Source organism: Equus przewalskii, chromosome 6, assembly GCF_037783145.1.
Source record: "Equus przewalskii isolate Varuska chromosome 6, EquPr2, whole genome shotgun sequence".
NCBI lineage: Eukaryota > Metazoa > Chordata > Mammalia > Perissodactyla > Equidae > Equus > Equus przewalskii.
In genome coordinates, this window is record NC_091836.1 from 84,146,053 (window position 1) to 84,218,141 (window position 72,089).

The 72,089-nt window shown below is 43.4% G+C and overlaps 1 long non-coding RNA gene across 2 annotated transcripts; it reads left to right on the forward strand.

Moving 5' to 3' along the window:
- The first annotated feature begins 10,016 nt into the window (after positions 1 to 10,016).
- On the forward strand, positions 10,017 to 23,619 carry LOC103562506 (uncharacterized). Of its 2 annotated transcripts, none has more exons than XR_547681.2 (3): positions 10,017 to 10,147; positions 10,940 to 11,141; positions 23,282 to 23,619. It is a non-coding gene; the product is annotated as an uncharacterized lncRNA (long non-coding RNA). The 2 variants fall into 2 exon arrangements; XR_547680.2 differs by lacking the exon at positions 23,282 to 23,619 and adding an exon at positions 18,370 to 20,423.
- The last annotated feature ends 48,470 nt before the right edge of the window (positions 23,620 to 72,089 follow it).

Consider the following 72,089-nt stretch of genomic DNA (forward strand, 5'->3'; position numbering starts at 1 on the left):
AGCATTTGCTCAGCTGGGGCCCACAGCTGGTTGCTGGCGACACCGGGATTCCCTTCTTGAACCCCACTCTGGAGGGCAGTTTGGTTTACTGGTCTTTTGAGCGTTGCGTCTGGCTCCTGATGGATGCCAAAGCACCTCTGCCTGGGAATATCAAGGGACACTTCATGGGAGAGTGACATTTGACATTTGCATTTGCTGTTGAAGGATAATTTTTTTTTCCAGGTAGAAAGAAGGGATGGGGAAGAGCATTCCAGAAGAAAGACCAGCATGTGCAAAAGCACCGAGGCATAGAAGTCTCTCTTTTTAGGGACAGAAATCAGCTCTCATAACAGTGGGGGCTGGCTAGTGTCTGGCTGGTTGCTCTCCAGGCCAGTGGTTCGCAGTCCTACTTGAATATTAGAATCATCTGAGGAGCCTTAAAAAATTACCGAGTCCTCCTCTCTAAATCCTAGTTTAATTAGTCTGGGATAGGATTCCCAGCATCAGTATGTGTGAAAAGTTCTCCAGATTATTCTAATAGAACAGCCCAAGTAGAGATTGACTCTTACACCTCAATGGGCCCTCAATGTCCCAACTTTTGGACTGATGTATTGGGGAGAAACTGGTCAACTTTTCGAGTTTCTTACTGAGTGTGACTGAAGCGTGAGATGGGGCTTGCTGCATGCTCAGCCTTGAGGGCAAAGATTTCTGTGCGGGCTCAAGAGGTGTGGGAGGGCACCCTTTTTCCCACCACAGCTTGTTAGGGAGAGTAACTTGCCGGAAGAGCTCACCTTTGACCAGATGGGAACCATGTCAGTCACGCAGATAAGCAAATACCAATAGGGCCCCGTGTCTTTACCTACAACTCTCCTTCTGCTGACTTTTCTGGATGAAGAAAAAAAATCGTAAATTATTCAAGGCTGGGGAGAGCAGATTTTGTAACTGTGAATTGTAAGACGGCTGAATAAGAAACTAAAGTAGCCCATACATATTTTATCCCTATTTTTTTTCGCTCCCTCGCAGAAGAAGATTTCAGTTTTCGTTTCTCCCAAGCAGGACTGCTCACTTTGACATTCCCCGGGTGTCTGTAGTACTAGGCAATAATTAAATATCAGGTGCATAAGTTGCTCTTTAATTTGACATGTGTGCTCCAGGCAATAACGGCACGCAGTGCCATGTGGGAGTGTAATTGCTAAGGAATAAAATCTTGTAGCGAGTGAGATCATTGTATCAGGTACGGTGTGACAGCTCATTTGATCATTATGCCCAGGCTAAAGAGTTTGCCTAATTAGTTTCCATTAAAACTCACCCTTTAATCAAGAGTTATTCTTGCATAAAGAATGTCACTCTGTCCAGATGAATGAACAATGGTTTCCCCTCGAGATTGGACTTCGGCTGCACTGGGATGCCATATGTCTTTTCAAACAATCCACACCCAGCCCTCAGCTGGGAAGCCTGAGCTGGAATGGCTGGTATGAATGGGCAGGAGGGAAACCATTGGGAGGAAAGAATTGGGTGCTGCTAGCCCTGGTGGGTTGAGCTTAGAGTCTAAGGGAAGCCCCCTGCGAGTCTCAGAGCCCCGGGACTCCAGAGTCTTCCATATGCAGAGAGAATAGGGACCATGAGGGGAAGTGACTTGGTCACATGCCATCATACAGCAAGTTATGGCAAAGCTCAGGTTGAGACCCAGTTCTTCTGACTTGTAGCACAAAGCTCTTTCTTCCTCATCAAACGGTGACCTCAATTCTCAGATGTCTTAGAATCAAGGACAAGGACCTTTTCCTCCTGACCCACTCTGAGGACCGGGCTTTGAGAAAACAATAGTGAGAATGAATGCTGGGTACTTTCACCACTCAGTCTTATTTCACTTCCATCTCCTAGGGTCTGGAGCCAACCTACTCTCCATTTGAATCCCAGCTCTGCCCCTTAATAGCTGTACGACCTTGGGCAAGTCCCTTAACCTCTCCAAGATTTAGTTTCTTTATCTACAAGGTAGAAGTAATAATACTTGCCTTCTGAATAAAAGGATTCCTCTCTGGACGCCTGCAATCAGAGACACATCTTCCCAATTTGGTTTTCCCAAGGTACCCTAGTGCTCCTATATTCCTGGATTCTAGGATTGGATATAACTCAACAGAATTCAGATTTTTGGCAATATGTGTCCGAGGATGGTTTATCTTCCCCGAGTAACTGACAGAAGCAATTTGACATCAGATTTGCATTCCATCTAGGGGTATCTGATGTGCCAACACAGTATCTGGCTGGTAGAAGACGCCACAACTGAACTGGGGTCTGACTACCGGAGAGCACACCAAGCCAGTGTGACTGTGGGATTCTGAGTTCTCCTCTCTGGGCCAGTGATGTCCTCTCCTCAGTGAAATGTTTCTATCCTAAGAAAGTGTTTGCCAACATTACAAGGGGCATTATTGCTGCGACTCCATCCACACCCATGAATGCACCCAACTCGATGTGCTGATGATTCCCAAATTTGTGTCATCACAAGAAGCCTTGATCTTCTTACTTTGAACCCTAATTGTCAACTGGACACTCCAGCACTTCAGAATAACCCACCTGATCCTGAACTTAGAGCTCACCTGCTTCCCAGCTACGTTTACCTTTTAAAAATTTTGAGTGATTTTGTCAAACACCGAGACATCCAAGCTAAGTAACCTCAGAACCACCCTGAGTGGGAGGGCGTGTGATGCAATGAAAGAGCGTGAGCTCTGCAGTCAGCAGCCTGACCTGGGATAGCTCACTTCACCTGTCCAAGCTTAACTTAGCTGCCTCGTATTTAAAAAGGGGTGTAATTGGGGCCGGTCCCGTGGCCGAATGGTTAAATTCGCGCGTTCTGCTTCGGCAGCCTGGGGTTTCGCCAGTTCGAATCCTGGGCACGGATGTGGCACCGCTCGTCGGGCCATGCTGGGGCAGCGTCCCACATGCCACAACTGGAGGGACCCACAACTAAAAGTACACAGCTATGTACCAGGGGGCTTTGGGGAGAAAAAGGAAAAATAAAATCTTTAAAAAGGGGTGTAATTATACTACATATCTCTTGCCAATCTGACTCTTGCTTGCCTTTCAACATTAGCCTTCCTTTCTCTCCTTCAGATAACCTTCACTCCAGACACACCAGACCATCTGCTCTTCCCAGCTCACGGCAGTCATTGTTGTTCAAGCCTTTATGCACTTGCACAAGTTGTTTTTCTCTGTCTGAAATGGTTTTCCTTTCCATGCTCGCTTGGCAAGCTCCCACCATTCTTTACGTCTCAGCTCAAGACTTATCTTTCTCAAGCTTTCCACGGGTTTCCCAGACGGAGCTAGGGACTTTGGTCTTTACTCTCATGGTGCTTTTCTCCCTGTCTCTCTGGGACTCCTGGACTCCACATATTACTATTCTATCTTTAATCTCTTTTAGTTTTTCTTTTATATTTTCTGTCTATCATTTCCTCAGTCTGACCTTCTAATTCACACTTCATTTTTCTTGAGTGAAATTCATCTTGCCATTTATCCTGTTGACTGTATTGTTTACTTCAGTTATTTACATCATTTATTTTTATATTTCTACTTGGCATCTTACTGATTTCATATTCTTTCTTCTGTTTGCTAATATTTTCCCCCACATCTCCTTAAGTGTATTTGACATGCTTATTTTACACTTTGGGATCATTTGTTTCAATAAATCTACTTCAGGTGTTTTCTGTGTGTTGCTTTTCTTTATAGTAATTATATCCTCAAATCTAGTTATTTTGGTTTATGAACTCGTGTTTCCCTGAGGCTAATCAAACAACCACTTTGGTAATGCATATTGGGGAAAGAGATCAAGTTAGGAGGTCCATCCCCACGGGTTTAAGGAGAGGGGAACAGATGAGTTCTAGGGCAGAAAGCCCAAGGTCCCACAGGCTCACTGGTTGGAGTTCCACTTTTAAACCTCTAGGGCGAAGCAGCATGGGGAGAAGTTCTCTTTAGGTTGTGTCCACCAGCTTTGGGTTTGGGAGGGGTTTGGGGTGGAGGTATGAAAGCCTAAGGGCAGTAGAGCAGACCCAACCCATTTTCATTAGCTCTTTTTTTTTAAGGCTTTATTTTTTAGAGTCACAACAAAATTGAGAGGAAAGTAGAGAAGTTTTCCATATTCTCCCTGCCCCTACATGTGCACAGCCTCCCCCGTCATCAGCATCACTCACTAGAGTGGTGCATTTGTTACCAAAGATGAACCTACATTGAGACGTCATAATCACCCAAAGTCCGTAGTTTACCTTAGGATTCACTCTTGATATGTACATTCTACGGGTTTGGACAAATGTATAATGACATGTACCCATTGTCATAATGCCATACAGAGTATTTTTCAATGCCTCAAAAATGCTCCGTGATATGCCTATTTATTCCTCTCCCCTCCCCACTAACCCCTGGAAACAACTGATCTTTTCATTGTCTCCATAGTTTTACCTTTTCCAGTATGTCAGGTAGTTGGAATCATACAGTTTGTACCCTTTTCAGACTGGCCTTTTCACTTAGTAATACGTGTTTAAGTTTCCTCCATGCTTTTTCATGGCTTGATAGCTCATTTCTTTTTAGTGCTGCTGGTATTCCATTGTCTGGATGTATCACAGTTTACTTCTCCATTCACCTAATGAAAGGCAAGTTTTGGCAACTATGAATAAAGCTGCTATAAACATCCACATGCAGGTTTTTGTGTGGACACGTTTTCAAATCCTTTGGATAAAGACCAAGGAGCAAGATTGCTGAATCCTATGTTAAGAGTATGTTTAGTTTTGTTAAGAAACCACCAAACTGCCTTCCAAAGCGGCTGTACCATTTTGAGTTCCCACCAGCACTATGTGAGAGTTCCTGTTGCTCCACTTCCTGGCCAGCATTTGGCATTGTCAGTGTCACGGATTTTGGCCATTCTATTAGGTGTTTTAATTCATTGACTTCTTACCCCAGCAGGGCTTTCCTGCTGCTCTGGTGTTGGCTTGGCGGGGCCGTGAAGGCGCAGGTGAAGGTTTGTCCAAGGCGGTGCAGAGGGAGGTGAGAGCGGAACGTCAGAGCTTTCCTCCCACACGTTGGCTGGCGCCATCTCTAGGTGCTCTCAGCTTCAAACTGCAGCCCTCCACCCCCTAGACACACAACAGTTCTGGGCCCTCTTCACAGGTGGCTCACATTTTATTATTGTTGTTGTTGGTTCTCGGAATCTATATTTTCCTTCTGCTTCTACAATTTTTCTCAGGGTTAATTTTGGTGGAAGGAGAGAAAAATAGTCAACCATCTTGGCAGAAAACAAAACTTTATACTTCATAGTACTTGATACAATCTTTACAAATGCATGTGTCACGTCTGTTAGATGAAATAGTGGTTAAAAACAAGGACTCTGAAGTAAGACTGAGTTTTTAATTTTACTTTTTAAAAAATGCTAAGTAAACGCCATGGAGATATAATTTACATCAAATAAAATTTATGAATTTTAAGGGTATTGTATGGTGACTTTGACCAATATATACACCCATGTAACTACTACCAGATCTATATATTGAATATTTTCTATTCCTTGTGCCGCTTCCTAGTCAACATCCACCCTGCTCCCTGGCCCCAGGCAAACACTGACCTGCTTTCTTACACAGTATATATTTGTGTTTTTTTCTAAAGTTTCATATAAATGGAATCATATTGCATATCCTCTTTTATGTCTGGCTTCTTTTGCTCAGCATGAGCTTTTGGAAATTCATCCATGTTGTTCTATCAGTAATATATGGCTTTTAGTTGCTGACTAGTATTATATAGTATATATTCATACATATATTCATATAGTATTCTACTGTATGAATACACCACAATTTTTTCATCCATGTTTCTATTGATGGGCATTTGGGTTATTTCCTGTTTTTGGCTATTCTGAATCCCCAGTCTGCCACTTTTTAGCTCTATCACCTCAGGCAATTTACTTAACCTATTTTTTGTTTCAGTTTCCCCATGTAAGATGGGATAATAATAGTATCCAGCTTATAAAGTTATTGTGATGATGAAATGAGTTAATATATGTAAATTGCTTAGTCGGGCATATAGCAAGCATTCAATAAATGCTATTATTAAAATCTCATGTTGTACTTTTGTCTTCCCACTTGAGTTTGAGATCTTTCAAAGCAAGAAGTAAGTTTTACTTTTCTTTATAACCCCAAATCCTAGGACAGTGCCTAACATTCATTCCTTTATTCACGTCTTCATTCATTCCTCTATTCAGTAAGTTTTATCGGAGACTTACTAGGGATCACACTTCATGCTGGTGGCTGAGGCTATAATCTGTCACAGGTAGAGCTTCAAGCCTTAGGCAAGGGACAAACAAACCAGGGAGCTACAATAGAGCGCGTTAGGGGGAACCCAGGGGCTGTGCGTGCCGCCTAACCTGGACCCAGGCAGGAGCAGGGAGGAAAGTGACGCTTCAACAAATACATACAGGAGGGGTGAGAATTACCTAGTTTGAGGGCTAGGGGGAGAGATGGAAGAGTGTGAAGGGTATAGGAACAGTCTGTACAAAGGCTCAGAGGCAAGAAAGAGTGTGCATATAAAAGATATAGCATAAAGGTTTGACAATAGAATGAATAATAAAGCTATTGCAATAAGCCAGGAAAGAGATATCAAAAACCGTGGTATAGGAATGGATGTAGGGCTTTAGCAGAGGAGAGACACTGATGAGGTGGAAACTCCTGAATAACTCATTGAAGGCGAGAAAGAGAGCAAGGTCCGAGTGCAGCTAAGGTTCTAAGCCCCAGGTGATCGGGAAGATGAAATTGTCATTAAAAATCAGATCTTAGGAGGGAAGCAGTTTTTTGTGTGGTAGTGATGGAACAAACACCTTTCTGGAATTAGTGAACTTGAGGCGTTGGTGAGTTCCCTACATTGAGGCACTCAGGGGAACTTATGGGAGATGTCAGAGATAGAGGAAGAAACTTGAGTGAAGAGAAGCGAGGGCAGCCGCCTCAGTGAACACTTGGTGGGGGACCTTCAGGTGGAGCTCGCCCTGGCCACGCATGTCCCAGGAAAGGATGGAGCAGCCGGCTCCTAGGCATCTGTTTGTACAAGGCGATATTTGCATTTGGGAAAGGAGCTGCTTGTAGGCAGAGGAGAAGAGGGAAAGCAGACCTTGTTCTAGGTCTGCCAAGGCCCCTGGTCCAGCCTCAGTGGTTCATGTCTAAGACCTGTGGGAAGAGGGCCAAAAAAACTAGTTTTTAGAAACTGGTTTATGAGGCTCCGTTACAAATAGCATAGTTTGTAGTTCTGGGAGATGAAGAGTGATAGAATGAAAACAGGGGCCTTTTTAAAAAAAAAATTTTTTTGATGTTAAAATAATTTTAGATTTATAGAAGACTTGCAAAAATAGTACGAAGAGTTCCCATATATTTAGGAGTCCACCTCCTAGGTAAAAAAACGTATGCGTGATTTTTTAGGCCCAATCATGGGCAGTTACCACCAAGGCTTTCTGCGGTTGGCCTCACAGGGGAACACTGCCCCTGCCGGACTGCACGCACAGCCAGCACTTTGCAGTCTCTGAAGGGAGTTTCAGGCAAGGTCTCAGGCTCCCTGGCCCGTCCTGGTCTTGATCTTTCACACGCTCATGTTCCCAGCCCAGGCACCCTCCTTCCTAGATCTCTTTCTCTGAGGCTTTGGCTGAGGTCTTCCTCAGGTTCCTCTGCTAAATGCCCTTTATTGAGGGGAGGAGGGGAAACCTGAAGACACTTTTCCCTGTTCTCAGTGCCCAGTACTTTTTTACTTCTAACTTTCCTCACCCTCCCCCAACCCCAGCGTCCATAAAACTGCCTGGGCCTCTTCTTCAGGGCTCCGGCAGCAGTGAGGTGACCTCCACATCTGTGCTGGTTCACCTGACATTCAACTGGTGGCCCGTCCATGGAGGATCTAGGGGGCGTGGGCATCTTCTCCTCTTATACCATCACAGGAAGTGATTAAAGGCTTAAGTCTTTCTTTTCTGACTTGTTGCTTTAGTTGGCTACTCCGACACCTGACACCTGACAGCTCAGCTTTCTCTCCCAGCTCAGTTGAGCTCCTGACGATACCCTTCACCCAGCTTCCCAAGATGCAGTCTTGGCTTCATGAGGATGCAACCTATGCCGTCTCACTGGGCTCCATGCTCAGAAGGACCCCATCTTTGGTTTTATTCTCTGCTGTTGCCATCCTGAAATCTTAATAATTTTGAATAAGTGGCCCTACGTTTTCATTTTACACTGGGCCCTTGGAATTATGTAGACAGTCCTGCCTTTATGTTAACATCTTACATAACCATGGTACATTTATTGAAACTGAGAAATTTACTGAGAAATTAACAAAACTACTAACTAAACTCGAGATTTTATTTGGATTTTACCAGTTTTCCTACTAACGTCCTTTTTCTGTTCTAGAATCTGGTTCAGGATACCGTATTATATTTAGTTGTCATGTCTCCTCATCTCCTCTAACCTGTGACATTTGTTTGGTCTTTGTCTTTGACCTTGAAACTTTTGAAGAGTCCTGGCCAGTTATTTTGTAGAATGTTCCTCAATTTGGTTTGCCCGTTGTTTTCTCTTGATTAGACGGACTGAGGTTACGGATTCTTGGGTAGAAAACCACAGAGGTGAAGTGCGCTCATCACAGCACTTCAGGAGGAACGTGACCTCCACGTGACTTGCCTCTGGTTTAGTCTCGACCTCTCGGTGAGGGTGGTGTCTGCCAGGTTTCCCCACTATGAAGTTACCGCATTTCCATTTCCACACTCCCTTTGTTAGAAGTGAGTTAGTAAATCCAGCCCACACTCAGAAGGAGGGGAATTAAGCCCCATCTCCTAGAGGGAGGAATAGCAAACAATTTGTAAACAAATGTTAAAATCACCCCAGTAAGAAATAAATATTTGGAGGAGACACTTTGAGGCTATGCAAATATCCTGTTTTTCCTTAATGCTTTGCTCACTAATTTTAGCATTTATCCGTGGATCTTGCCTGCAGCAATTATTACCACAGTGGTGGTGGTGTTCTAATGGTGGTCTTTAGTTTCAAGAGAGACCTCTAAAAATTGTGGTGCTAATCTCACTTGTGTTTTGACTTGTTCTATTTACCAAACTAGTAAAGCTTTGAGGGCTACCCTTTGCACTCTGCCTGCATCCTTTAGGTTCTTAGTGAAACTTTCCTCAGTTGAGCTGAACTGAACTGCTTTTATCAGACGATGCTTAAAGAAAGCATCAGGCATGACGGCTGGGCCATGGTTCACACAGTGTGGTTTTTGGACCAGCAGCATGAGCATCACCTGGGAACTTGTTGGAAATGCAAATTATGAAGCTGCATTCCAGACCTGTTGAATCAGAAGCTCTGGCGGGAGCAGGGCGGCAGCCACCTGTGTTTTAACAAGTTCTCCAGGTAATTCCAATGCCCACTAAAGTCTGGAAGCCGCTGATGTAGGGGATCTTTAATAAGTAACTTCACGTCTGTTCTAATTCTTTATAGGAACACATGTCCTATTGAATCCATTATCTTTCCTGTATTCCCAAACGGCTGTTCTACGGACAAATGAACGAACCGCTGATTGTTTAATCAATTTAATCAACGTGCATTGAGTGTCTCATCTACGCCAGGCACTGTGCTCTGTCCTCAAGGCATTACCATCCTGAGCTTGATAAGTTCATGGTCTAGTACATGAAACAGGTGTGGAAACATATGATTGAACAACATGTTCAGTCTCAAATAGTTATTTGGGCAGAATTCTGTAGAAAATATCATCATAATGCCTATCACTTTTTAAGAATCTACCATATGCCAGCTAGTTTTATGTATGGTATATTAATTAATCTCTACAAAATCTAGCGAGGAAGACACCAATCATATTTTATGGATGGTAAAATTGAGCTTGTGAGAGATGAAGCGATTTTCTTAAATTACCTAGGTTGGAAGTGCCAGAAATGAAACTTAACCCTGGTCCCACTGACCGCAGGAGTTCTCTTCTCATTGCCAGTCTGCTCCTGCCTGCGGAGTGACTAATTCTGTTCAGGGCGGAGGAAGTGGGTGTGAACTTTATGAGAAGGAAGTAAGATAAATGGGAGTTTTTCAGACGGAAAAAGTGAATGGGGAACTCCAGACGGAGGGAACCCCTGGAGAAAAAGGCAGAGTCATGAAAATATAGAGGCTGCTGATCCCAGGTAGGCGATCTCGGTAAAGCTAGAACAAGAGCTCACGGATGGTGAGGGAAGGAGGGGCCAGAAAGGAGCTGAAGAGATGAGCTGGGTCAGGTGAGAAGGGCAGCTCTGATGCTCTGGCATTTGCTGGTTTCAGAGAGCAAGTTCGCTGTCGACTGACTATCTATGGGACCTAGAGCAAAATTTACAGCTGAGTTTCCCAAAGGGAAGTGGTCTAGAAGTAGAAGTGTGGTTAATAACACAGGCTTTGAAGCTCATAGATACGGAGAACAGATTGCTGGTTGCCAGAGGTGGGGGTGGGGAAATGGGTGAGGGGAGTCAAAGGTACAAACTTCCAGTTATAATATAAATAAGTCCTGGGGTTAGAATGTACAGCATGGGGACTATAGTTAATCATACTGTGTTGCATATTTGAGCGTTGCTAAGAGAATATTAGCTAGACTTATTGTGGTCATCATTTTGCAATGTATACAAATATTGAATCATTGCTTTGTAACCTAAAACTAATGCAATGTTTTATGTCAATTATACCGCAATAAAAAAACACAACACAGGCTTTGGCATTATGCGGACTGGGGCTCAGATGCCAGCTCTTCCACCTACCGTGCAATTTTGAACTTGTTGCTCTCTGTTAGCCTCGCTTTCCTCATTTGTAAACACAGATGATAATAATCCCAGCACTGACTGAGTACTTACCATGTGTCAGGTGCTTTCCTAAGTACTGACATGAGCTTGCTCATACACTTGTCATGACAACTTTATGGAATTAGCAATATTATTGTTCCTATTTAACAGAGAAGAAACTGAGACATGGGGAGGATAAGATCGTAGAGTTATTAAGCAGAGTGGATGGGACTCCCATGCAGGCTGCCTGTCTCCAGAGCCCACCTCTTACCTGCCTGACCCTCTGGGATTTCTGTGAAGTCTCAGTCAGACCCTGCATGACAAGCGCCCCGCACAGTATCACGCCCACGGTGAGCCTTCGTGAATGGTAATGGTGAGTAGTGGTAACTTGCAGGAGTTCCATGTGGATCTGTGGGAGGTGGGGAGCCCTGCTTTGGAGTAGCAGACTTTCTGCCATCTCTGGCTCTCTGCTGGGGTTTCCTGCATGCTTTAGGGCTGTGATTATCTCTTGTCACTCCTGTTCAAAGGGCCCTCAGAGGGCCCTACCTCCCTAAGATGGGCCAGCTCTAGATGGACCTGCAGTGTGAAATCAAATCTGAGGACTTATGAAGAAAAGGCAGCACCGTGAAATGATCAAGAGTTAGGAGGTCCTGGATATAGGCCTAACTGCGTCCCTCAGCCTGTGTGACGCTGGGCAAAGGTCTTCTGTTACTGGGATCTCAGCTTCCCCATTTGTGAGAGGAGGAGGTTGGATTCTATTATTTCCGAGCTTCCTCTCACCTCTAGGGGGAAGGAAGGTATCCGAGAACACAGTAGAGTCTCAGGCACGTTGTTCTGAGCACGGCCGTCCCTCTCACTGGGGCATTGGTTCCCCAGGGATTTGGGCAGGTCTTCCTTCCTGGACGATGGGCCAGCATCACTTATACTTAATGAATCCTTAGTGAAGATTCCCGACAAGTCTAAGCCTCTAATTCATCGGGCCTACACGTAACCATACGAAAGTAAAGAAAGCCATGCCTCATTACTTTGGACTCAGAAAGTTCAGAATCCAAGGGAACTTATACCATAACAGTGCTGCTTGTGCATTTAGATTGTTTCTGAAGACTGACCGAGCATACGAAGAAAGTGGAAAGAATTAAGAACCATGTGAACCACCTTAAGGTGATCCAATCCCATGATTTTCGAAACTATTTTTCTCTTTTAAATAAAATACTAGAAACCATTTCAAATCCTTGTTTGAAACAAAATAAGGAAATAATGAAATCAAATCCATGAACTTATTAAACATGCTTTTTATTCATTGAAGCAGATTTTAAAAGGATCCATGCCTAGCAAGGCTTAATTATTATCCTAGTTTGGAGTCCTTCTAAATTCTTAGAAGAAATAATGGTATATTATCCTCGTGGTCTGTATAGTTGCAGTATGCAGGATCCAGTCTTATATAATTGCAGTTTTGCTTGAAGTGGCAGGCCCTGATATTAGGGCAATTAACGAAATCTGGAAGGCGCAAGGCTCTGGCGTCTCTACAACAGCCTTAGACTTCTGGAAGGTCTCATAATGGCCATGCTGTTTCCCAAGTCCTCATCACTCTCACAGACGGGAAGGCCCCGCCACCCCTCAGGAGGTAGGTGGTGGTGGGAGCCATTTTCACCCCGTTTATCTCTTCGATACCAGCACTTTCTGTGTGTTTCTGACAGCAATGGATGTCATGCTGGGTAATCCCCTTCCCGTTGTGAAGGGACCTAAGCAATTACCAGTGATGTATTCATGAAAAATCCAAGGGGAAAAGATAGTTAATGACACCTTTTATCAGATCTACCAATACACGCATGAGAAAACATACTTTGGGAAAAATAGAGATTTATTTTCTTTCTACAGGTAAAGTTGGGTTATGTTTTTGAATGTGTATGTGAATGTATATGTTTTAAAAGTTCTATCAGTATTGATATTAATGAACTAATGTCACTTTAAGGGTAACCTTCATCTTGTCACAGAATCATGGGAAAATTTAAAAAATTGGCTTTCCAACTTCTCTTACGCTTCACCCTTGCGGTACTGCCATCACTTCTCCTCATGGCAACCAGAGAGGTCTTTTGAAACATAACACATCCTGTCCTAACCTTCCTTGAAAACCTCCCCATGACATCCTACTGCACGTAGGATAAAATCTGAACTTGAGCCTCATCATGGTCTTCAAGGCCCTGCCTGATCTGGTCCCCTGCCGACTCTCCAACCTGCTCTCGAGCCTGCGTCATCTGTGCTCCAGCTTACTGCCCTTCACCTGGTCTTTAAGGATGCTGAGCCCTTGCACCTGCCGGTCCTTCTGCCTGTACCCACACCCTCCTTTCTGAAGCAGGAACAGCCCACCCAGTCACCCTGCTTTACTTTTCCTTGTTTGATGGTCTTCAGAGCATTTATCATCTTCTGAAATTGTTTTGTTTGTTTAGTGTCTGCTTTCCCCTCGGTGTAAGCTTCATGAGAGAGAAATCTCATCTCTCTTATCCACCACTGCACACCCAGCACCAGGCAGAGTATCTGGACACTAATAGGTACTCCATATGTGTTTTTGAATGGCTGATTGATGGAATTAATGAACAGAAAACTCCGCTGCCATCACCACCTGCTGTGCTTTTCCTGGTGTAGGTTTTCTCTCTCTCTTTCTTTTTTGGACTCTAATTAAACTTTGGAGGAAGCAACAGTTGGTTGACCAAGTAAGAGTGAGTGCTATGTGGGTCATGGAAATCTGGCTCAGAGGCTGGCTAGACTGGATGAATAGGGTTAGGACAGGTATTTAGGACTCAAGGGGCTGTGACACAAAAGAGGATTCCTCATCCTCAAGTTTGAGACTTGATGGTCAAGGAGTTCGCTGAAAGAAATAGTTGCTGGACAGTCAAGAGTTGTACGTGTGTGCTTTCCAAACTGAACGAGCGATGCCGTGAACACAGGGGCCTCTGAGAGTTTCCTTTAGCAGAAAATCTCAGTAATGAAATTTCTGAAATATCGCCTGCCTCTGTTCTGACACTTCTGTTTCCATTGTGCTGCCCTAGTTAAGGTTCTCTTTGTCCCTCTTCTGAAGGAGATCCTGAAGGATCTTTCTTAAAAGCGAATGCAACCATGAAAATCCCCTGCTCGCCCCTCATTGGAGAACATGGGGATCCTAGCCTAGGGCTGTGGGGATGGCACATCGGTTACCATCAGAGGGAGGTGAAAAGAGTGTTTGCTGCCCTGTTAATCAATTGTTGACCTTCGTGGCCATTGTCCTTGTAGCTATTGACCCTCTTTATGCCTAGTTGCCAAAGATAACTCACTTGTACCTCTACCTCCCCCACCCAAAGTCCTCGATTTACCAATTCTCACCAATCAGAACAGAGTAGCAGAGAGGAAAGTCTCTTCATTATTCAATCTAGAAACTAAAGACCTTTCCAGATAAAGGATAACAGACAGTCTGAGGCCAGTCTAATCCAAAGATTCTTAGGAAACGTTACCGGCCTCATGATGCCTGTAGAAATCATGATACAAGAACTCAATGCCGTATCTTACTCCAGGAAGTAACTTTAGAATAAAACGCTTATATAAGATGCCTTCATAACATCTCATGGAGGCATTATAAGCAGAGACAAGCAAAGCAAGGCTAAAAATGTGATATTTATCTTTAACCTGAAGATTTTTCTTTAATGAGGTCTTATTGATAATTTTTATTTTTAAGTAATAATTTCTATTTTTTATTAATAAAAATAATTCTGATTTTCTTTTTGTGAGCTCTTTGAATTTTGTGAAATATAGTACTTATACATGAGCACATAAATATCTTCCAGATAAATCCAGGACCAAGGGTATCTCTTGTATCTATGGATGACCTTCCCCATCTAAGCATCAGAAGATGAGAGTATAACTCAAATTACACAAACATGTCTGTAGAAAGGCATTACAATACTGGTGACCAAGGGAACACATTTTCCAAGATACTAATATGTCACAAAAAATGTTTAGTGCACAATTAAGTTACATTTACTGTAATAGAAGACCCATGAAAAGAGACGCTTTATCTGTCTTATTTATTGCTGCATTTCCAGCATCAAAACAGAGCCTAGCACACAGTAGGCACCACAAATATTTATTTTTGAATTAAATGTTGTGTTTACCTTAAACAGCTTTCTTTTCTGTGTGACTTCATAGAGTCTTATGCTCATGGACATAGCACAGCTCCTGGAAGAGGCCCTGGCCAGCCTTATTTCTCAAACTTATGTGGCCATGGGTCACCCCAGGATAGATCTGTTAACATCTTCTGGAGCAGTGTTTCATAAAAGACAATTGGGGAAGTGCTGAATTAAATTAAAGGAACAGCAAAAAATTTCTAAGGCAAAAGGGAGTGCAGGTGGTGTATTTGACTTGAAAAAGTGAAATCTACCATTTAAGTTCTGTTACAACCTTTTGCTGACCTATATTTTTTGATCCTTGAAAGCAGGAAGAATGGAGAAGAGGATGGAGGAGAGAAAAAGAGCGAAAGAGAGAGAGCCACGTCATATGGAAAAAGTCTCAGTCTTTTGGGCTTCAGAAAAATTCAGACTGCTCTGGGCCTGGCTAACAGATGCATTGACCACGAGAGGCTTCTGTGGAACCAAGTTGTAGCAGTTGTCCACAGAGTGGCCTTATCTTGTCTTGTCTTATCTTAAAGGCTTGCTTGAAGGAGCCGCTCAATTGGCTCTGACCAGGACAGGGAACATGATGATCGAGTCTTTCCTCTCTTTTTCCGGGTGTGTCCATCCACCCCTCTTTCGTACTCTGGGACACACATTAATGGATCATCTGGGTTCATTACCACAGGCGAAGTTAGGCACAGAGGGCAAGTGGATAAGACTGCAGATTTTGGAGACAAGCTGTTGGGTTGATAGTAGCCTGAGTGGTCTTGGACCTGTTGCTTAACTTCTCTATGTTTCAGTTTCCTCCTCTAAAAGATGGGGATGACAATAATATTTATTTTGTAAGACCATGAGGGTCAAACAAGATGAAATACATGCACTTATTACAGCAAGTAGCTATAATTATTAGTATCATTGGTAATCGTAACAAAGATGATATTTCTGGGAGCTCAGTTAACTCATAACTTATATTTGAATTTTAAAATATGTATATTTCTGAGAACTCTACATGCAGTATTTTGTAAGAAGACTCAAATTCTTTCTTTTAATGTGAAGCATGTATTACAACATCTACTTGCGTCAGGGAAGTTGATACTCGGTTTTGAAGGTGGATGTGCTGTGGGAAGAGAGGATCTCTTGCAAATGGGAACTTTCTCACTCACCTCCTATCATTAGTCCCTCTTGCTAAAGAAAATAAAATGAACAATGCTTAATTGGGAGAAAAGAAGGGAAACTGGATTTAGACTTGCCCTCAAGCTAGTTATCAATATCCCATCTCAATTTCATTTTTCTACCCACTTTTATCTTGCTTGATAGTCTTGCCCAAAGTCTATAACTCCAGTTCTCTAGTCTCTGCTCCACTGTGTGCAGACATGCAGCACAGCAGGAAAGAATAAGCCCTCTCCACACAGCATTCTTCAAGGCAGGATGGGCAAAGGTGTGTCTCACCTGATACGTACGCTCTTGGCCCCTACGTCATACCACACTTGTCAACCAGCCTCACTCTGTCCTAAGGGCTCAGCCCACCCACCTGAGAGAAGTCTTTCAACCTGAGACTCTATAAAGAAAATAAAAACATTGATAGCTGATCATGAACAAGGGTCAAATTACATTTAATTTACAGAGCAGACAGTTCAGGCCCAATTTTGTATTTATCCTGCAAGTACTGTAGCCCCAAGTACCTAGGACAGTGCCTGGCACAGAGTAGGCACTCAATAAATACTTTTTGAGAGAAGAAATATTGAATCTAAAATTTGCTACCATTTTTAAAGTATTAAGAGGAAACCAAACAAATAAAAGAATGGTCCTAAGCCCTCTGCCCAGAAAACTCCTACTGTCCCCATATGTGTAGCTTATGAACAATCTGAAAAATGTCAAACTTAACAGAAATGATTGAAGGAAAATGCTGCCATTTCCCCCTTTGGCCCTCATCTCATCTCCCCAAAGTTAATCACTGAGAACAGTTCATTCAGTGATTCTTTCCCCAAAGCAAGGATTCATTAAGAGCACATGTGAAGACACAGGGCCACACATTTACATAACAGACTGCAAACACATGAGAGCAGAGGTTGGCAAGGTGAGGTCTCCTGACGACCAGCACGGAGCCCAGCTGCCTCAGAGACACCTGCTTGGCTTGTTAACAATACAGATTCCAGCAGACATTCTGATTTGGTTGGTCTGGGCAGGCCCAGGAATTTGCATTTCATCAAGCATCTCCAGTGAGTGTGTTACGTAACTCTGAAGTTGAAGGATTATTACTCCTTAAGGATCTACTGAACTTTAAGGGGGTTCAGATTTTACCACCAATCCTCTCCCTATCATGGTATCGGCGGAACCCTTAGCCAATTGTGAGTAAAGCCACATAGCTCTGCTCTGTCTTCATGGGCACCTTCTGACCCCATCAATCTGCTTCCCTCTTACCCAGTCCTTCTCAGCGCCCCTTCCGGTTCCACGTCTTCTATCCAATTGGTGGGCTTTGTTGCTCCCTTCTAGCCGACATGGCTATGACCTGCAGATAATTCTCAGTCTTTCTGCCCTCAGCTCCTCAGTTTATGTCTAGTTTAAGTTTCCCGCTGTAGCTATGGATATCCCTATTTATGGCTTGTTCTCCTTCATGGATCCATGCAGTGTTAGAATCTCAAGTCTATTTGTTCATCTTTAGGGATCTCCTTCTGAAAAGTGTCTGCTTATTATTATCGTGGGAATCTCTCTGTCGTTCCCTCTCTTCCTCTCACTCTTATCAGCTGGATTCAAACCCAAGTCTGGGCTGGGGTCTCTCTCTTCCATGCTCTGCACTGTGCTAGTGGGGCTTTTATAAGTTTTCCTGGATTTTTATGCAGAAGAAGGCAACCTTTAGGTTTAATGATATCTGAAAAGTTCTCTCCTATTGTGTAGATGCCGTGGGCTCCAAGTGTGGCACCATTAAGTATGGTCACAAGAGCGGGAGCCCCGGCTTTTTCCCCTCTGTTCAACTCATCGAGGGCAGACTCTGCTTGGGCTGCCTAGACATCAGGTAGCGAGCAGGGAGGAAGGTGAAGGAGCCGACTCTGCCAGCTCAGACCTAGAACACATCTGACTTCTATGTACAAACTATCCACATAAAAGGGCATGTGTCTTGGCCAGGGAGCATGTCCACCACTGGGATATACATGACCAAAGAAGAATGTTCTTTCTCCAAGATGATTTTGAGCGGGGGAGTGACATATCTGACTTATGTTGGCAAAGCACCACTCCAATTACAGTGTCAGGACTCAGCCGTAGGAGGGTCAGGGTGGAAGCAGGGGACCAGCGGTCTTATAGCAAGACACCGAGGCTAGAGATGACGGTGGCTGGCACCAGGGTGCTAGAGGCAGTGCAGTGAGAAATAGTTGGAGGCAACCTAGAAGCTGCCTGACTCCTGAGGTCCACGCCGCCTGAAATTCACAGACCATCACATTCACCTAGTTCACATTTCAATTTCAGCTCACAGGCACTTTATCACAAGGTATCCTGAGACCTTCCTCTATCAAGTTGAACGACGTCTGGACAAGATCAAAACATCTGGCACCCACAAGTTCCCAAGTGGTTTCGATATTTTGAATCCACAATATGCAGCTTGCGAGCTATGCCGATGCGGGGCTGTGGAGTGGTGCAGCTGAGAAGCGCCGTGGCAGGGCTGAGAAGCCTGATTTCTCACCCTGGTCCCATCTGTGACCTGATGCACACCCTGCACAGGCCCTTCTCTGCCCCGGCCCCCCTGCTGTAAAATGAGGGGCCTGGGGGAGGTAGTTTCTGAGGTTCCTTCCCCCTGTGACAGGCTGCGGTTCTTAATTCACTGAGCCCCAGTCTCCTTGGTAAGGATTCCAGGAAGGATTTGGACTGGAACAACTGTTTTGTGTTCTCTTTTCCCATTTATTTAACTTCCTATTTTAAAAATAAGACCCACATCCCTGACAACCTGAGTGTCAGGTTCAAGAGCAACGATGGCACTCAGACTGGTGTTGCTTTGGAAGCTTTGACTGCATTCTTTCTGAGAATAATCAACCCAATTCTACTTGGAACTTCACGGCAACAAACTCTTTGGGATGCAAAAGCATTTCCTTGCGGTTTCATAGAGTTCGGGCCCTGCAGGACAAGGGCCTTAGGACATGCCTATTTACATCGCTGGTTTGTCCCTGATGTAATTGGAAACAATCTCTAAACGCTTTGGCAAGCATCCTCTCCAGTTTCTGCACAGCACCCCAGCACCGCATAAATGAATATTGTGCAGCTCAGAGGGGTGCTAACTGCCTCCTCCATGTTTACGTGTGCCTGAGTCTGCCGGAATAGACGCATGTGGACTGGTGAGCTGAGGGAGCCAGGGGTCAGGGTTAAGGAAGCCTTCCTACTAGACATTTCTTACGCGGGTTTCTTCCTGGCCATTCAAGAGAGGCAGTTGGTGGTGTGGCTTGCACAAGAAATGCATTGTAAACTCATTCCGCAAATTGTGGAGGCCAAGTGCGCCAGGGAGCAGAGGCCATGGGGAGTGAGGCCTTCTTTAGTTTGAACCAAGGCCTGTGTCTCTTAAACACTCCTGGGGTGAGTTGGCAGTCGCAGTCTAGCCAATGCTGGCTGAAAAGTCAGAGGACCAAGAAAGTGCGGTGATTCAGGCTTCTCCCCCGCTCCCCTGGGTGGGTCGGTGGTCAGACCTCCCCAGAGTGCCCAGGCCACTCCTGCCACTCAGACTCAGAACCCAGCTGCAACAGAAGACCAACCAACACTTAGGCTTTCATTTTCATCTTTAAAATTAAAGAACAATTTTATTGAATAAATTTGACATAACGTTGTGTCAGTTTAAAATGTGTAGCATGTTACTTTGATGCATTTATGTTGTACTATGATTGCCGATGCAGCGATATTTATCACGTCACATAATCATGGTACAATAGCGTTGTCTGTATTCATTGTACTGTGTATTAGATCTCTACGGCTTGTTTACGACTTGTGACAAGTCTGTACTCTTAAACACCATCACACTTATTTGCCCTCCCCATCCCTGGTAACTCCCATTTTACTCTGTTTTTTACAGGTTTAACGTTTTTAGGTTCCACGTATGTGCTGTCATACAGCACTTGTCTTCCATCTACCATTTAATGAGCACATACGTGCCCCTCACCTCACTGATCCACACCTGTGAGGCAGGTGTTATTAGTCCACTTACAGATGAGGACGCTGAGATTTGGAGATCAAGTCATGCAGTTAATGGCAGAGCATGGATGGGCTGACTCGACAGCCTGATTGAGATGCTCAGCTCCTGCGTCACGTAACCAAAGGCAGCTGCTTCCCTCATTCCCTCATGGGTCCACATTGCAGGGGTGGGTGCAGGGACCACAGAGCAGAATAAAGCCATGTGAGAGCCAGTGATTAGGATGGGGTCCAAAGAATGTCAAATCAAGGGGAGTTTCGTGGGTCAGAGCAATTTTGTGTTTTCAAATATGTTGGCCTTGTATAGAGCAAATCTTTTTATTATAATTAAAAAAAAATTCTACGCTATCCTAATTTCCCTGATTTCATTTCTAATTTTTTGTGTCTCTATTTTATTCCTTTTATTCAAGAGTAAATAAGCTGGTGTATTTCATTATCATTTTTCTCCAAAGAAATAATTTTTGGATTTATTTGTTAGTTCAGTCCTCAGTCCATTTTCTAATTTATTGCTTTTTGTTTTGATTTTATTAATTCCTTCTTTCTGTTTTCCTCAGGATTATTTCATTTTATTTTTAATTTATTCAATTTACTGTTTAATTCATTCAATTTCATTCTTCCTTAATAATATAAGTTTTTACAACTGTGAGTCTTTCTATGTGCACTGTTTTGGCTGTATTACATAGGTTCTGATATGTAGAGATTTTATTCTCCTTCACTCATTGAATAACCTGGGTGTTTGAGAGCCTACTTTGTGCCAGCTATTGTGCTAGTGGCTGGAGATATGGCCCCTAGAAAACCTTGCCTTCATGGAGTTAATTCAAGTGGGGAAAAAAAGAGTAAGTGAATAAAATAATGTCAGACGATGATAGGTGCTATGAAAAACATAAAGCAAGGCCAGCCCCAGTGGCTAGTGGTCAAGTTCAGCGTGCTCCGCTTCAGCAGCCGGGGTCCGGTTCCCGGTCGCAGACCTACGCCACTGTCAGTGACCGTGCTGTGTCGGCAGCCCACATACGAAAGAGAGGAAGTTTGGCAACAGAAGTTAGCTCAGGGTGACTCATCCTCAGCAAAAAAAAAAGAGAAAGTGGAAGAAGGAGAGTGATGGAAGAGGTGGTATGGTAAAAAGAATGTTGAGTAAAGGGCTCTTTGATAAACTGACAGTTAAATAGAGACTTGGAAGAAGTGAGGAATCAGCGTGAGAGGGAGGGATATGCCAGGCAGAGGGAACAGCACATGCAGATGCTATGATGCAGGAATATCCCTGGTGTGTTCTAGGCTCCCCAAGGAGGACAGCGTGACTTGGGCAGAAAACCTTTAGGGGGACGTGGTTGGAGGAGGCTGGAGAGGTGAGCAGGAGCCGGGCCATGTACAGCACTGTAAGCCATGGCAAGGAGTTGGCATTTCAAGACAAGCACGATAGGAAGATAGCGGAGGCCCCTGAGCATGGGAATGATGTGATCTAACTTACGGCTGTTGATTGATTGGTTGATAATCAGCTTTATCGAGGTATAAAACTCACCCATTTAAATGAACACTGTGATGAATTTTGACAAATATACACAGTGGTGTACACACGAGCATCTCAATACCTAGAACGTTTTTCATACCTCAACAAGTGCCCCGTGCCCTTGGCTGTCAATCCCCACTCCACCCCCAGCTCAGGCAACCACTGAGCTGTTTTCACTGACTGTAGATTTACCTTTTCTAGAATTTCATAGAACTTGATCATACAGAATAGTCTTTTGTGTCTGACTTCTTTTACTTGACATAATACTTTTGAGATTCATCCACATCGTTACATTTATCTGTAGTTCATTCTTTTTATTGCTGAGAAACGTTTTATTTTATGGATCCACCACAATTTGTGAGTTCATTTACCAGTTGATGATGATTTCAGGTTTTTGGCTATTATGAATGCGCAAGTCCTTGTGTGGACATCTATTTTCATTTCTCATGGGGAAATACAAGGAGGAGTATTGCCAGGTCATGTAGTAAGTGTATACATACTATTTTTAAGAAACTGCCAAACTGTTTTCCAAAATGACTGCGTCTTTTTGCATTCCCAGCAGCTGTGTGTGAGTTCTGGTTGTTTTACATCCTAGCACTTGGCATGTCTTTCTAATTTTAGCCATGCTGGTGGGCATATGTTGGTTTCTTAAGCTTTTACTTTGCATTTCCCTCGTGACTATGTTGAACATCTTTTCATGTGCTTGTTTGCCATCCATAGATCTTCTCTGGTAAAGTGTCTGTTCAGATATCTTGTCCATTATTCCATTGGTTGGTTCATTCTGATTAAAAGTGCTGTGTTCTTTGTATATTCTGACACAAGTCATTTATCAGATACTATGTGATTTGCAAATGTTTTCTCCTAGTCCGTGAATTGTCTTTTAATTTTCTTTACAGCATCTCTCAAAAAACAAAGTTTTTTAAGTTTTAAATGTAGATAAAACACAATTTATTGGGTTTTTAAAAAATATTTTGTGCTTTTTTTATGTTCTAAGAAATATTTGCCTACCCCAAGATTGCAGAAATTTTCTGCTATGTTTTTTTTTATAAGTTTTGCAATTTTAGCTTTGACATTTAGATCTATGACCCAGTTCATGTCAATTTTGGGGTTATCACATGGGATAACAAAAGAACTTCTCCTTTTTTCTCCACATGCCCCTTCCTCTCCTCTTTCCCTCTTTCTCCCTACTACCCACCTCCCCCCCCCCACTTCTCCTTCTTCACAGAGGGGCATCTGATCGTTCCACCAGTGAAAAAGACTGATCTCCACTGAAATACTTTCATATCTTTGTCAAAAATAAATTGAGGATATATGTGAACTCTTTCTGGACTCTCTGTTTTATTCCAGTGATTTATATGTCTGTTCTTATGCCATTGTAACAATGTCGTGGTTACTATAATTTTATAATAAACCTTGAAATCAGGGAGTGTAGGCCCTCCAAGTTTTTTCTTCTTTTCAAAATTATTTTGGCTAATTCGAGTACTTTGCATTTTCATTTGAATTTTGGAATCAGCTTGCCTAGATTAATATTTTAAAAAACTGCTCAGATTTTATTGGGACTGCTTTGAATCTATAGATAAATTTGGGGAGAATTTAGATTTTAACACTATTGAGTCTTCTGATCAATGAATATGGTAAAATTTGTCACCCAGTTTGATCTTCTTTATTTCTCTAAGTGATTTTTTTTCTTTTTTTTTGGTGAGGAAGATTGTCCCCGAGCTAACGTCTGTGTCAGTCTTCCTCTATTTTGTTTGTGGGACGTCACCACAGAATGGCTTGATGAGCAGTGTGTAGGTCTGCACCCGGGATCTGAACCTGTGAGCCCCGGGCTGTCGAAGTGGAGCATGCCGGACTCAACCACTACACCACTGGACCAGCCCCTAAGTGATGTTTTATAGTTTTCTCTACACAGATATTAAAAATATTTTGTTAAGTTTACCTTTAATTTTCATGTTTTTGTTGTTATCGTATTATATTGCTTTTAATGTCAATTCCCAGTTATTCATTCATAGTGCATAGAAATAAAATTGATTTTTGTATATTGATCTTGTATCCTGCAACTTTGCAAAACTCACTTGTTACTTTCAGTGGCTTTTTTTTTGTAGATTCTTTGGGATTATCTATATAGATAATCATGTCCTCTTCTTACAAAGGCAGTTTCACTTCTTTCTTTTCAATCTATATGCGTTTTATTTGTTTTCCTTTGCGCTGACTAGGAACTCTAGGAAAATACAGAACAGAAGCAGTAAAAACAGATAGCATTGCCTTATTCCTGATCTTAGGGGGATTGTGTTTAGTTTTTTCCACTGAATGCTATGCTAGCTCTGAGTATTTCATGGAGTCCCCCTTTTTTTCCCTAGTTTGCTGAGTATAATGAGCTGAATGTTTATGTCCCCCTAAAATTCATAGGTTGAAATTCTAACCCCTAATGTGATGGTATTAGGAGGTGGGGCCTTTGGGAAATGATTAGGTCATGAGGGCAGATCCCTCGTGAATGGGATTAATGCCCTTATAAATTAGACCCCAGAGAGCTCCCTTTCCCCTTTGGTCATATTAAGACACAGGGTAAAGAAGACCACTGATGAACCAGGAAGCAGGCCCTCACCAGACACCAGATCTGCCAGTGCCCTGATCTGGGACTTCCCAGCCTCCAGAACTATGAGAAACAGGTGTGTGGTGTCTAAGCCACCCTGTCTATGGTATTCTGTTACAGCAGTCTGAACAGACTAAGACGCTGAGGGTATATTTTAAAAAATCATGAATAGGTATTAAATTTAGTCAAAGCTTCCTATGCATCTGTTGATGTTATCATATGGTTTTTCTATTTCGGTGTGTTAATATGATGAATTATGTTGATTAATTTCCAAATGTTAAACCAATCTTACATTTTTGGAAATATCGCACTTGGACATAATGGATTATCCTTTTGATATGTGGCTGTATTTGATTTACTAACTTTTTAAAATTAAGGCTTTATTTTTTAAGGAATTTAAGCTTCGCACCAAAATTGAGGGGAAGATACAGAGATTTCCCATATACTCTCTGCTCCAAACATGCATAGCCTCCCCCACTACCAACATCATTCACCAGAGTGGCACTTTTGTTACAGCTGATGAATCTACAATGACACGTTATAATCACCAAAAATCCATAGTTTACCTTAGGATTCACTCTTGGTATTATACATTCTATGGGTCTGGACAAATGTATAATGACACACTTCCATTATTATGGTACTATGCAGAGTATTTTCAATGCCCTAAAAATCCTTCGTGTTTTGCCTATTTGTCACATCCCCCAAATCCTAACAACCACTGATCTTTTTTGGGGGGTGGGGTGGGGAGGTGAAGAAGAATGGCCCTGAGCCAATATCTGTTGCCAATCCTCCTCTTTCTGCTTGAGGAAGACTGTCACTGAGCTAACGTCTGTGCCAATCCTCCTCCACTTTTTGTATGTGGGATGCTGCCGCAGCATGGCTTGATGAGCAGTGTCTAGGTGTGTGCCTGAGATGTGAACCCATGAAACCTGAGCTGCAGAAGCAAAGCATGTGAACCCAACCATGACACCACTGGGCTGGACCCATGACAACCACTGATCTTTCTACTGCCTTCACAGTTTTGTCTTTTCTAGAATGTCATACAGTTGTAATCACACAGTATGTACCCTTTTCAGATTGGCTTCTTTCACTTAGTAATATGCATTCAAGCTTCCTCCGTTGTTTCCATGGCTTGATAGCTCATTTTTTTTTAGTGTCGAAGAATATTCCATTGTCTGGATGTGCCACAGTTTATTTATCCATTTACCTAGTCAAGGGCATCTTGGTTGCTTCCAAGTTTTGGCAATTGTGAATAAAGCAGCTATATATATCCATGTGCAGGTTTTTGTGTGGACATAAGTTTTCAGCTCCCTTGGGTAAATATTAAGGAGTGTGATTGCTGAATCATATTGTAAAGGTATGTTTAGTTTTGTAAGAAACCACCAAACTGTCTTCCAAAGTGGCTGTACCATTTTGCATTCCCACCAGCAATGTAAGAGAGTTCCTGTGGCTCCACATCCTAGTCAGCATTTGGTGTTGTCAGTGTTCTGGATTTTGGTCATTGTAATAGATGTGTAGTAGTATCCCATTTTTGTTTTAATTTGTATTTCCCTGACGAGATATCATATGGAGAATCTTTCCATGTGCTTATTTTCCATCTGTGTATCTTCTTTGGTGAGGTCTCTGTTAAGGTCTTTGGCCCGTTTTTTAGATCAGGTTGTTTGTTTCCTGTTGTTGAGTTTTAAGAGTTCTTTGTATATTTCAGATAACAGTTCTTCACTAAATATTTCTTTTGAAAATATTTTCTCCTAGCCTGTGGCTCATCTTCTCATTCTCTTGACATTGTCTTTTGCAGAGCACAAGTTTCTAATTTGGATGAAGCCCAGCTTATCAACTATTTCCTTCACGGATCATATCTTTAGTGTTGTATCTAAAAAGCCATTGCCATACCCAAGATCATGTAGATTTTCCCCTATGTTTGAGTTAATTTTTGTGAAGGGTGTAAGCTGTGTATCTAGATTTATTTTTTTTTGCATGTGGATATCCAGTTGTTCCAGCACCATTTGTTGAAGAGACTATCATTGCTCCATTGTATTGCTTTTGCTCTTTTGCCAAAGATTATTTGACTACATTTATGTGAGTTTGTTTCTGGGCTCCTTATTCTGTTCTAATGATGTATTGTCTATTCTTTCACCGACACCACACTGTCTTGATTACTATAGTTTTATAGTAAGTCTTGAAGTTGGTGGTGTCAGTTGTCTAACTTTATTCTTCTTGGATATTGTGTTGGCTATTCTGGTTCTTTTTCCTCTCTATTTAAATTTTAGAATCATTTGTTGATATCCACAATATAACTTGCTGGGATTTTGATTGGGATTTCACTGAATCTATAGATCAAGTTGGGAATAACTGACATCTTCACAATATTGAGTCTTCCTATCCATAAATGTGGACTATCTTTCCATATATTTAGTTCTTCTTTGATTTCATCATTTTTGTAGTTTTCTTCCTATAGATCTTGTACATATTTTGTTAGATTTATACCTAAGTTTTCATTTTTGGGGTGCTAACGTAAGTAGTATTGTTTTTTATAATTTAAAATTCCTCTTGCTCATTGCTGGTATACGTGAAAATGATTGACTTTTCTATATTAACTTTGTATGCTGCAACCTTGCTTTAATTGCTTATTAGTTTCAGTTTTTTTGTCAGTTCTTTCAGGTTTTCTATATAGATGATCATGTCATCTGTGAACAAAGAAAGTTTTATTTCTTCCTCCTCAATCTGTATGCCTTTTTATTTTCACTTCTTGTCTTATTGCATTAGCCAGAACTTCCAGTACAATATTGAAATGGAGTGGTTGCTAACATTTTCTAGAGAATTTTTTTGTGTCTAGGGGATTTATGAAGAATATGGATATGTGGTATCTTTTCTCGTAATTTCTTTGTCAGATTTTGTTTGTAGTTAACGTTGGCCTCAGAAAACAAGCTGTGAAGTGTTCTCCCTTCTATTTTCTGAAAGACTTTGTGCAGAATTGGCATTATTTCTTCCTTAAATATTTGATAGAATCATCAGTAAATTTAATAAGTATAGAACTATTCAGATTATCTGTTTCTTCTTGAATGAGCTTTTCTTGTTTGTATCTTTCAAGGAATTTTTCCCTTCATCTAAGATAAAGAATTTATTAGCATAAACTTGTTCATAACACTCTCTTATGATTTTTATAACGTTTAAAGAATGTGTAGATATATTACCTCTTTCATTCCTCTTCTAAGTTTATTTGTCTTCTCTCTTTATTTCTGTATTGTATGGCTAGAGGTTAATCTGTTTAATTGATCTTTTCAAAAAGCCAGCTCTTGGGGACTGGCCTTGTGGCCAAGTGGCTAAGTTTGCACACTCTGCTTCAGAGGCCTGGGGTTCACTGGTTCGGATCCTGGGCATGCACCTACACACCACTCATCAAACCATGCTGTGCTGACATCCCACATAGAAGAACTAGAATGACCAACAACTGTTGTGGCCAAACAAGAAAAGGAGGAAAATAGGGTGGTCTTCATGATGCAAAACTTATTCAATATAAAAAATGAACCTTTTCCTGAGATTTTGTTCGTCTTAGGCTTTGCTGTTTAAAATGATTTTCTGTGAAATGATGGATATGGTATTTGGATGTTTATTTTATTTTTTAAAAGATTTTATGTTTTTGCTTTTGCTCCCCAAAGTCCTCTGGTACATAGTTGTATATTCTTCGTTGTGGGTCCTTCTAGTTGTGGCATATGGGACGCTGCCTCAGCGTGGTTTGATGAGCAGTGCAACGTCCGCGCCCAGGATTCGATCCAACGAAACACTGGGCCACCTGCAGCGGAGCGCGCGAACTTAACCACTTGGGCACAGGGCCAGCCCCTGGATGTTTATTTTTATTATTAAATATTAATGTACCAAGTTGAAAAAGTAAAAAGTTGGTAACTTGGTGTCAGTGCCTCCGACTTAATTATTTGTTTACTTTAATGGCACTCTTACACAACCTCCAAGTCCGTGTGACTCTGGTCTCTACTGAGCATCTTAAAATGGGTCAGAGAATCAAGGCATCTCAGAATTTTACGGATCATAGCAACCAAGTACAACCTCTCTGCTAGGTCATCTTCTCCACAGCTCTGACAAAGGACATCGGGCTCTGCCCAAGGAGGGGGCTCATTACTTCTCACAAAGCATCCTATTCCATTTCTAGATATTTTTTTCTTAGAACATTTTCCTGTGTGGCAGCAAAGAACTTGATTTTTTCTTTTCCAAAAGACAACCCTTCAGATACTTAAAGACAGCAGCCATACCCTGCCAAAAGCTTGTCTTCTCCATACGATATCACCTCTCCTCTCATCTCCTTCAACCAGTGCCACCTGCCAGTGGTAGTCCGTTGATACAAAAACCAACAACCTTGGGTTATTTGGCAATCACATCATATAGTTTTTGTATATCAAACTCATAACTAATTAAAACAGCTTTGCCCACAATCACTGCTGTTTAGCTAGGTACTCTCCATGTCTATCTATGAGAAGCTGAATTTTGAATCTATTGAAAACATTGTATTTATCCTTGTTAGATTGGTACCTGCCTGCATTTCATTCAGTTATCTGACTATTGTCCCAACTCTTTGTCATCTGCTGATTTTGAGGACAGTCTGTCTATATCTATATAAGATTCTGGGAAAAAATATTAAATAGATTGGGGCCAAGGACAGAGCCCTATTACCAAGGCTGACCACAAACTCCAGGAATTCTTATCGTGGTCCCAGTCTCAAGTACCCTCTTCTTTTATCTTCAATTACTGGTACAACAAATAATCAATGGGCCTATAGAACTCCACTAGAGATTTTGACCTAATAGTATTTATTGATCACTTTTAATGCAGATATTCAACCAATTATTTGGCAAATTCCCACATTTTTGTGATTGCAGGCAAATCACAATATACTTTGTCAAACACCTGACTGAAAATAAGTAATAGCTGGTCCTCTGACAACTCAACGAAAAAAATCCCCCTTAGATTTATTGAGTAAGATTTGTTCTTCTGGGACCTGGCTGTCATTGCTTATTTTCTAAGCCTTCAAAACTACTGAATTAATAATTATTGCTTTGCTAGTGGTTGAAGTAACTTGCCTCATCTGTGTAAGTCTACACAACATCCTTCACTCATTTGTTTATTCGACAAATATTTACTGTGTCCATTATATGTCAGACACTGTTGTTGGTGCTGGCAACACAAGAGCTATCTTTATATGCACTCATCTTGTCTCCAAGCACCTTTTCTATTGATGAATTTTTTTTCATGATTTCTCAAAAGTCACTGGCTGGAAGTAATCCCGTACACATATTGTCTCAGGCCTGGGAACTTTTAATATCACTCACTCTGGTTAGCAGCTTTGATTTCTCTGGCATCCTACGTTCATGTTTTTTCTTCCACTTTATTCCCCTTTTCATCCCTTCTGCTTCCTCTCCCACTTTCTTCTCCCCATATGTGTATTCCTTCCAGGCTTGTAGATTCCCCTCTCAAAGCAAAAAAAAAAAAAAAAAAAAAAAAAGAACACACCTGTGAAGAGGGCTATTTCAGTGAATTTTGCTGACGTTGGCAAGAGATCTCTGGGGATTGCACACTTGTTAGGAGTTGGAGAGCGGAGGCTGTGATTGAATATTGGAAGTTCCAGGCACTGCTTACTATTTATTTATTCCTCAACTGGTCAGTGTAGAAGCAAAGGGATGGGAGAAAGGGAAGTGGGACAGTCTTATGAAGGGATAGGGCCAAAGCTGATGAAGCCAGAATAGTCTCTCTCCATTAATTCTTAGCCTGGTGAGCCATCTACCCCGGTTCTCTACAATGCTCTCTTTAGCTGTCACTTGACAGGATAAAACACTGTCCTCCCTGCAGCAGTGTGTGGCAAGGAATAATAGGAATTTACAATACACGAATGCAAGCAATTAACGCCACAGCATTTTATGAAATTGCAACGATTCTCTAAGCAAGAACTCCGGGGCCGCTAGTGGAAACGATGGGCTTCGCATACTTGCACGTGCTTCTGTCTCAGCCGGGATGAAGAGCTTTTTCTGTCTGTTCCATGTCCTCGGCACACTGAACGGGTTGGGTTAGGGCCGACTCTGTTTTTAGCTCTGGGTGCTTTGTGATGACAGCCCCACATTTACAAGGAAGACATTGGGATGGATGGCTGGTCATGGATGGATTTCACCAGCATTTGCAACTTTTTGAAAAGGAAAAACATGGTGCTTCCCTAGAAGCCTTTGTTTTTGTTTTACTCCCCAATTCTCAATCCTTCTCACTTGAATAAAATCCACACCCACATGTGTGTGTGCACAGGCACGCACAAGCACATACACGCTCACAGCCTGGAGCTGGTGGGCTTGGAGAACACCATTAATTATGTAACCAAGTCTTGGCGCTTTTTAAAAGTCTATTTCTTGCTTATAAATAAATGGTAATTTGTTTAAAAGCATCATTACACACAGTGTTCAGCCAGATCCCATGCATTCGATTATTTTAAATAAATGGACCATAAATGGAACAAGTTCTTTCTAATTTACAAATGATAGGAAACATTTTTCAAGAAAAAAAAAGAAAAAAGTGTAAAATTTGTTCTTAACTACATCTCATTAATGTGGAACTGTTCAATGACCTGTAAAGATTAAAGAATTAGTGAATTGGTGGAATTATCAGAATGAAAAATCTGTATAATTTTGGTTTCAATTTAAAAATCTACTAAACAGTCTAGCGACTTTAGTCTCGGATATTACTTTTTAATATCAGTTCCTACAAATGCAGTGGCGTCGGGGTTACAAATGAACTGAATGGGAAGCAACAAATAGTATGTTTAAATTCGCAGCACAACAGAGGAGCTAAGTGGGGAGGAGGAATGCCTTGCGGGGGAGGGATGGGTTATTTTTTTTCCAATAAAACAACTGAAGACATTTAATTAAGTGACCACTCTGCTAAGTGGAGCAAAAATTAATATACATAAATGCGTTTATGTGCAGCACTGTGGCTTAATTAAGAAGTAGGCTTCAAATGGAGAACCAGAGACAGCTATTTAACCAACATCGCCAGAACATCTTCCCCTCCCTAACATTTTTCCAGCAATCGCAAAGAGGAGGAGACGCAGCAGGAAGGGAGTGGGAGTCTTACCCATTGGCTGTTACTTAAAAGATGTGGCCACCCCAGCTGATGAGTGGGCTCAAGGCAAGGTGTGGCTTAAGTACCCTTTCCCCACCGCCTTCCTCGCGGGCCCACGTCAACCTCCTGCACCTCTTTGTGACTTAACCCCAGCAGGGAGGGAGGTTTCTCTTCTGAACCAGCCTCACTGGTCCCTTTCTGCTGGGAATCAATTTAAATGTTCTTTTTGAACCTTTCCTGTTGGACTATAATCCTTTTGAGGCAATGCATTATCTCTAAGATCTCTCAGTGACCTCCATCATACCAAGCTCAGGGTAGAAGCACAAAGAATGTTTTTAATCTGGGATTCCAGGCCCAGCAAACAACTTCATGGAGGCAATTTGTACTAGGACCCAGTCCATGCCCAGGAAAAGAAGACCTGGAAAGGGGATTCCTGAGGGAGTGGTCTCTAGACAGTGTGCACATGCCCCAGAGGCTGGTGTAGGCCAGGCTTCTTGTAAGAGTCAAGACCAAGGGAAGTTTGTCACTCTCAGGAAGTCGACTGGCCTGGTGCCGTGAACTGGATGTGTGTCTGAAGAACGGGGTGCTGTAACTACGGAGGAGTACATCTCTGTCCACCCTCCTACCAGTTGGAATCAGCCAAGATTGTAATGCCTGCTTCTGGAAGGATGATGGAGTGGCTTTCCCTAACTCAGGGCTCAGGTGACCGTTTGTTCAGTTTGAGGGGACAAGAAACATTGCAACCTCAAGTTCTTCCTCCTTGTCCTGCCACAAGGTGCCCTGAGAAATAAACGATGGGAGGCCGGTGGCTGGGGCCCTGCTTGGACCATGCACCCTTTGTGGGAAGGAGTCTCCCCTCTGCTGAAGGGGAAGAAAGAATACAAAGCCCTTTGCTTGGACAGTGAGTCTTGGGAACTCTTTCTCTTTTCCATCTTTATTGAGGTAAAATTGACAAATAAAAACTGTATATATTTAAGACGTGAACCGATGTTTTGAACTCTTCTCACACCTGGTGGACCATAGGACCATGTCAGGCAGATAAGGGAATCCCAGAGCTCATAATTCAGATTGGCACTCAAAAGCTGGCGAAACGTTCTTCACCGGTTCCGTGTCAGGCACTGGGGAATCACACAGACAAATCAGACTAGATTTGTGGCCTCAGGAGGCATACAATCTAAAGAAAATTCCGTTTTGGACAGACAGTTATAAAATACAACCAGGGAAATCTGAGTCAACAGCCCAGGAGTTTTGGTTGGAATTGCCCTTCCTCCATTCTAGCCTCCTTCAAACCAACCTCCAACAAACCAACCCTTCAGGAGCGAGCTTTGCAGCTGGCACAAAGCCACCACTGCCATTATCAGGCATTCGGAATTTGACCAGGTCACTTTCAAGGCTCTGTTTTGGCAGGTTCTTTAGCCTTGCCCTTTGTGGCTCTAAGTGTTCTCCTAATTTCCTTGACTATTCTCCGGCCATAGTAGCAGCCCAGAAACCATCTGTTGGACATCTTTCACCTCTTCATCTTTTCACCTGCAGTGGATATTTTCTGTTGCCCTCAATCCCTCACTTTCCCTCACTCTCCTCCGTTCTCTGGGAGTTGACCCATCAGGGCTGCCTCTGTGGCTCCCTTGACCCTGGAGAAAGGAATGAGGTTGGGAGGAGAATGGGGTCAGGGAGTTTCTTCTCTGCTCCTTCCCTTCTGAACCACTGGGGCTGGCTGTTTTCCACAGCCTTTCTCAAGAGGCCCTTTCCATCCAGCTTTTTGGTTAGTCATTCCCTGCTCTTCTCCTTCCTGCCTAGTGCTAGTGGCTCCCAGCTATTATTAGCCCTAAAGTACTGGATTATCTCCTTTCCTTAAACCCTGCTGATGCCCTTATAAATTGGTCTTTGTTAAACTCTCCTTAAATCACAAGTTCAAATGTGCTATCTCTTTACTCTCAGTTTATGCCCTTCGGTAATTTTTCTCCAGCCTTACAAACCGTGACTTTGGTTAAGAGAGACCTTGCCTGCACCCTGAATCCCCACACTAGGTCTCATGGGAACAGCTAAATGGGCCTGCAGTTAACTTAGTATAGTCTATTTTGAAGATGAATAGGCCAGACATGCTGCTAAACATTCTACAGTGTGCAGGACAGCTCCCCACAATAAAGAATGATCTGGCCCAAAATGTCAATAGAACAGAGACGGAGAAACCCTGACCTAGTGTATTGTTTCTCCTTAAGGGATCAGGAGAAACCTATAGAGATGTCTTCTGGGATTGATCTGTAAGGTTAGGGACTCAGAGTGTTCTGGGTGAAAACTTTTTTAAGAAAGACCAAAACCAGTGTAGCCAGGGCAGGAGTCCAGGAGTGTTAGATCTGAGAGATGAAGCCCCTGGTGCTGAATGTCGCTCTCCCCAGAGCTGCTTTGGCATGGTGGTCAAAGCTTGGAGCCCAGGCTGAACCCTGCTGGCCAGCTCCTTCACGCTCCTTGGCTTCTGTGCCCTCTCCCTCACATTTTCATTTGAGGTTGGAACATGAGTCCGACTGCCAAGCCTGCGCACCTTCTGCTAACTTAGCATGTCTGCTCATAAGGCAAAGAGGAAAGAATTTGGGGGAGAATATGAAGATATTGAGTTTTTGTTAACCAGGGAACAAGAGTTTCAGAAAAAGAAGAAAGCGTTGGGAAGGAGAAGCACATGGAGAGGTCTATAAAGAAGAAAGGAAGCCAAGATGCCTTGGGCTGACCATGTCAGAAGGAGCCGTAATTGCAGGGGCTGGGCAAGGAGGGGCGTGATCAAGGCCCACAGGGAAGCAATGCATGGATGGAATTGATTTGCCTCAGTATCCCAAACTTGTAAAGGTTGCTTTGACATCACAGAAACTCTGCCGTTTTCGAGAATGAAGATGTTGCTTTTTGAGAACTTCCTCAGTGGATCCCCAGCATCTGCCTTGGGGAAAGAATTGTTAGTAATCATGCCCAGGTGGTCAAGAGGAGAGGATCAGGTGCTCTGGATGAGCTGACCTGGAGCTTGGCGTGGAGGACGGTTGTAGTGGAGGAGATGTCCACAGATGCATGGCTCCTCCAAGCACGCGAGGGCTTCCAGCAGCTTTTGAAGTCAGTCAGTGGTCTGTCTGTAATTATTGATGTGCACAGTCCGCTAATCAGGGACCAGAGTCCGATGCCAATTGTTTCTTTTACTTTTTAATGGATTCGAACTCCATACCCGAGCTCAGAAAATCAAAGCACTTCTGGAAGATATTTATTAGCGGCCAAATTATAAAAACACATAGCAAACCTTTAGTTTGCATTACAAGTGTTAATATATGCAGAGCCCCGTGAATAGCTCATCTTTCTGCCTCTCTTGTATCTTAAATTTTTCATTACAAATTTCCAGGGCTTCAAAGTAGACTCTCACAGCCAGCGCCTTTTTTCTCCCTTGCATGACAAAGAGCTGTCAAAAACGGTTCCTGGGCTGGCTAGTTTCTTCCCCTTTTTTCTCTCATCTAAATGTCAAACAACTTAGCTCAAATAAAGCCCAGCATTCTTCGTCTGGTGCTTCTCAAAAGAAAAACACCACCACAGAAGCATCTACAAAGGCCCTAATTAATGTTTCTCATTGATTTGGTTTTAGTGTGATGTATTTTATGAAAAAAATATGAATCCAGAAGGCACTCTCATTAAAATCATTAGCGGCTCAACATTGGCTGCAAACAGCTTAGTGCGTGGTAGGGCTGAAGAACTCACACTCGTACAAACACACAGACACAGACGCTGCACGTGCACTCATACACGCACGTGACGTGCTTTCCAGGTCACGCACAACACACCTGGATGTGTTCACATGCAAAATCGTGTGCAAGATATGCACCAAATACCTTCACATGCATGCATATGTTAATCATTGATGCACATATGTACATACAGGTGCCTGACTATTCACGGTATGCATGCAAGCACACCAACATGCATGCATCTGATTACCCATGCATGCCCAGAATTCAGATTGCAGTATATGCTTAAACACAGAATGTGCTCATACATGTGTACACCAACTGTACACCAATGAATGTCCATGTATTGGAAGGAGAAAGGATGAGTTATGTTTCTTGGGATTATGTTCTCGGGAGTCATCAAGAAATACCAGGGTCAGTGGTTTTCCACGTGGCTATATTGTCCCTCATGAAGATTTTTTGTTGTTGTTTCTTTCTCTTTTGGCCTCCTAATTCCGTGGGCCAAAGCTATCAGACAGATCAGTAACATGCACCTGTCCAACTCTTCTACTGAGACCTGAGTTTTCTCTGGATGGGATGGAATGTTTTCTGGAGCTCTCTCTTCTAACTGGTCTCTAGACCTTTCATCATGGGAATGGAAAAGGGCAGAAAAAGAGAGGGCTTCTCAATCTTGGTAGGGTGTGGGGGAGAATTCCTTGCTTGGAAGCTACTGAAGGTGAGGTTTAGATTCCTTAGATGGCAGCTATGACCAGGGGTGGGTTTTGGCGAAACCCACATTATGTTTCCTTTCTAGAAGTCAGTTCTTGGCTAAACAAACCCAGTCTCCATCTCACATCCTGTTTTTAAAGTGTTGTTTGCTGTTTTCCAGGAACTTCAATTTTCAAGGGGCTTTCGTGACTTTTAGAGACATCTCCAGGAAGCTCCCTTCTCAACCCCACCTCTAGGACACATGCCCTCTCTACTCTCATCGTGACCCCCATGCATAGATCTACCCCTTTCTCTTGATGGCCAACGGGGATCTGAGGATATCCCCCTTGTTCCTTCTCCAAGGCCAGCCTCACTGGCTGGAGGTCAGCCTTACAATTTGGGGCCACAGCTGTTGCTACCATCAAAGAGCAGATCTGCTCTCAAGTTAACATGCTCTGTCGCTGTTTCACGTACATATATTTCTCTGAAGAACTTTTCAGGGAGGAAGTCACTGAGGCAAGGCGTGGTTTATATATTTTCAGAGTCCTCCTGTCAAGATAGTCTCTTGCCCTAAGTGATACAAGCAACTTGGACTAGATGGTGATCAGTTGGACTTCAAACCCTCAGGATTGAGACTTCACATTTTACCTTTTCCTAAAATTTTTCTCAAGTCCACAGAGAGCACAGGCTTTCTTTCAATGACCCTCTTCTCTCCTCTCCCAGGATGCTGCTGGGACCTCAATTACCCCTCTACATCTTGCACACCCACAGCTCCCATAGAGGAGGAGTTGCTAACCCGAGTGTAGAAAACCTTACATTTGAGGGCCATATTACCCTAGGGGAGGGGCCCTGTGTTCAAGGTCAGAGCTCATGCAAATGCCCCTTAACCTCTCCTCTTCCCTTGAGCTTCTTGCCTCTGCCTCCCATGTGGCATGATCAGTAGACTGGCTGTAAATCATTTCTGTCTTTCACTCCTTTAAGGTGTGAGTGACATTGGGTCCCCAAGCTTCAGATCTGAAAGGAAAGAGGAAGACTGTGTTCAGCCTTAGTTCTAAGCCTTGTTCTACAATCCTTCTTTTACCAAATTTTCGGGCCTTGGGTGCTTGCTGGCCATTAACAATATAATTGATACTTTGCTTCCTATTTGACTAGTGACCAGTGTATACCACCCCTCGGAATCCCAGAAGGGAGTAGGAATGAAGACAGCTTTAATTCATAGCATATATGAACACAAACAACTTTCAATAGCGACCCATCGAGATAAAATAAGTAATGGCTACTTTAAGCATCAGAGAGAGAGCGGGGGTGGGAGGAGTTATGTCCCAAAGCCTCTCCAAGTAATTAAAGTACAGTCTTCATGTTTTACCATTTGTCAGAACAAAGTAAATATTGGAATCTTAACACTTGCGTCCTCTCGGCTAAATATCCTTCTGTGGCTATTGCTCAAATATTGAAAATACTTGTGTAAGTTCTAGTGCAAAACAGCCATTGGAGTGATTTATGAGGAGACATAACCTGCTGCCTCCCTGAATTCATGCATCCACCATCAGAGTTCATATCAATTTTGCTCTGGTCCCCATTAGCAATATTGTCAAAAAAAAATCACAGAAAAATAACGACCCTGCACGCCAAGAAATTTAGATCCGGATATGAGCCGTAAATCTGTATTAATTTAATAGTTAAAGTGCGTTAATGCTTTGTAATATTTTTTCTTTATAGAGAACACAATAGTGAGGTCATCTGTAATAAAGATGTTAATCCTGAGCCACCTGCTAGTTTGTTTTGCCTCTTGGGGCAAGAGGACGTTAATGGATGAAATATGGCCTCAAGCTCCTTAAAATGGTGTTTTATGGCAACCTCTATGCAGGGCTATAAAACATTCACTCTGAGTGATAAAGAGTCTCAAGAAGTCATATACACTCTCCATCATGCCTGATCTGACATTAGCTTTGCTTAACTTATCACCCATCCACAGACACCCACTGGGCTGGGCAGCAAAGGGCTACCAGGAGCAGCCCCAGGGCTCACAGAGAAGGAGAGGGGGTCGTCCGGCCCCCCGGACCAGTGTTTCCAGGGCTCGGCCCCTGGGGAAGGTGTCCATTCTGGAATCTATTGCCTATTTTTTCCCCCTGATCCTTTGGTTCAGGAAAATGATCCATTGTCCCATCACTGGATTTCTAGGCAGATTTTGTCACATGCACAGGGGAAGAAAACAAAGTCATATTCATCTACCTGTCTCCCAAAGTATTTTCCTTTCCACATTGTGGAGACTACCTTTGTTTAAGTTTTAGTGGTTTCTTTCCAGAATAAACAGGTAAGCCCCATGTAGAGCCTCTCATTCTCTTTTCAATACTCAATTTTTTTTTTCTTTCTTTTGGTTTGGAACAGGTCACCTTCTCTGATAAATCCAGTGACCTATTCAGATTGTACCAGTATCCAGGTGGGAAACTTTTACTATCTCCCCAGGACTCACAGGATTAGGGGTAAACACTTTGCTTTGGCATTCAAGGTTCTTGGACTATTGCCAAGCATAGCAAGAATGCAGGACACTTGCAGTTTGTCAAAGAGCGGGTGTCCAAGGGAATAGTTCCCATATCTGCCCTAGACACACGTGGGAGTCTATCCTTGGTGTCTTCTTTAAGAGAACAGACTCCAGGGGCCGGCCTGGTGGCACAGTGCTTAAGTTCGCACTTTCCACTTTGGCGGCCCAGGGTTTGCCAGTTTGCATCCCGGGTGCGGACATGGCATCACTTGGCACGCCATGCTGTGGTAGGTGTCCCACGTATAAAGTAGAGGAAGATGGGCACGGATGTTTGCTCAGGGCCAGTCTTCCTCAGCAAAAAGAAGAAGATTGGCAGCAGTTAGCTCAGGCCTAATCTTCCTAAAATAAATAAATAAATAAATAAATAAATAAGAGAATAGACTCCAGGTGGTCCAGCGGAGGGAGAGGCAAAGCTATCTAGAAGGTCAGTGTCCATGAACTCCCCGAGGGTTTATTACAGAGACCTGCTCATCAATAATTGTGGGGCTGCCGGACAGGGGGTACAGCCCTTATGTAAAAGGAGGAAGCATACATAGGAAGTACCAGAAGGAAGGACAAGTGATTCATATGCAAGTGAGAGGCAGGCCCAGGAGGAGATTCTGCCCCCTCCTCGAAGTCCCTGATGCTGCAGGCAGAGCACAGGAAACTCCAGCCAGCTGACATCTAGGCAGGATGCTTCTCAATGTTGGTGGGATAGTAGAGCGAGAACAAGACTAGGACTCTTCAGAGGGGATAAATGGCTTGAGATCCACATGTGGGCACAGGTGCTGGCACTGCCTCTAATGTGCTTCCTTTCTGATTGGCACCAAGACCTTGGACCTGTTCAGTGATTGTAGGAGAAGGAAGATGCAGCCCACAGCTCCTGTGTGCACCTTCAGAACACCTAGGCTGGACCACGGTGGGTACAGGCTGCACATCTGTGGTCATATTCCCTCTGAATTGCTGAGAAATCCTATCTTAGCCACTGAACCACTCACTGGATGTGTACAGATGAAAAACTATAAGGGGTGGAAGTTCTCGTTGTCTTAGTTCTCTTTACCTTAGATTTTAAAGTCCTATCATCAGCTTTGCTGGTAAATACTCCTAAATGAATGTAAACACAGACCAGCGCGGGACACAATTTCCCTCCTCACCTTTATTTTAGCTGCCATTTCTTGTTCATCTACTTGCTAAAAGCCCATCTGAAATGTTATCTCATTAATCCTGAAAATAATACATAAATATTTTTACCAAGGAGGAACTTGAGGCCAAGGAGATGACTGAACTCACCCAAGATCACAGAGCTAGTCAGTGGCAGAGGTAGGATTCCACCCCAGGTCTGCCTGATTCCAATGGCCGTGATCAGAACCACGGGCTGCACCACCTCCCACGGTGCCCTAATGCTTTGGTCCTATAGTACAGGAGGGATGCGTTTGCTGAATGAAATGGAGTCGGTGACAGTTTACAATCAGCACTGCCAGAACTGGCAGGTTAACCCATCAAGTGGCTTCCAATCTCTTCTGTCTTCCTCCTTCTCAGATCCAAATCCCTCGTGCGTCGGCTTTGAGGACTTGGAAGTCCTCAAGGAGAGATGCTGGCTCTCCTGCTGCCTCTTTCCCTTCTTGCTCCCCAAGGATCACAGTCTCTGGTAGCGTTTGATTATGTGTTTACTCCTAAATCTCGGCTTAGCTCTGGGTTGAGGAAGACTATCGTGATATGATGGTTCTGTATCATTCTGCCAGGAGCTGGGGATGGGAACCCTGGGGTGTCCGGTGCCCACTTTCTTAACCCAGACCTCCTGGAAGTCGCCAAGTGGAGATGGATTCTGGAGTCCCTGGGCTGCCGAGATATGGGAAGGGCCTATGGACATTTACTGAACGTTTAGTACACACTACTTTGTGTGACATACTATGTTAAGGTCTTCGTTATTAACTGGATCCTCATCTTAAGCCTATGAAGTGAGTATTTTGCATCTATTTTATGATGCGGAAACTGAGATTCAGAGAGGTTTAACCATCAGTCAAAGGTCACCTATAGCAACTGAGCAGTAGAGTTAATTTGAACCTAGATTTGACCCTAAAGCACATGTTTTCCCCCTACCATGTAAGGAAATTTGGAATAAGCAAGAAAGCTAACCGGATATATCGGATGGAAAATAGTGTATTGTTTAGAGCACACTTGCTTGAGGTTTATCTGATTTTAGCCTTTCGCTGTCCTTGAGCTAGTTTACAATGTAAGTTGTAGATAAATGATAGCACTGCAAACTACTTCTTATCCTTAGAGATGCAAATGAATTCTTGCCAGTGTATGTTTAATTGACTGTCCCCCTCCACACCCTTAAAAAAACCAAAACAAGACAATTTAACATCAATTTGTAAATTCATTTCAACATTCCTTTACTCTGTATCAGTTTATGGGTCTTTAATTTCTCCTTGGAAATCATCTTTTTCAATTCTTTCTTTCACACATGTTCATTTTATCTTTTATACTCATGTATATCTGAAATTCATAATTTTGCCTTTTTTAGAAAATTATCATTTAACAGCCATGTAGTCAAAAGGCAGGGTTCAGGATAGGATGGCTACCCAACAAGCCCAATCTCTGCCCAGCTGGGTTTTGTAAATTTGGAGCAGACGAGGGGAATTAAGAGACAAGAAGGCCCATCGTCTCCACCGTGGGAGCCAGGCTGGATAGCCTAGTTATTGATTAAAGGAATCACACACCACTGCTATTTATAAATCCAGGGCTCCAAAGAGAATGTTTATTTTTCCTGCTTTTAATTATTGAACATGAGATGCCAGTGTTGTTTTGCCAACAGCGGCACAATAGGTCTCTAATGAAACTCACTGAGCTACTAATAATTAAACCATCAGACAGAAGTAACCAGTGCAGTGAGATATCAATTAACATTCTTCAATAATTACTCTTTTGTTTTGATTGTTTTAAGGAAAACTGTTTTTGATGTTATTTCTTCAAATTTATCACATGGAACTTCCACCTCTGATGAAACTGCTCTCAGGCCTGGGCTCTGAAGTCAGACATTTCCCAGTTCTAATGGTCGTTCTTTCACTAACTATAGGACTATTCAGTTCCCTTTTCTGAGACTGAATCCTTTCATATGGAAAGAGGAACTGATAACAGTTACTCGGAAGAATTATTGTGAGGCTAAAATAGGATGATGTAAGATCAAGAGCCTAACTTGTGCTTAGCATTGTTAAAAAAGACATAACAGGCCCAAAATGGAGTCACTTGTGCTAAACTCACATCACCAAATCAAGACTTACTGCCAAACTTAATTACAGTTTCCATCTCTCCCAGGAGTGGAATCTTCAACTAGCCGATTTGGAATTAGCTGGTCAGCACTAGTGAGGTAACCTGCCTGATAGCTCCCTGCCTTCCCCAGAAGCAAGGTGACCTTGCCACAAACAATCCACTCTTCACCAGAAACTTCCTTGTCCTGTCCCCTTCTGCCTATAAAAGTCTTTCATTTTGTACTGCTCTTTGCAGCTCCTTTCTATTTGCTAGATGGGCTGATTCATGAATCATTGAATAAAGCCAATAAGATCTTTAAAATTTACTCAGTTGAATTTTGTTTTTTAACAGACACAGCAGAGATTCAACACATTTTAGTTTTATTTTCTTCCTTCTTCCGCCCCCCCTTCTCTGTCTCTTGCTCCTTTCTTCCCTTCCTCTCTTCCTTCTTTCACCTTCTAGTCTGTTTTCATAAGCCTGATAGTCTCATCAGAGATCCCTACAATACCCTCATCTTTGAAATTACAATTTAGCCAGGGCCCCTGCCAAGCAGATGGGTCTAGACATCCGTGCATGGACCACAGGACCCTGGCAACAGATGATTGGTCCAGCATTAATCAAATCAGGAACTGGCTCAAGCCAATCATATTCTCTATTGTGAGACTCTGTACTAAGAGAAAGAGGCTAATTAGACGGTGGTGGGATCTAAAGCTAAGAGGTCATGTAGGGTCAGGGTGAACACTGGTGCCAAGGCAAACCAAAGGCAATGTTATCTTTCATTGTGAAGCGGGGACCAGGATTGTGATATCAGAGGAAACCATGTGCAATGAGAAGCAGACCCAAGCAGAGACGAGAAACCATGTGGAGAGAGGGAGAATGAGAAAGACACAAACCTGCCAAATGAATTTCCGGCCTCCATTAAGCCTAGTTGTACTCTCTTGAAGTGTCTTTTTGCTAAAGCAAACAAAAAAGACCTAAAGCAAGCAAACTAATCACGCTGGGAATGCGTCAAGAAGAGAAAGAAGGGTAACGGGGAGGAGGCATTTTATTTAAGGATGTGAAGATTGCAAGATGACAGCAGAAAGAGTCATCCTCCTTTTAAGGGTGGCCCAGTGAACATGAAAGTGGGAGTAGCATGACAGGCGCTAGGCTTGGAATGCCCGAGGCCAGCATCTAGGACTGGTTTACTCATTTACAAAGAGCAAGGGTGACTGCCATTGGGAGGTGGCATCGTGCTCTCATTAGCTCACGGTCTCTGGTGTGTGAGGGGGTAGGTGGGTGAGAAGCCAGCTTCTCTTCATTAGGGGCTGGAAGGCAACTTCCTTGGAGAGGCTAGAGAAGGACTCTTCCTGGTTTCAAGCTTTTAGTTTCCTCTAAGCTCATATTTTTTTTCAGGGATCTGTTAATGGCCAACTGAGAGGGACAAATGATCTCTAAGAGAGAGGCACTGGGGAGGGAAAGAAGACATTGATGGGATAGAGGGATGTCAAACTTTGCCTAGTTTACAACTTAGGGGAGAGTGCTTTCCTGACCTGCCACTAAATTAAGTTAAACACTGTCAACTCTGTTCAATTCAACAGACCCTCACTGAATGCCTAAAATATGCATCATGCCTTGCATATTTTAGTGGAGAACACAGGGATGGTTCTTGGTTCTCAAGCAAGGATATGACATACTTAGGGATAACTATAATACGAGTCAAAATATCCCAAGAATGTCACAAATGTCATCTAAGACCTGAAATGGAAGGGAAATTACACCCGGCTGGGAGCTTCATGGAGACAGTTAATTACAGACGACCCTTGAAGAGTGGATGGAGTTCTGACAGGTGCCAGTGGGAGGGTGCAGAAAAGCATTCTGGCAGGAGGAAACATCATGTGGGAAAGTATCAAGCCAGAAAATACAGGAATGTTTGGAATGCAGGGGTAGTTCTTCTTCCAGCGGAATACAGGGTGTAGACCAGGATAAGACCGGCCTGTTCTGGATCATCAATGCCAGTAAGAGCAATTTCTTCTCAAGTCGTCAGGCAAAGGGAAGGCTTCTTTATGCAGAGATCAATGTAATTAGAGTTGAAATTTAGGAAAATTAATTGAGTGGTTGAGTATGGGATGGGTTGAGAAAAAAAAAAACTTGATGCAAGGGAGCCAAATAGATGTCAGTTTTTGTGGACAAGAGCAAGTGGTTCAAGAGGCCCTTGTGGTGGCGGCGATGGGTAGACCAGAGGGTGAAGTTGGAGGGTCCATCCTTGCTCCAACCAGAGCCACCAGAGAAGCTGAGCTTTTATTAATTCTCTAAAATGGAGGTCAGAGTAAGACCGTATTTCACAGTGGTTTGGACTGCCAACTACAACAACAGTAATAAAAGCAAAGCAAAAACAAGAATGCCATAAGAAGTCTGGTGCAGGAGAAAGGATCCTGGCTTGCTTGGGAGGTCTGGAGTCTAAATCCTTGCTCTCAGATTCACTAGCAACAAAGCATTTGCCAAGCTCCATAATCTTTCTTGGCCTTAATTTTCTTATTCTTAAAAATTTGGATACTGAAACTTGCCTCATGGTATTGTTATAAGAACTAAATAATATGACGTATGGAAAAATCATCACAGGACCTGTCATAAAACAGACTCTAAACAAATGTCCATTCCCTGTCTCCCTTTCCTTAGGAAGGCGGGCTGGGCGATTACAATAATCTTTGATGGGTGTCACAGGTGCCTATGTACTTAAATGAATACAAATACAAATATTATATTGTGGATATGCCATATTCCAGGCACCGTGTGTATCAATCACGACCAATCAAGAAGAAAAAAAAAAGCAATTTCAAGTGTTTATGGTGGATAGGTTTTAATGCAGGAAATTTTGGAGGAGCTGAGAAGGCAGAGGATAGTGTAGCAACCAGAGATTAGCAAGATCAAGAACGCACTACTACTCTGGGGCTGGGGAGACAGAGAGAAAAGGCAGTATTTTGGATCACCCAGTGGAATCTGGAATGAAGACACGGCCTGTCTAGTGTAACTGAAGCCAAAGAGGAAGTGTAGCTGCTCCAAGACAAGCCACCTGTGGCAGAGAAACACCCTGGCCCCTCCTTCCTCCTGGCCTCCCATCTCCCTCCAGTGCCTCCCATTGGTTGAATCTATCTGGAAGCTCAATGATAAGGAGCCTGGAAAGATAGCTTGCAGGAGTAAGCATCCATGTGGTCCAAGACCAGAGACCCACAAAAGGGAAAGGAATAGCTCTGAGGGGACATAAGTCCAGGACACTTGAGGAGGACAGTGGGAAAGAATACAGTGGACTGGATAAGCCACAAGCTGTCAGCCCCTGGGTTAGAGAAAGAAGCAAATGAAGCCCAAGTTATAATAGTCTGCTGTCTTTAGAGAGCCCTGAAGGTCCTTTAGCAGCAGTTGTACAAGAGCTGGTGATTATCTACAGAGTTGTATACTTGCTTCCTTCAGGTCTGGGCTTTTTCCAAATACAACCGTAACTTCATGCCAGAGTGAAATTGGGGAGAACGGCCTTGGGGCAGCGTGCTTGGCTTTGGAGCTGGTTTTTGTAGGAACAGTCTTCTGTGATCAGGGCGTTCCAGGGACTGGCTCACTAGCAGCACTATGGACTCGGAAGACTCTGTCCCGTAGAAACGACCCTTTGGGAGTTCCTCTCCAGATGCATCCCCCATTTTCTCCTTGGTCTTTGCTACTGGATCGCATGGGAATATGTTAAATGCACTCTACAGAGACAGAGCTTCAGAGATGAGGGTGTCCTTAAAGAGCATGGAGTCTGAGCCCAGTTGAGGCAGAGCACAATCCAGCATCCAAAGCTGGTGCTGCCTCAGTTTGCCTCATCAGTTGACTCCCATATGTCCTAGCCTGGGGAGCAGGAGGGCTCCCAGTAAAAACTCCAGACTGGCTGAAGCAAGGCAGATTTGTGTTTTGGCTCTGCCTTACTCTCACTGTGCAACCGTAAGCTAAAATTTGGTCTCTCTGGGCCTCCATCTCCCTATGATGAAGAAGTTGATTTACATCACAACTATGGGTTCTTCCAACTCTGTGTCAACCCAATGCTGAAACAGTAGAAAGATCTTGGTCGATAAAAATGATATCCATAGCTATGATTTATCAAGCATCTGTGTGCTAAGAATTTTTCATGTATTGTTTTGTTTAGTCTCGATCCAGGAGACTCTCCTAAGTTGTGTGACCTTGTTAGCAGCTGTCTGCTGTAGATGGTACCTCTACTGCAGGCCACTCTCAGCTTCTGATCCATCAAAGCATCCCAGGATTTCAGGTCCAATTGCTTTCTCATTCTAAATCTCACACTTGCTTTATTCAAACATTATAAAGTCAACACACAGAGATGCAGACAAAATACTATCAGACGTCCAGATTTCTTCCCCAAGTTCAAGCAGCCCCAACACGTGCACTCCTTTAGCTTGCCTGCTGTGTGATGCTCTGTAACTAATTCCTTCCTTAGTCTCTACAAGGAGGAATCAGGCTGGCAGAGAGTGTCTAAAAAGTATTTGCCTGTTATTAACTTTCCCTGCATAGCTTATTGATGAAGAAATGGTATAAATAAGAGACAAGGCATCTAAAGTTTAGCAAGAATGACCATATCAATTTTAAGGCTCATGGGTTTTGGCACATACAAAGGAGTGTGCTGGCCCCTCTGTCTGCCAGGCCAGTTCAGCACCCCATAACAGCCCTAAATACATACCCTTATTATCCCATTTTTAGAGATGAAGCAACTGAGGCTTAGCCAGTTCAGTAACTTGCTGAAAGTCATCCAACCCTTTCTGTCACGGTAGATTAATTCTCTCGGTATGTTGGAGGCTCAACGTGGGCCGACAGCTCTCAGAGAGCTCCCCATACAGCTGTGCTCCCTCCCCTACCCATTCCACTTAACCACTGCAATGTCACCAGCTCAGGGTCAAGATTTGGCCTTTTGTGGGGTATGAGGCATGGGGAGCCATATTTGACTCCAGCTTAATGATTCCAAATTTATGGCAGCTAGGCTCGAGGGGTAAGACTGGAGCTTGGGTAACCAATTAAGAAGCTGTTGATAAAAAGGAAATAAAAGACGATGAGGTCTGATTCAGATCAGAGGTGAACTGAGGAAAGAGGGACCAACGCATGATGTTAAGATGGAACAATCAGTGGTGCTTGGCTAACGTCGGGCGGGGATGTGAATGGCAGAGAGCAGTGTCAAGGATAACTCCCAATTATTTGACACGCTGACTGGGTGGACTGTGGGTGCCTATTCATTAAGATGGGAAACCCAGGAGGAGTATCGTCCCAAATCGGCTTCCCCTCCGCTTCCTCAAGGACCCATTTCTCCGGCACGTGCTGGGAAAGTTGTGTGCTGTATGTCCACTTCTGCATTGTCCTTCTGACGGCCACTCTTTCTGGCGTGGGTTCCTGTGGTTGCTCCCTATTCCTCTGGTGCCCCTGCTGCCTTTGGCGCTGCTCACAACTTGTTCCCCTAAGTAAAATTCTCCTCCCCGTGGGCGAATGGGGCGAGGTCACACTTCCCTGTTTGGCACAAACCATTTCCTCTCCGCACCAGACACTCACTGCTGCATGGTCATCTCAGATTTTACTGAAGAGTCGGAAGCAACAAAGGGAATTACAGCTCACGATGAGAAAGATTGTCAACCGTAACCTCACGTGACTGCTCCTCTAGCTCGTTGTCCACCAAGCGTGTCGATTCTTCTATCTTAACATCAAGAATTTGTCCCCATTCTCTGTTCCATTCACCTCTGACCTAACTCTGCCCCCAGAATAAGGTAAGTCCTCCATGGGGGGGGCGTCCCCTAATGGACACACTGTGGCCTTGTCCCTGCCCTTAAGGGACTTCTGCTGTGAGAAGTGCCTCATTTCTTAAACCTTTTCCATGTGAATGGTCATCCCTTTCTAGGTAACCCCCCGCTCCCACTAACAGAGTTGGCTTTGTGCTAGAATCTGTTCCTTTCCCCCCAAGGGATGATACTCAGGATGCAGTGATCCTAAGTTGCACATTTTTTGTCTCTGAATTCTTCAGTCTGGAGTAAGACCCAGGGAGGTGTTAGGATGCTAATCCAGGACGAGCTTTGTCAACTCTGAGTCTGCCCCCTGTGAGCTACAGGGCTCCAGCTGTGCGGCACAGAAGAAGGACTCTTCCTGATTACTCTGCAAGTTACTCTTGACTCCAACTCAGGAAGCAGAAGTGTAGATCCACGCTGTGAGGGTCCTCAAATGAGATACAGTCTACACAGCCTCCTGCCCCAAGTGGAGGGGGATTTCTGTACTTACGCCAAGCAACCTCAGGCCCTCTTTTCTTTTGTCTTTGGGTTATAAACATATTTGGGGGCTCCTGTGCACCTTGCGTGTGTGAACTTAAGCACTGCTATGTACCATCACTTAGTGTGATTTAACTCACTTAGTCCACCTATGAATCTCCCCATTTCACAGATGAAACAAGTGAGGTTTTAGAGAGGTTGGATAACCTGGCCAAGTCACCCAGCTAGTAAATGGTGAGGCAGAACGTGCACCCAGGTGCTCTGCACTCTGGACAACACTACGTTAACTCTCTAAATGGAGCTCTTTGCAGACATTCTACACACAGGAACACACAGACTCCACGGAGAAGTCCCCAAATGATCACTCAACATGGCTTAGAACAGACTGCATTTCTAGGCAACATCCCATACCCTATACTCTGTAAACGGAAGAGGAGCAATATGAAGATTTTCAATTGTCCTGTCTACGTCATTCCCACAGACAGGGGTTAAAGTTGCAATGGGAGGGGAGAGAGTATGATGTTTATATTTTCAGTTTATAGGAGGAGTAAATCAGGGTGGAGAAGCTTGGTTTTGGACACGGTAAGGATGAGGAGCCCAGAGCTCACCCAAATGGATGTATAAGTAGGTGTGGGGTGCGTGGAGTGGAGCTCAGGAGAGCTGCAGTGTGGAGTGGAACCAGAGGCCTGGACGGAACACGGCCCAGAGAAAGCTCCTCTAACTCAGCGTTAACACTGACCCAGCATGTGAGTCTAATTTGGCATTTCCAAGTAGGTAGGCTGGGTCTGCTTCGTATGCTCAAGTGGTAAGCCCTGAAGGTGGCTGCCTGAAAAGGAATTTGAGGGTCTGAGGCCTGAAACCTGGCAGCCCATGGTGAATGTTCAACTGCCTTCTCCCAATTCAAGGATATTCCACTTTGGGGTGACTGCCATCAGCTTACCAGGGCCGGAGAAGGCTTGGTCTGGGTTTTCTTGCTGAGATCCAAAGGGAGTGTGGACAGGTTTTTAGAGCCCACACCAGGTCACCCACAGGCCATCCTGTGCCCACAGCTACAGCTTTCTCGGGAAATTGGCTAACAGCATTTCCTTGGCTTCCTTGGACTGCTAATGTTATAGTGCTTATTTTCAGAATCTTTGTGAGGCTGGAGGACAGCATCAGAGTTTCATTGTAAATCCATTATGTCTTCTTTGGTTAGAAATTATCCCTGACAAGCAGTCCCACAGCAAAGAAAAGTCAGTATTATTTTGCAGAATAAAAAGGGGGATTGGCCACTTCTTTTATTATTTTTTTATTATGACTGTCCTCCTTTTGGTTATGACATTCGATGTATTATTTAGCTTAAGTGCTTGATTAAGGAAGAACGGGTTGGGGGTGGAGGAGAAACTGGAAGGGGCAATTGCACAGGCTCTGGTCTCCTTGCTCCTCGTCTTAGTAGCTGGGATGGAAATAAACTGCCAGGACCCTTTGGGGATCTCAACTTGTTACCCTCAGCAAGGAGATCACGTTCTGACTACGGGACGTTCTGGACGTTTCTGGGTCATCAGAACTTTGGTGCCTTTTTTTTCACATACCGGAACCCTTGTGTCTTTATTAAATATTAATCTGCTGTCAATAATTAAATGCTGATTATTTGATCTCTAATGGGGTCAGGATTCCCACAGTCCCATGTTAGTGTAATAATGCAAAAGTAAAAATTGCCTTTCAGATGGAAAAAAAATGTACTTATTATTCTTTCTTTGTTCAGAGTAAAATGGTTTGTCTTAAATTAAAAATTAAAAGCAGAATTTTCTTTAATCTTCGAATTAAATTAGTGCTAATTAGTTCTATTTTCTGTACAACATTCACATGCTAAAATCTCGGCCATTCCTTCACGTATTAATGGTGCCCTTTGGCTGTAATCAAGATTGTCTTACATTAAAAATGATACAGTTAACTCAATTATATTAAGATTCATTGTTCTCAAATCACAGGGTTATGACTAGAAGCTGCTGGAACTGTTGGAAGGGCTGAGATTGCCAGGGTGCAGAGTAAAGTCACCCATCATTTCCATTTCAAAATCCCAGATGCTGGCGAGAGGCTCACAAAGCATCTGAGGTTGCCAAGTGTCCTGGCGTGGGTGACAGGCACAGGCGTCAGGTGCAGACTTCATGCCCATCCTGGGGAGACCATGAAAACACTCACTACTCCCCTTGGAAAGAGGAGGAAAAGAGAGAGACAGCCCAAGCGAGCCCTCATTCTGGGATGACACTATATTTGGAGCTGCCTTTTTTGTCCCCATCCCTCACTACCTGGATACCGACTCAGGCAATGACAGTAGCAGCAACAACAGCCACAAGTGTATCTACTACTTCTTATTGAGTATTACTATGTCTGCCAGGTACCGTAAACCAAGTGCTATGATGTCACTTCGTTTAAACAATAGTCCTGCAAAGTTGGTATTATTATCCTTACTTGACACTTGAGGCTCAGAGAGCTTCACTCATTTTCCCAACAGCACACAGCTAGTTAAGCGGCAGAAATAGGATGCAAATACAGGTGTGTCTGACTCCAAACCCACACCCTTAACTATGCTCTACTATCACAGAAATTCATTTTTAAGAAGGATTTTTGTTTCCACAACTGACAAGATGCTCTGTGTGTGTGTGTGTGTGTGTGTGTATGTGTGTATGTACATGTGAGAGTGGGAAGAGAGAGAGTAAGTCTGGAATTTTCCGCCAAAGCGGCACAATTACGCACATGCCCTTGACAGAAGAATGAGTCTTCTCCCTCTGGGGCATCATCTTTGTGTAGAGTTGTATGGGGAGCAAGGGGAAGGTTCCGTCTCAAATTCTTACCACTGTGTAGCAGATGAAGTGTCTACTATACTTTCTACCCTTGAAAGAATCTGAAGGGCCCACTCCTACTGCAGCACAGTCAGCCCACCAAGTTACCACCAAGCAACACAGGCCCAAACCATACCCTGAACTCAGTTGCTAGGCCTTTCTATACACAGTAGCTTTCAATGTGACTGATACTTGTATGCAATGAACTTCAGCATTTGGAGATCTGTGGTCATATGGTTTAGGGTCTACAGTAGCCATAATCTTGAAGAGAGGAAAATTCTCCCAGGATTTGTACAAAGATATTTATTGCAGAATTTATTGCTTGGGTGGCCAAATGAATTGACTGACCCCTGTGCATATCTCAGTCTCCTTCTATCTTTACAAAAACCCTGTGAGATGAGGTATGTCCATTCCATAGATAAGAAGATGGAGTTTGAGAGACGTAAAAGAACTTGCGTAACATCTTCTAGTTGGAAGTCCATCTTACGCCACACTTTACATTCTCTCCACAATACCAGACACCGTGATTGGGAAACTGTGTGACTGGATTCTAAGTTAGGCTAGAACCACATCAGAAATACAGGTATTGATCAAAGCCTGGTCTGTCAGTTGAGGATTCTGTTTCCCATTAGGACCACTGGGGGCAGTATTTCCTCAAGGACACCATTCACCAGCTTAAATCACACCATCAAAAGAGACTGCTTGAAGTAAATATGTATTTGCTTGTGACTCTACACTTCAGTAGACTTTTTGACCAAACAATGCAGATTCTGATAATTGAGTTTCTAGCGTATGTTCCCCCTATGTCCGTTCTTCAAAACTTCCAGCCCTGAATTCCAGGTATTGACTGCAAGATAAAGGTCTAATTCTGCTAGAATATTGGATACAGAGGAGGTGGAGCCTGGCTGAACGGTGGCTCACAGAAAATGCCTGTGGGCCTCGATGGAGGCTGTGGTTCCTCGAAGACTGCATCATCAGTAGCCTGTTAGTCCTGCATCATTAGTCAGCCTGCAGTATCCAGAACAAGGGGCCATCATCTCACGTCTCTAAGCGAGAAAGTGGGAGAAGGGACAATACACAAGTCACAGAACAAAAGTAACAGACAGAATCCATGACAGGAAGAGAGACTGTGAAAGACAGAGATGGAGTTGAGGGTCGGGGTGGGGGAACGAGAGAGAAATGAACTAAGGAGTAAAAGCGAAAGACCAGTAAGGGAGTAAAAGAGAATTGCCTTTGGACTCTCTGATACGGCAATCATGATAGCCAGCAAAATAAATATATATTAGTGCTATAGTTTGAATGTTTGTGTACCCCCAAAATTCATATGTTGAATCCTAGCCCTCAAAGGAGATGGTATTAGGAGGTGGGGCCTCTATGGGAGATGTTTAAGCCACGAGGGTGGGGCCCTCATGAGTGGGATTAGTGCCTTTCTTAAACAGGCTTCAGAGAATCCTGGCTGCTTCCACCATGTGAGGACACAGTGAGAAAACACGGTCTGTGAACCAGAAATGGGCTCTTGTCAGCCATACCACCAAATGTGCTGGCGCCATGATCTTGGACTTCTTATTCTTCAGAACTATGAGGAATAAATTTCGGTTGTTTATAAGCCACCCCACCTGTGTGTTTTGTGAACAGACTAAGACAATTAGTTTCATAATTTTAATGATAAAGACTTTCTTTTGTGTATGCTCATTTAACTAGATTTCTGAATCATCTTTCTTCATAAATCATTCCCATAATGCATCAGTTTTGATTCTATTAAAGTGGATCAACAACTTAATGATATATTCAAAGCAATCCTAAAGAGGAATCCTTCCAGACTTTTAGGATTTAACTTTCCAGATGTGTTAGAGTTCTCTTACTTTTAATGCACAGCGTTCTATTTTTAGCAACTGTCCTTCCCAACTTTTCCAAAGTGTTTAATTTAGTTTTCACAGAAGGAAAATTTTCTTTTTTACATTTGTGTTTAATTAACTCTGTGATATTTTATTAAGTGTACAATTAAAAAACAAGTGGAATTGACACAAACGGGTTTGTGTACAAGCACACCCAATGATGAGAGCAGTAGTGTGCAGCACGCGAGGGAGCAGACCATTGGCTGCAGGAATTCCGGGTGTGGAGGGAATCAGCCAAAGTTCTTCAGAGGGATGGAGAGTGTCTTAATCCGGTGAGTCAGTTAAGTGGATGTCAGATAAAAGCACTTTACACATGGGGCATGGGAGGGACCAGAGCCCTAGTTGGGGGTCTGAGGAGCTCTTTTCGACATGGCACATCACATTTTTGTCACAGTTATCACAGCTGTGCTTCCAGGCTCTCTTACGGTCACCATTTTCTCTTCTGATTTTTCACCTAACCCTTCATTGCCCATGCTTAAAAGCAGAAGCGCACTTCTGAGTTAGAGGTAGTTTTGAAATTAGACACTGAATGCCCCATTTTTGAGTCCTGAATTAAATATTTAAGAAATATTTTAATGGTTAAAGAAAAGGTAACATAAAAACCTGTGCCTAGAAATTGGAGTGTCATCCATACAAGTTTCAAGAAATTTCTTCTGCATGTAATGTAGCTGGAGCCAGACTGAAGGAGGGCGCAAAAACCCGACCCCCACATACCCTCATCAGGAAGTGACACAGTTGCCTGGCAAAAAAGTATGGAAGAAACTTCTGCTGTCTCCTAAGCTAGAATGGTGTTGGTTGACTGTGTGGATGATGGTCATGGGAGTTGGGGAGCATTGACCTGTAATTTGCTGCGACAGAGGACCAGCATGTGAACAAACTACACGAGGTTCCCACACAGAAAGCTGATGGGTGCCAGGGCATCTTTGGATCAAAGCCAAGGGTCAGGGGTGCCTGAAACACAGATCAGTCCAAGCCTACTGTGGACTGGTGGCCCTGCAGCACCTTCCGTCAAACACCAGAATGTGAAGACATCCTTCTGCTCACCGGAAGTGCGTTCATGTCAGACCCCGACTAAGCCTCTCAGGCTGCAGCATCTGTGAATAAATTACACAAAATTACATCTACCAGACCTGTACCTTACAATCCGAAAGGAAAATTCCAGCCACATCAGGTGGACAGTGAGACCATGCAAAGGGAATATCTTCAACCACCCTCTCTCTTGATAAACATCTGGTCTTGAAAGAGCTTTTATCCTTCAAGAATGAGAATACAGAAAACACCCGTAACAGAAGACATCTATTCAAAATGATCTACAATATAAAAAAGAAGAACATAGCTCCGAATGGGCAGAGGAAAGGCAGAAACAGAAGTAAATGTTTTACTCTTTGTGCTTTGGATTTTTAATAAAATTCAATATGATAAGATATAAAAGACTGAGAACGTAACAAAGCTGACCGAGAAAAAGGAAAAACTGCAAAAGGGAGCCAGGTACGATCCAGAAAGACTGCAGGAAATGTCATGGAAAATTTTAAATTGTATTAGAAGGCCTAAAAAACAAAATAAGCATTGCAGAAAATTGAATCAGTGACGTAGAGGACAAATGTGAGCATCTCTCCTAAAACGCGAAGCGATTGGATAAAGGGATTAAGATCAGAAGTTCTAAGTTGATAGATGTGCAGGGCAGAGAACAGAAGTCTGATGAACAGGTATTTTGGGTTTCCAAAACAGGAACCAGAACAAATGGATCTGAAGCAGTAATACAAGATGCATAAGTTAAAAAATAATTCTCAATGTTCAAATTGAAAAGAATTCCAAGCAAAATTAATTTAAAAAGTGATTAACAGATTTGTCCTATGGAAAATTTGCATCTTGAAGGCAAAGAAACATCCCTACACAGGTCCATGTAGAAAACAAACAAAATCAAATTCCCTAAAATGGATTAGCCTGACCACATTCTTCTCTACCACAAAATTAACCTTCAGATGGCAATGGAGCAATAACTGGGACACTGTGAAGGACAAGATGTTATGAACTAGAAATTCTATATCCAGCTAAGCTGTCATTCATTATACGTGCAACAGAAATGCATTCTTAGGCATTCATTTTTTTAAGAAGTTCAGTGATTTTCCGTTGTGCGTTTGCCTACTGTTTAAAATGCATACTGTCTAAAATATTTTCACATATGTTAACTTGTCATTAAAATTTTGCATCATAAGTTATAATAGTTGCAAATGATATAAAAAGTAAATATTGACTTTTTTAAAAAATCAGGTTTATTGAAATATAACTCACGTAGAATAAAATTCCCTTTTTTAGATGTATAGGCTGATGGGTTTCTAGAAATGTAGGTAGTCATGTAATCACTACATCAAACAAGATATAAAATATTTTTGTCATCCCAAAAACTTTCATCATGCACTTTGCAGTCACCTTCTCTTTCCACCTAGCCCCCGTCAACTACTGACCCGATTTCCATCTCCATAGCTTTGTCTTTTGCAGAAAGACATGTAAATGAAATCATATAAGACATGGCCCTTAATGTCTGATTTCTTTCACTCAGCATAATGCATTTGAGAGCCATTCATGTTGCTACATGTATCAAGAGTTTGTTACTTTTTCTTGCTGAGTAGTATTCCATTGTATGGATGTACCATCATTTGTTTATCTGGTCACCCCTTGAGGGCATTTGGGCTGTTCCTGGGTTTTGATAATTATGAATAAAGTTTGTATGAACTTTCATTTATAAGTCTGTATATGGACATGTGTTTTCACTTCTTTTGGACAAAAACTGAGGAGAGGGATTGCTGGGCCATATGAATACTGTAAAGATTAATTTTGAACTTCACACTTTTAAAATGTATCCCGTGGAATATAAAAACCACTGTTACCTGCTATTGTCTATAATAAAGCAATAAACAAACCTTTTTTAACTATTAGAACTTTTGTATTACTTCTCTTTCTCCTTCCTCTTACATATTTACTCTATATCCTTTCAGAATTATATTCTAATCTAAAATATTTTCATGCTTGGGAGTCTTTTATTGACTATTATAACTTTTTATTGACTATTAGAACTATATATAAAACTTCCTTATTATCCTTCTCTGCAGCCAAAAAGATGTACATAAATATAAATTTATTTATTTTTATTTCCTGGGAATATATGACTCTAAGAGTTAAAAGATTTATTCTGAATTGACTTACAATTATAGTAATTATAAGTGTGCACATCAAAAACATAAATATATTAAATGTTTGAAAAAACATTAAAGGCAAAAAAGTAGTTTCGTTGTAAAAGTATCTTAAGGTGGACAAAAGGTGGTGAGTTTATGGTTTCTTGCTTAAATGAGCCTCCCTGATACCAAATATTGCAAATGACCCATATGTTTCATGTCCAGGAGGTTTGTGTTGTGGAAGAATGCACCATGGGAAGGTAGTAGATGTGTGAGAAGTACGGCTAAAGATGAGTGTGAAAGGGTGGTGGGAAGGAGAAGCCTTCTGAAGCTTCACCGAGAGGTGAATTCTCAAGCAGATAAAGTGTGAAAAAAGTATATGTGAAGTTCAAAGTTCTGGAAATTGATGATATTCAAACTTCCTATGCTCATATAGCCCTTGAAAAGTCTTGATGTTCCCCGAAGTGGTGAATACTTTTGATGTTGACCAAAGTATTTTGGTGCCCTAGCCAACAAAAATATTACTCAAAACAAAGTACTTATGAACAGAAAATATGTTCTGTAAAAGAATTAGTAGCTAAATTTAAACCCAGAATCAGGTCTATGAGTTAGTTATAAAATAAAACTCATGTATCATTAGCTTTGATAAATTTAGACATATAATGTAAAAATGAGGTAGTAAGGAACTAAATGTAAAACGTAGCTCTTAACCAAAACCTGTAATAGGAAGAGAGAAGAATAGAAAGAATGAAAAATGTGCAATTTCATTACTTTTATAAAGAGAATTAATAAACGTAGATTTATTATTGATGTTGATAATTGAAGAAACATACACTTAAGTTATCTTTTTGGTATGAAGGTAACCATTAGTTATCTGTTATAAACCAGTAAAAGAACTCAGGCCAAATACTAAAATGTAAAACTGAACAGAATACAAGAAAACATTTTTAAAAATGGCAGAAGTACATCAGTGAGTACAAAAAATGCAAATTGGTTAAATGCTTATATTGAGTGACAATCTCAAATTGTCAAAAAAAACCCTCACTCTTAATGAAAAAAAGGGACTCAGAAAGAAGCAAAACAAATGGTTGAATAAAATAAAAATTAAACAAATGCAAATAAAAGAAATCAGAGATTACATTATTTCTAGCAATCAAAATAATTCAAGAAAACATAGAATGAAAACTATATTTTATTTATATAGGTTTCACGATACAACAAAATTATAACTTTCAACTAAGTTTAAAATTATACAAAGAAAAAAACCCAATGAAGACAAAAGAAAAAATGAAACATTTACCAAAATTAATTAAAAGTGAATAGTAATGTACAGCATGGTGACTATATTAAAAGTTTTGATAGAATAAAACTATTGCTCTTTTTGGAAAAATATAAATCACTAGAATTTGTTCAAAAAGAAGTAAAAAATCTGAAGAGTAAATAACTGAGGATAAAAATTTTTAATCATTGTCAAAGTTTTAGCTTCAATAAAAACAGAGTCATTATGATTTTTCTGATTGCCTTTCCAATTTGTCAAACAAATTATTCTAGAATGTAGAAAAAAGTGATGAATTTACAAATTGATTTAATTAAATAATTATAGTTTCAAAAGCAAAAGTCAGATAAAAAGAAAGATAAAAGGAAGGAAGTAGAATGAATACCGTAGAACTCACTGATTAGGCACAATTTGAAATCCTTTAAATATGACAGACGGGAAAAAGAAAGAAAGCTGATAGATAGACAAGCAGGTTGGTAAGAAGGAAAGTAAGGAGGAAGAAAGGAAATATATGATCATATCTGATCAAAATCAGTTAAAACATAAAAGTAAAAATATCAAGACAAAATACCTACTAATCCAATTCAGCAACATATTTTAAGGCATATGTATCAAGACTGGAAAAAATATCTATTATAAAAATGCAAGGGTGATTCAAAACCATTCAATATCGTTTATAGGTTAAGCTTGCTATACCAGGAATGGGAGAATTCATCCTTAAAATGACAAAGACACTGGGGGCTGGCCCTGTGGTGTTGTGGTTAAGTCCAGTGCGCTCCACTTTAGCAGCCCAGGTCTGTAGGTTCGGATCTCAGGCACGGACCTACACCACTCATCAGCCATGCTGTGGCAGCAACCCACATACAAAATAGAGGAAGACTGGTACAGATGTAAGCTCAGGGCTAATCTTCCTCAAGCAAAAAAAAAAAAAAAAAAAAGGGAAGATTGGCAACAGATGTTAGCTCAGAGCAAATCTTCCTCACCAAAAACAAACAAACAAAAAAGACAAATGCACTCTCTCAAACAGGTAACATAGAAAACTCTGAACTAGTAGCACTTATACCCAAAATGAAGACAAGAATCCCTATTATTTTTACTACTTTAAAATATAGTTATTCAAGCTCTAGCCACACAATGCAAAATTGAAAATAATGAATACACAGTGTAATGATTGAAAAAAAGGACATACATTTTTCATTTCTGTATTAAATACATCTAACTCCCTGGTAATCATTTCATAGTCTGTTTATGCTAGTTATTATATTCAGTAATATTAATGGTTGAAAAAATGTATAAAAATCAGTACTTTTCCTACATATTGGCAATAACTAGTAAAAACAGAAAATATCCCATTCCTCAAAGCAACAAAATACCAACAAAAACAATCAAACAAACAGAAATGCATTTAGCAAGAAATGTACAAAGCTTTTATTTAGAAAATAACATGGACTTCTATTTCTAGCAAGATGTAAACCAAGATACTTGAAACCCCTCTGCTACCCCTCTGGAAATGCTGAATTAAATACAAGGGGGGAAATGTAAATTTTTAGTTAAGTTCTCAAGAAACTAAAAAAAATCCCCAGGAAGCAGACAAGGCAAAGAGACTGAAAGTCAGCGGGGTGAGTGGATAAGCTGATGCTGCTGCTGCCCTGTGGTAAGCGAATGAGCTCAGGGTTGTGGGTTCTATAAGCTAGGGGTTTGGCTTTTAATACGCTTGCAGCCCCAGACAATGAGGATTAATACCTGTGTGAGGTGAGGTAGCAAGAATGAGAATCCTGCAGGAAGCAGGGACCCTTGAAGGGTATCTCCCCCTGTGCAAGGGGTGGTGTAGAAAAAATTAGCCCGTTAACAGAGGGATACATTGCCAGGACAAGGAGAGCTGTCTTTGACTGAATCCTTAGAGAAGAAAAAAATCTCTGAAAAACCTAAATATGACTTTGCTCCTTGTGTGGCTGTGGGGTTGAAATTTACACTATCCATGAAGCCTGTGACATTGAGAAATTATGCCCCAGCTGAGACATCTCTGTGATGCCTGACAAAAGTAAATTCAAAAGCTGTTGAAAAAAAATATTCCCACACCTCAGACCACATGGCATTACTACCAAGGCCACTGAAGATGAGCTCACAATTCAAAATAACACACACACACAGATGGTTCACAGTCAGTTATAGTCAGCAGACAACAGGAAGATTAGAATCCCAAGAAATTCAAACGAAGCAATCTCAAAAAAAGACTATAGAAAGTACGCTTAAAATGGACAGAGCTATAAGTGCTAGACTCAAAAAATAACAACAAAGTATTAAGAAGGAAAACTACAGGGTAGGATTTTTTTAAAGTATCCACTGCAACTTAAAGACATGAAAAATATAATCCTTGGCATCAAAACCTCTGTTGGCAGTAAAAACAGAAGGTTAGACACTAATGAAAAGAGAATGAGTGTGCAGGATGATAGATCTGGGTAAAATAGTCCAAGAGAAAGAGATGGAAAATACAAGCGAATGTTTAAGAGATATGGATAATTAAAAACCACAGCAGACAACTAATAGGTGTTCTAGAAAGAGAATGTGTGAGTGACCAAGTCCGAAGAGATAACAGCAAAATCTTTCCAAAATTGAAGAAAGGCACGAAACCTTGGATTTAAGAAGTTCTAATCAGAAAACGTAGAAATAAATCACCCCAACCACGTGGTAATAAAACCTTGGACTGCCAAAATTAAGAAGATCTTAAAACTAACCAGAAAGAAAAGACTTTGAAAACAAATAAATGATAACATGAATGTCAAACCTTTCAACTGCAAAAAGAGAGACCAGAAGATAGTGGAATACAATTTTCAAAATATTGAGAAAAAGTATTCATCAATATGGAATTCTGCGCACATCTAAACTACCATTCAAAAGTGAGAGCAATGCAAAAATACCCTCAGGAAAAATAAAAGCAGAGATTTTGACACTCATACACCCACAGACATTGGATCTAGTGAAAGACCTAAGGAAGAATGAACTTCAGGCAGAAGGAAATTAATGTAGAAGAAAGGAAAGGGGTGTAGGAAGCGATCATTTCTTTTATTTAAAAGAAATTAGAATTTATCAAGGGAAGTGAAAAAAACCTGAATAAATGGAGAGTTATGTTAATGTCTTGCATGGAGGAATCACTATGAAAGTGTGTTTCCTCAAATCGGTGTTTAGCTAGGTTCTAATAAACAGGTTTAGCTTTATTTGAAGGTGTGAATGTCTTTTTCTCTTACATTTCCACCTATGTGATTGTTTCCCTTTAGTATACCTGAGCCATTCACCTGGCTTTCAGGAAGGAGATGAAATGGCATGATCAACATTCTTACAATAGCAGGCATTCAAATAGTTACTTGGTGTTCGACAAGAAACCAGAAAATAGAAATACCGAAATTATAAAGATAGACAAAGATTTCTAACTTCCTCTATCTGTGCCTTTAACATATGAAAAGATGGGCCTGGTAAACTAGACCATGGAAGTTTATCTAGGGGAGAAAAAAGAGGAAAGACTTTCCCTTCGTCCTGAAGGCTTTGTGGGGATGAAGAAGAAAGAGCGACGTGTTCAAGTTTCGCGTTTCTCTGCCCACCCGCTGCAATGCCCAACCTCAGAGTGGGGACAGCGGACACAGCAACAGCCGGATTTGCTCCTGAGGACATCAGCGCAAGGGGCACTTTTCTCTGGGCATCCTTAGAAGGTGCTTTCAGAAAAGCCCTCATGCGACCCTTCCTCCTTGGTGTGGGATGATGCTGCAGCAGGATCAGAGGGAGACAGGAGACAGGAGACAGGTAAGCGCAGCAGTGCTGCTGTCTCCCTCTGCTCTGCTGGTGGATGCAGGGGCCCCCGAGTTCCCCTGTGCCAGGTATGGGGCTCAGCTGGGCTGAGAGCCCCCAGGGATTACAGAAGACCATGGCCTATTCAAAGATGCCTCAGCATCCGATCGTTAGAAAAAGTTTAGAACCATTTTAACCTCTTTTTTCCCCCTGCAGTTAGCTAGTTCTAGTTCATTTGGAATTTATTTATTTGCGTGTTCTACTTTTCTTTCTTTCTTTCTTTTTTTAAGGAAGATTAGCCCTGAGCTAACATCTGCTGCCAATCCTCCTCTTTTTGCTGCGGAAGCCTGGCCCTGAGCTAACATCCGTGTCCATCTTCCTCTACTTTATACATGGGACGCCTGCCACACCATGGCATGCCAAGCGGCGCCATGTCCGCACCCAGCATCCGAAGGGGCGAACCCGGGGCCACCGAAGCGGAACATGCGAACTTAACCGCCGCGCCTGGCTGGCCCCTACTTTTATTTCTTGATTGGTCGTGCCAGAGAAACTGACCTTTTCTCACGGATGATTTTATTGTTCTGACAGGCCCTCCTTGTTTTTCCTTTTACTACATCATTTTCTTCTAACTGAACTTACTTTAAGATCTAGACCTGTCACTTCGACAGACACTTTCAGGAAGTCCCCAAGCCCGAACTTCCTGACAATCCCCACTTCCTCCTTCACCTGAGAGGAACAGGAAGTACGTTTTCGGAACTGATATTTCAGCCCCCCTTCCTAACGCGGCCAGCTCATTCGGCTCACCAGGGCTCCTCTTCATTCTCTTTCCGGAACCGAATCCAGTCCCCCCACCCAGGAGCATTCCAGGGACTGACTGCTCCTCTGGCTTTTCCCCCATCGTTTTTCCCTTCTTTTCTCACCCCCACTGGCCGATTGTCACCTCTCTCAGCTGAAGTCCTCTAGATCAACTTCCCTCGCCAGTTAGTTTAGTGAACAGATTGCTGCCAGGAGTGTCACAGCCAGGTCTGAGGAGCTGGGTGTGGTGACAGGGACTCACTTGCAAGCTCATCTTTTTCCCTTGCAAGCAGCCCCTCCTGCTCTGGCGCGTGGTCCATTTGATTTGGTAAAAGTTCCTCTTACTCAGGGTCACCTCTGGCACCACACTTCCCACTTTCTCCGGAGCACCACCCAGAGCAGGATGCAGCCTTCAAAGTCAAATCAGACTTCTTCCTCTGAGTTATGCTACTGATATTTTTCAGATTGCCCGGAAGCAGGGCTGAAGGCGTAGGTTCCTCAGCCGATTCTGAGCCTGACGTGGATATGGCTTCGGAAGATGGGGATTTAAATGTAAGCCTCCTTTTGTCTAAATATGTGGCCTCAAACAAGTGACTTAACTTCCCTGAAGCTTCTTTTCTTGATCCAAAAAGAGAAATAAACCTGCTTTCCTCATAGGATTGCCGTGGAATTAAAGAGGCAGCGTCTATGATAGCACAGTTCCTAGCACACAATTAATGCTCCATAGATGTTTACTGAGGCTGGTCTAGTTGAAGTGTCAGGATTGTTTGGGGATCCATCTTGGAGGTCTGTCTCCTCGTGGTTCAGGTCTGTGCAACTGAATTATCATTCCGTGAGCACTAATACGGAACCCTGGGTGCTACGCAACATCCAGTACAGAAATGAGTGAGACCTAGTTTCTGGGCCCGAATTCACAGTCCAGTGAGAGAGGGACAGGGAGTTCAAAGGCGATGACAGAGGGATGCCTTAATTGCATATGGAAGCTTTCGAATGTGCCTACTCGGCTAGGCTGAACCACATTCCCCAGAATTCCTTTCCTTTATGCTTCCAGTCAGGATGGGCCACCAGAGAAATTCTTGTGGGGAAGCAGCCATTTTGTAGCTCACACTCATTGTCACTTATCTGTTGGCTCACCCCCTGGGTGTGAGGCAACAACCAGGCTGCCACGGCTCCACCTTTTCTGGATCCACCTTCAGCGTCTCAGATTCCTGGGCCAGGTGTGTGTGTTTAGCTCCATGATGAAGGGCCCTTGCTTCCGCGGGACACCCACATCAACAAGGTCAGAGAACTCAAGGTCGCAAGAACTGTCCCGGTTCTAGTCTGTCCTCATGGGCTGCAACTCATGTCTGTGGGTTGTGATTTGTTCTCGCTCTGTCCCACTTAACATCCGTCTTCCCTTCCTAACTCTGTGCCCTGTAGCCTTCAAGCTCCAGCATCAGACGTGAAGAGGACAGCCAAACAGAGATGCTTAGCCAGCCCTCACAAGGCTTCAGTTCTCTGAATGAACCCTGACTTCTACTTCCAGCCAAAGCTTAGGACAGGGGCCAAGAGGATGAGTCATCAGAGGGGTGATTTTCTGCCCACAGAGCCCTGCTGAGGCTGGCATCTGGGCTCAGGGGAAAGTCTGGAGCAGAAAGTTTTCAGTCATGATCCCTCCAATACTTTACAACCTTGATTTCTAATTTTATTTTAGTTGAAGAATGCTTTCTTTAAATGAAATCTTACGCAGGTGCTCAATACAAAAGGCAGGTTGTAGAGGGTTTAGTTGTGTCTCTCAAAAGTATATGTTCAAGTCCCACCCCCTGCACCTTGGAATGGGATCTTATTTGGAAAAAGGGACTTTGCAGAGGTGTCACCTGAAGGCAAGGCCATACTGGATTAGGGTGGGCCCTCAGTTCAGTGACTGATGTTTCATAAGAGAAAGGAAAGGGATATTGGATACAGAGATGCAGACTCATAGGGAAGAAGGCCAGGCGAAGACACAGGCAGGCCTGGAGTGTCGCGTGTTCAAGCCCTGGAATGCCATGGTCACCGGCAACCGCCAGCAGCAAACAGAGGCTGGGAAAGGTTCTCCCTCAGAGACTTCAGAGGGAACCAACGTAATGGACACCTTGATTTCAGATCTATAGCCTCCAGAGATGCAAGAGAATACATTTCTGTTGTTTTATGCCATCAAATTGTGGTCTTTCATTACAGCAGCCCTAGGAAACTCATACACAGGTGACAGCCGGGCTGAACTGGGGTGGAGCCCCACCACTTGCCCTCGTCTGTCCCCCGTACCCAGGCAGCTCCTGAGATGCTGCTGTGGAACTCTGGGGCTCCTCAGGAAAAGCTTGAAAGTCCTTGTTTAAAGTTCTTGGGTTCACTGGTCACCAGGGTCTGCAGCTGGGCCCGTCATGGTAGGGGACCGTGGTAGCCCCAGCCCTCCAGTCCCTAAAACCTCTCACAGGGCAAGCCTTTGACTGTTCCTATAAAGTGGGACAATGTCTCGGCAGCCACATGTCTAGGGCAGGCCTGAGATTCCCAGAGTTAATCAACCCTCTGAGGACCCCAGCCCGGCCGCTCCCCAGGCCTGGCGAGCACCCCAAAGGCGTGATTAGCTGATGGTTCTTGCACAACTAGCACCAGGGCCTTTTGCTTAATTAATCACACAGACGTTCCTGCCTAACTTCAGACAACAAAATAATGAGCAGGCCTGCGAGAGGTTCAAAGACTGCGGGAAAAACAAGCGCTCCCCGAGGAAAGGGCCCGTCGGAACAGGGAGGTCAGAAAAATCAGTCTGTTAGAGCTGCTGCTTGCATTTTGTTGCGTGCCCTCTTTAATATAAATATAATGATAGTGTAAATGTGTGTGTATAGAAGAATAATGCACATGCCGTCTGGACTTTAGAACCAGAAAATCTCGCGTGTTGGGAAGGACTGTAAAGATCCTCCGCGTCAACTTGTTCTTTTATGGATGAAGACAACGAGGCCCATGGAGGTTATGTGACTTGCCCGGGGGCCGTGTGGCTGCAGCAGGTCAGAGGCAGCCTGGGACCCAGATCTGCCAGTTCTAAGGCTGTTCAAGTGAGGATGGAGGCTACTTGAGGTGGAAAGTCACGGAGAAAAACAAAACCAGAGGATAGGGGTTAGATAAGAACCCACCCCAGTTAAAGGGCAGAGGGCGGAGGGCAGATCAGAGCATAAAGCATGTCAGAGCGTGCAGGGAATGATAAGGCGTCAGCAAAACCTGAGGGTGGAGGTCAGGTGAGAGCTCGTGGAACAGTCAGAGGGCAGAGGCCAAATTGTCCTGACAGTTTGTGGTCTGAGCATGAGACTTTGGATGCTCTCGGTTTAATGAGGCATGAAATCTATTTTCAAGGAGCTCAAGACAGTGCAAGAGTTAAGGAGACTACATGTTGAATACCGGAAAGGGCTGGGGCAGTGCTGTAGGAGCAAATGCTCGGCGGGTTCAGAGGGGCCAGGGCCCACTTCCATCAGCAATGGCATTGGGGCAGGAGGGGTTAGGGGATGTGCAGACTGGAGCTTGGGTGTGTCATGCAGAGCAACAACTTGAGCAAGGTATGATGGAGGAAAATCCTAGGAAGGTAGAGAGACTGGGGATTCAGATTAACCAGAGCAGAAGGTACCGGGAAGGAGAATCAGGGAGGTAGGGCCGATTGAGGAGAGCCTTACTAGGTGCTTGGACTCTATTTAGAAGGAAGTAGGAAGCCCCTGACCAGGGCCACCATGTACCAGGTTCAGGTTGTGTCTCGCACAAGGTTGCCGTGTCTACGGGATGCCATTCACATCACAGACATAACTTAGATGAGAGCCTGAGGGCGAGAGCAGGGACTCTAGGCCTCTCTGCTGAATGCTGGAAGGCAATGGAGAGCCTCTTCCTATACAGATCCATGCTGCTCCAAGGCCATGGACACGCTCAATAGCACTCACATGTGTTTCGGGCTGTGCCCCAGGCTGGCCACTCTCTAGATGTCCCTTGAGGTTGCTTCTCAAGGCCCCCTACTCCACCGTACAGGGCTACACAATGACTTCTTAACTTTTCTCTTTACTTGAGGAAGGACACCTTTGCCAATAACATTGTTGAGTGCCGTTCAGCTTTAGGAACCGTATTCTGGCAGCTGTACGGAGGATGAATTGGAGGTGGAGGTGGCAAGACTCAAAGTGGTGAGCTGAGCAAGGAGATGACGGTGGCAATTCAGGAGGCTGCTGATGAGGCCACCGTAGGAGGCAGTAACGAGCAGAAAGGACAGAAATCTTACAGGTGGAAGCACAGACTTCACGCCTGACAGTCTGCCCAGACTGCATATTCGATCTCACCTCGAACACCTCACTTTTCTGCCTCACATGCACATTGAAGCAACAGAACAACTCCCTGGACACGCACCTCATCTATGTGAGGTTTTGAGTTTTTTGGGGACAACTACTTGTAAGAAAGAGTAGGCATAGCATCCAAACTATCTACTGTTTTAACTGTAAATCGTACAATGTTTAGAAGAAGGATGATCTGACCCTTTAGAAATGTGTGGGTCATGAAGTAAGATGTCGGGGGGACCTTCTCCTCCCTGAGTGGGGAGCCAGGGGCTGTGGGTTCTAAGTCACTGGGCAGAGTCTGTGTTTGGGGAGACAGGCGTTCCAGCCACTGGGTGGTTGGTATGCCAGGAGTGACCTGACTGGGAGCATACAAGGAGTAGTTGCCGACAAATGCAAGTGTTTATAAGGCAAAAAATGCCTGTTCTTCCAGAAGCCAGTGAGGGCCAGGCTGCATAACCGACAGATAGCCTGTGCTGTGGGATGCAGTGTGGGGTAGGGAGGGGAGGTAGATTGGGAGCTAGAGAGGGAGGTAGAGGAAGGCCAGTTTAAGCTGTGAGGCGGGTGGTCAGCCACTGCTGGTTCCTCCAAGTTTTGCGCTGGCGTGAGAGCCCGGAGGACCTGGCTTTGTTCCCTTTCAACCACTGGTTAGCAGTATAAATTCCAGTCTCTTTGGATCTCAGCTCCTTCCATTTAAAAAGGAGGGTTTGAAATGGCTACAGGTAATATCTAAAGGTCCTTTCAGCTCTGAAAGACTGTGATTTTCTATTTTCAAATATAAGGCAACTCTAAAATGCTATTAAGACTGCCCTCTTTCTTAAAATAATACATCTGTATCTAAAAAGTCTCTGTCAGTAGATCTCACGCTGTATCCCTGTCACTCCTCACACCTCCGACAGCTGGGCCTCTGCTCCTACGGCCCAGAACCGACGGTCAGTAATGGAAATGGAGGGCCAGGCCCTTTGGGGTGTTGAGTCACCTCATGTAAACTGCATTGGTGATGAAAATAGCATTCAGATATTCTCAGTCCTGGTTGCACATTAGAATCACCTGGAAAGATTTGCCAACACAGTGGTGCCTGGGCCCCACCCCTAGAGTCGGCTTTGATTGCCCAGGGTGGGCCCAGGTCTCTTTTTTTGTCAATCTGCTCAAGTGGTTAGAATGTGCTGCCAAAGATTGGAGTTAACGTCCAAGGTCCCTAGATGGCCAGTAGTTGCATCTGAGAAGCCCATTCCACCTGATTAGGGATGGCGCTGGCCGTTTGTAGCCCTGTTTTGAGCCATTTATGGGGTTTAGTAGGTGAGAGTGTGGCCATCACCTGGCAATGTCTGCCGTGCCCTTGGACAGGGGCAGTGACGGCCCACAGGACAGGTGACTGCCATCTCTGAGTGGAGAAGGGCCTGGGGGAGCATCTTACATTTGGGATCTGCTAAATGACACTGTCGTAACTCTGATGGATCGTGGTAACGCATCAGTTGCGGGCCCTTTCGTAAACTGAGTGGGGGTGCTCTGCAGCCTCAATGCTACACATGTCTAATCTTCTCACAGCACAACTTCATGATTCCTAGCACAGTGATGACTTTTAAAAATTATTTGCATGGTTATTTGATTCGTGTTGACTGCGAGGTCCTTGAGGAGGAGGGGCTTTGCTCGCCATTCATGTCCGGTGCCCAGGGGCTTGATAAATGATGCCACATGGATGACTGAATGAAGATATCATGGGGCAGGGCCTGTCTCAGGTATTGGCATTCGAAGCTCCTTTGGGGAATTAACTATGGGTCAGGGTTGGGTTTTGTGCTTCCCGCTGTCTGAGATCCTAGGATGGTACAACCAGAGGGAAGCTGGACTTACACACTGTCAGGGCTCTTCCAGGCTCAGCTGAGTACCTGTTGTAGTGGAGGTTCTCCCAAATAAATCATAGACGTGACAGAAGACACGAAGAGGATGCTATTGCTTGCATATCTGTATTTGCCCTGGTCTCAGGACACCTTGATATCTGCCAGATCTTTAAAGCAGACTTTTCTGAAAGCAAAACTGAAATGGAGCAGAAACCCTAGCAGATGCTGTGCCTCTGCAGCCACGGCCTCATACACTTCATCACGAACCTTCTTTGCCAGGGCAGAACAATAGAGACCACTGTGCCTTCTCCTACCAGGCCCCAGGGTGTCCTTCAGAGGAAAGCCCCAGGCCATGGCATTGCAGCCCTGAGAGGTGGATAAAGAAAATGGTTCCCAGAGCAGGTATCAGCTCCCTGTCTTTCTCAGAAAGTTTTTTAGCAGAATCTCTCTCATTTCTGTTCAGGAATGTGGGAAGGAGGGAGGCTGGGTTTGCCTGGTCAAAGTACAACATTCAGGCAGTGATTTTGAGGGAGGCACAGAGAGAAGGCTTGTGAAGTGCTAGCGGCTTTCTCGTCACAGGAAGGAGAAGCCTGGCTCTGGGCCTGAGTCCCCATCAGGGTATTGGAGGGTGTGTTCATAAGGCTGTCCCTTCAGCACCTGGAAGGCATCCCACACTTGTCTGGGAGAGTCCTGGACACCTCGTCTCTCTGTGGGCATCTGCAAAGCAACTCCCACTTTACTGAAGATTCTCTAAGCGGGACACTAGTCCTGGCTATTCAGAGGCATTTAAAGAGAATGAAGAGAAGACTATAAGGGGAAGCCGTGGCCCCCTGATGCTGATGAGAACACTTTCCACACCTCAATGGCTATAGATTCAAATCAAGTGTGGCTCTGGGCACTGTCCCCTCCTCCTGCTGAGGGTCACTGCTGCTGCCATTAGCCTAGGGCTCAAGGGGCTGTTGGGCAAACCCTTGTGGAGCGTCGTTTAAAGCGATATTAAAACATCTCCTTCCTGAGGGAGCAGGTGGGCTGAGACTGGACACTTGTCAGTGGGCCGTGTTGGAGGTTTGAGTCCCACAGAGCTCAAAGAGAGCCAATTTCAGTGAGACACTGCTGCGGAGGGCTGGGGGAGGAGCCAAAGCAAGGAACAAAATTCAAGTTCAAAGGGCCAGGTGGATCACCAGTGAGAGATGGAGCCATGACTTGCTTAGTGGACTGACCCGGACTGGAGTGAGGGACCATCTGCAAACAGGCAGAGATTCCTGGTGAGAGCCATGCACACTGTTGGGGAGCCTGGTTTTGTATTAGAAACCGATGGAGGTGTCCTTTTGTCTAAAACCCACCAGGTAGAAGTGGATACATGGGATGGGATAAGTAGTGGGCCAGGAAATAGGGGTTCTGAGTACTCATCCTAGCTGTATCCCATTGCAGTCTGGGGCCTTGGTCAGATGACCACCATCCCTTGCTATACAATGAGGAGATTGGAAACAGCTCAGGTACATTGGGGTCTCTGGATGAGTCCTCTTGTATTTACTCCTGCATTTACTTTCTTTGGGTTTCCACGATCACTTTTTCCTTCTCTCTCTCTCATGAAACAAAGAAACACACACAAAAATATCCTGGTCCTCAAAGAATGGCTGTGTTGTTCTGTGGAGCAGAAGAGTAGCATTTCCCGTCGTCCGGAAACATTTTAGAGTTTGGGGTGCATCTGATGTACAGAGAGGGCTCGCTCTTGGAGCTGGAGATCACATGACCCTCAGGGACACTGAGAGGAGGATATAAAACCCTGGAGGAGACAAGAGGCATTCCTAGCCAAGGCAGCTTGTGGCAGTGGAGAGAGGGGAGCCTTGTAATTGTCTGGATTGGAGTAGCCGAGTTGTAGCCCCTGAACCAGTGACCGTACTCAATCTGGGAGATGAGTCGAGCTGAAAGTGGGAACACTTAACCAGGTCAGAAGCTAGGAAGGTGGGGAGCAGCATAAACTAAAAGGAGAGGAAGGAAGTCTGGATCCTGGCAAGCAGTTCAGATCTGAAATGAACAGTGCCAGTGTTGGAATCTAGGGGATGGTGCAGAGTAATGCACAGGACCAGGCACAGGAGAGAGGAAAGTTGCCTCTCAAGGGGCCTGCGCATCTCCTAGCTTGGTTGTTCAGTGGGCTAAGCATGGCTGGGGTAGCAGGAGCCCCTCCGACCATCCTCTCTGGATTGGGGGGATTTGAGAAGGCAGAGATGCAGTCACATTTGCTACACAGAAACCACTGGAGCAAATGGAAGAAGCAGGAAATCCCAAGGTGGCTCGAGTACAACTGGGTGGCAATCTCTCCATTCATTCCCTGAGATGTTCAGTCTCCAGGTTGAGCATGTGCCTTTGGTCTCGCTTGGATATAGCTCATCCCGCTGTTGGTCAGTCTGTCCTACTGCATTTCTCTCTGTTAGGATCTCTTCCTCCCATTTTGGCTTCTTTGCCAAGGATAAGACACTGATGGCCAAGGTCAGGGACTCCTCCTCTTGACCAGGACTGCCCATCGAACAGAGCTCGAAGTGGGCACCTCAAATCCATGATTAAATACAAATCCACCTGGAGAAAGGAGAAAGAAGCTCGCATGTCCCAGTGGGTGGCTTCAAATGCATCCTTGTCTAGTTTAATTCTCATCAAAGTCCTACAGAATGAAAACTATTATTTTGTCATTAGTAGTGGACCATATGGGAAGAGATTTGCATGTCTTACATTCATTCTCCGCAGCATCCCTCTGAGATAGGAACAAGTAATATACCAATTTTATAGCTGAAGAAACTGAAGTTTAGAAATGTTAAGCAACTTACTTAAAGTCACACAGCATTAAATTAAAACAAAGCCTGTCAGGCTTCACAGTTATTCTTCTGTAGTTCAGAGAGCTTAAGTGTTTGTCTGCGATCACACAGCTGGTAAGAACTGAGATGCAAACCCAGATCTGCATTAAAAGACCTTGCTGTCTTCTGCGAGGCAAAAGGATGCCTTGTCTCCTATTGTGGCATCTCCTGATGGGAAGTGGGGGAGGCGTCATTGTCGTTAGGTGGCTGATCCCTGTCTCAGGCATGGGCTGCTGAGGAGTCTCAAATTGGCATGTCCAGAATCTGTAAGTCCTCGGAGATCAGAGCATGACTGAGCATTTCCTCCTTGGGTTCTTGGCCCGGCCTTGGGCCTGTTTCTACTGGGGTCACCAACAGTTCTGCATCTGGCCAAGCCTGGGTGTCCTGCCTTGTGCCCTCCTAGTCTTTGTCCTCTTACCGTGACCCTCCTGCTTGCCCGTGTCTCATCATCACGACCCCTGCTTCTCCCATCACATGGCTCTGCGGCCAGGACTGGTGCTGCCTCCCTACCCTCGGTTCTCACCCACTTTCTGCAGAGGCTCACTCTTTTGTTTTGGCCTCACTGTGTGTGTCTCCCACTGTGAATTCCTTAAAAAAAAAAAACTTAATTGATATTAAAAAATTAAAACTTGGGGAGGAGGGTGGAGAAAGATAATTTACCTAGAGCTGCATATTCAAAAATGAGCACGTAATTACTGTTTTTAAGTAAGGTGTCAGGAAGCAAGATTGATTTAAACCTGACATCTGTTTACACACAGCGAGCTGTCATTAGATGCATATGTAGGGTCAGAAGAGCTATGTTCTGTCGCCATGACAGCTTAGTTTGGTTATGGAAATTTGACTCCATGTGTTTCTGCAAGGGGGCAGCAAGATACCTTCCCAATGGCTGCTCTCTCTCTCAAGTAACCACCATTTCCCACACAGCTTCTACATGCTCCACACTATCCCAAGCACATGCAATAAAACAGACAGTTTGAGGTAGTGAGAAAGAATAGGGCAGAAAGGTTAAAAGCATGGGCCTCGGAGTCAGAAAGACCTGTTTCTGAATCCTGTCTCTGCTACTTCCTAGCCAGCAAGTCAAGTCAACGCTCTAAGCTTCAATTTCCTTCTTCCATAAAGCCTGACTACACTCCAAACACAGGGCAACTGCCAGATTAAAGTGGTATGTATTTAGTGCACATAGCCTGGAAGCAGACGAGAGTAGATGCTCAATAAATAGTGGCTAGGGATGGATATTATTAATGTCAGACAGGCTCCTGACCCCAAAGCATGTGGGATCTTGTCAAGGAAAGAAGATCTATTTGCTAAATAATCCAGTGGACGTCGGGTGAGCTTTATAGCTTTATGTGCTGTAGGAGTTCAGAGGAAGGAAGTAACAGCTTTCCAGGAGGATGTAGAAAGATGTCACGGATGAGGGGATCTTGAGCAGGGCCCTCGGTAAGTTTCCAAGTGGAAGCAAAATAGAGCTTATGGGAAGTGGGCCCTACACGTAAGCCATGTCTCTGGAATGCCTGTCCTTGGTGTGTTCTCCATGCAAATTCTTTTTACTTTAAAAACCAAATGTATCTACATGATGTGTTACGTATAAGAGCATTGTCCCACACCCTCCTACCCTCTTCCCCTTCTCCCCATCTCCAGAGTCAA